This window comes from Ornithorhynchus anatinus, chromosome 10, assembly GCF_004115215.2.
Source record: "Ornithorhynchus anatinus isolate Pmale09 chromosome 10, mOrnAna1.pri.v4, whole genome shotgun sequence".
NCBI classification, from domain to species: Eukaryota; Metazoa; Chordata; class Mammalia; order Monotremata; family Ornithorhynchidae; genus Ornithorhynchus; species Ornithorhynchus anatinus.
The window spans coordinates 32,607,889-32,679,668 of record NC_041737.1 but is presented as its reverse complement, the minus strand read 5'-3'; the positions used below and the strand labels follow the sequence as shown (position 1 = coordinate 32,679,668).

The 71,780-nt window shown below is 47.6% G+C and overlaps 1 protein-coding gene across 1 annotated transcript; it reads left to right on the top strand.

The window, feature by feature from the left end:
- Positions 1-19,412: 19,412 nt before the first annotated feature.
- On the top strand, positions 19,413-62,373 carry NOC3L (NOC3 like DNA replication regulator). Its single transcript, XM_029073766.1, is given in 22 exon segments — positions 19,413-19,490; positions 22,242-22,449; positions 28,722-28,848; positions 32,931-33,088; positions 33,178-33,228; positions 33,408-33,538; positions 37,101-37,262; positions 38,282-38,344; positions 38,346-38,376; positions 41,151-41,326; positions 42,320-42,448; positions 43,462-43,593; positions 46,462-46,542; positions 47,705-47,805; positions 49,859-49,931; positions 53,390-53,453; positions 53,534-53,605; positions 54,925-55,106; positions 55,288-55,416; positions 57,090-57,187; positions 57,777-57,861; positions 61,467-62,373. Coding segments are annotated over 22 exon segments (2,325 nt in total). The 5' UTR covers positions 19,413-19,481; the 3' UTR covers positions 61,530-62,373.
- Positions 62,374-71,780: the final 9,407 nt, after the last annotated feature.

Here is a 71,780-nt window from a genome sequence, read left to right as displayed (position 1 = left end):
ATCTGTAAAATGGGGATTAAGACTGTGAGCCCCACGTGGGACAACCTGATTCCCCTGTGTCTACCCCAGCGCTTAGAACAGTGCTCTGCACATAGTAAGCGCTTAACAAATACCAACATAAGATGTCCCTTCGATCCCCTCCCTCTGATCAGCCCATCCCTGTCCTCCCTTCCCAGCACCCCCTCACTCCCTCATCCAACTCCTCCCCACTCCTCACGCTGCCCCCCTTCCACCTGCCCTCCGTCAGCCAACCGTGGCCTGTGGATCCCCCGCCGCATCATAGGAAGGCTTCCCTTCACCCTCGATGGATTCCTGACCCAATCACTGCTAGAGCCTGGGCCGGGCGAGTCAGAAGGAATTGGTTGCTAATCCTGGCTCCTCTACCTGTCTGCTGTGTGACCTTGGGCAAGTCGCTTCACTTCTCTGGGCCTCGGTTCCCTCATCTCTAAAATTCATTCAGTTGTATTTATTGAGCACTGAGCCCCATGAGGGACAGGAACTCTGTCCAACCCAATTTGTTTGTGCCCACCCTGGCGCTTAGTACAGCATATAGTAAGCGCTTAACAAATACCACAATTAGCATTATTATTATCACCAAAACCTGATTCACTCCAGATGACTGTCTCCCCTGATGCACTATCCAAAGGAGGCCTCATTTTCTCCCACTCCCCAAGATTTACCAGGAAAGGGGGGAGGAGTTGGCTTTCTTCTTGCTCCCTAATGTCACTTCCGGGACATTTCCCACCTCTCCCATTCCTCTCTTTTCCTTTTTCTGAAGCCCAAATCATCTGCTTCTACTACCCACTCCAGTTACTCGTCATGGTCATCTACTGCCCACCAGACCCCTTCTTCAACTCCATGAAACACTGTGACCCCTTTCTCACATGCCTTCTCTCTCCAACCCTACATTCATCCTTAGGGACTTCAATATCTACGTGGATGTTTCTCCACTTCCTCTCACTCCTCAGCGCCAATGACCTCCTCCTCCAACCATTCATTCATTCACTCATTAGTATTTATTGAGCGCTTACTGTGGGCAGAGAAGTGCACTAAACGCTTGGAATGTACAATTCGGCAACAGATAGAGACAATCCCTGCACAATGATGGGCTTACAGTCTAATCGGGGGAGACACAGACAAAAACGCCTTACTCACTCAACAACATGGACACAAACTCAAACTCATCATCTCATCATCTCTACCCTTACCAACTCTGAAATCTCTCTATCTGGCCACAGTCCCCACTGTCTTCTGTCCACCCACCCATTCCCCACAGGTCTGACCCTGGGCAAGTCACTTCACTATGAGAAGCAGCGTGGCTTAGTGGAAGGAGCACAGGCTTGGGAGTCAGAGGATGTGGGTTCTAATCTCAGCTCTGCCACTTGTCCTCTTTGTAACCTTGGGCAAATCACTTAACTTCTCTGTGCCTCAGTTACGACATCTGTAAAAGGGGGATTGAGACTGTGAGCCCCACGTGAGACAACCCGGTTACCCAGTGCTTAGAACGGTGCTTGGCACATAGGAAGAGCTTTATAAATATCATAATTGTTATCATTATCTGTCCTGTTCCCCCAAAGACCTCCAATATTTTGACCCCTTCCAATTTTCAACAGTCATCGTGCCCCATTTGCTTTCCATATCCAAACGGGCTTGTTCTTCATTCATATTTCATGGGTCCACCCCTTCCTCTTCACTCTACAATCTCATCCCCCCAACCCACCTTTTTTATCGTATTTGTTAAGTGCATGTGTCAATAGCATCAAAATAGATAAATAGAATTATAGATATGTGCACATCATTAATAAAATAGAGTAATAAATATGTACAAATATACACAAGTGCTGTGGGGTGGGGGAGGGGGTAAACCAAGAATAGGGGCAATGGGGAGGGGAGGAGGAGCAGCGGAAAAGGGGGGTCAGTCTGGGAAGACCTCCTGGAGGAGATGAGCTCTCAGTAGGGCTTTGTAGCGGGGAAAAGAGTTAGCTTGGTGGATGTGAGGAGGGAGGGTAATCCAGGTCAGTGGTAGAACATGGTCTGGGGTTGATGGCGGGACAGGTGGAAACGAGGCCCAGTGAGAAGGTTAGCAGTGGCAGAGGAGTGGAGTGTGTGGGCTGGGCTGTAGAAGGAGAGAAGGGAGGTGAGGTAGGAGGGGGCAAGGAGATGGAGAGCTTTGAAGGAGGCAGACAGAGGCAGTGATCCAGGGCTGTCGGTTAGTGGTGCGAGAGCGACGGAGGGATAAGGGAGCATGTGAGTTGAGTTGAGTAGAGTGGGTGGAGTTGAGAGCATCAACCTAGTCATCAAGCGTGGGTGGAGTGTAAGCCCGTCAAAGGGCAGGGATTGTCTTTATCTGTTACCGATTTGTACATTCCAAGCGCTTAGTACAGTGCTCTGCACATAGTAAGCACTCATTAAATACTATTGAATAAATGAGTGGATAGGGAGGCAAGGTGGGAGAGAGAGATGGATGGGGTCGAGAGAGTAGAGGTCTCTGTGGGAGAGTGATACAGATTTAGAGGGGGGAGGAGTGTGAAAGAGGAGACAGGGGAGAAGGTTATGGTCAGAGGGGTAGTTAATCAAGTTGGACTCAGTCAATATCCCACATGGGGCTCACAATCTCTATCCCCATTTTACAGATGATGTAACAGGGACAGAGAAGTTAAGTGACTTTCTCAGAAATTGAGTGGTGGAGCTGGGATCAGAATCCAGGTCTTTCTGACTCCCAGGCCCATGGTGTATCCACTAGGCCATGCTGCTTCCCAAACCTTTTGGTACAAGCCCTCTTCACTTCCCAGCTGTCCATTGGCTCAACCTCCAGATTAATTCCAGCATTTTACCTCTTCCATTTATATCAGATTAATAAAATGCCAGTTGGAGTAGAGCACTCCCCCTTCTCAAAGTCTCTTTATGGCAACCCCTCCCAATCCCAAGTTGGGATTTGTCACCAACTGTAGATTTCCAGTTGACAGCAGGGTGTCTCTCTGCGTTGTCTGGAGGTATCCCTGCCACTTTACATGCTATTCACTTAACCGCCATTATCTTAGACAGCTGGTCTACAAGGAAACTGAACTTCCCCCATCAGGGACACCTAGACGTTAAGAATTTCATTTCCCCCAGTAGAGGAATTAATTAATGTTCACCCTCATTCACCTCCATAGTGGCTGTCACTGGAAAGCAGGACAGAGGAATGGGACATGGTGCAGTTATGAGTGAGCCATCCCCTTCACCAGCACCCACGCAACCAGTGCTTGTGGTATCCAACATGGCGACTGCCATTGTCTACCATCATATTCGACTGTGATCGCAAATGGGTATACAGGGGGAACATGACAACGGAGAAGGGACGGGCTCACCCCGACTGGTGCCAGGAGTTGTGAGAGAAGAGCTCCTGCTCACCCTCCAGGCTGGTGAGGACAAGAGAAACTCCACAGGTCCCCCGGCCAGGCAGGGGGTGTCTCTTTCTGACAGAGAAGAAGTGGGATGAGCTAGTGTTAGCTATCTGTCCTACCCAAAATGCTGTGTGGGGGGATGGTGAAAAATGGCTTCTGCTCATAATGCCAAATCTGTAGAAGGCCTTGTCCTGATGAAATCTATGTCGGGATCATTCATCAGAGAGTAGATGTGTGGTGCTCCAACCTGAAAAACAAAAGAACCCACATTAAGAAAAACAGGTGTAATATGTAAACAGCATGGCTCAGTGGAAAAAGCACTTGAAAGTCAGAGGTCATGGGTTCTCATCCCGACTCTGCCACTTGTCAGCTGTGTGACTTGGGGCAAGCCAGTTCACTCCTCTGTGCCTCAGTTACCTCATCTGTAAAATGGGGATTAAGACTATGAGCCCCACATGAGACAGCCTGATTACCTTGTATCCCTCCCCCAGTGCTTAGAACAGTGCTTGGCACATAGTAAAGCACTCAACAAATGCCATTATCATCATGTAAACCTTTACTAATACCAGGGGATGTGAACCACTTTTTCTTTCAGTACTGTATGACTTTTCATCCTGTATCTTCCCACCAAAAATTGTCCCATCTTTCCCATCACTGTAGACAGCACCACTATCCTCCCTACCTCACAATCCTGTCACCTCAGCATTGTCCTAGAATCATCTCTCTCATTCCACACACACACATGTTCAATCTGTCCCCAAATCTGGTCAGTTCCACTTGCATAACATTGCTGAAATCTGCCTTTTCCTCTCCATCTGAACTGATATCCTGCTGATCCAAGCACTTATCCTAACCAGCCTCGATTACAGCATCTGTTTCCGTTCATTCATTCATTCATTCATTCATTCATTCATTCAATAGTATTTATTAAGCACTTACTATGTGCAGAACACTATACTAAGCGCTTGGAATGTACAATTCGGCAACAGAATTGTACATTCTTTGACCTCTTTGATCTCCCCTTTGACCGTCCGGCCTCCTGTCTCTCCCCATACTTCAGTCTGCTACGCAGATCATTTATCAACACAAATGTTCAGTCCACGTCTCCCCACTCCTCAAGAACCTCCAGTGGCTGCCCATCCACCTCCACATCAAAAATCAACTCCTTACCACTGGATTTAAAGCACTCAATCAGCTCGCCCCCTCCTATCTCACCTCACTAATTACCTACTACAGTCCAGCCTGCACACTCGGTTCGTCTGTAGCCAGTTTACTCACTGTGCCCTGATCACATCCATTTTGTCACTGACCCCTTTCTAATGTCCCCCCTCTATCCTGAAACTCCCTCCCCCTTTCTATATATGCCAGACTGCCACTCTCTACCTTCAAAGTATCATTAAGGTCACATCTTCTCCAAAAGGCCTTCCCCGATTAAAGCTCTACTTTCCCCAGTTTGCTATCCCTTCTGTGTCACCTATGTACTTAAATCTGAGACTTTTGGGTATTTTATAGTCACTTCACCCCCAACCCCACAACACTTATGTACATATATTTAAATTACATGTGATTAATTACTTATTCATATTATTGTCTACCTCCCCTCTAGACTCTAAGCTCATTATGGACAAAACGTGTCTTCTAATTCCGTTGTATTGTACTCTCCCGAGCTCTTAGTAAAGTGCTCTGCACATAGTAAGCGCTCAATAAAGACAAATGATTGATAGAGTCTACGCTTATTGTCGACAGGGAATATGTCTACCGACGCCATTATATTCTACTCTCCCAAGCAGTTAGCACGGTGATCTGCAAACAGTAACCAGTCAATAAATACAAGTGCTTGATTTTGCTCTTCGCTTCCCACTCAAAAACCCATTATTCATGGATACCCATTCTTCTGCACATCAAGCAGAAACTCCGAACCATTGACTTTAAATCACTCATTCAACTTCCTTTCCACTATACCTCGTTTCACACGCTGCACTTCTTTCAAGCCAACATATTAAGATTTTTCCTCAACTTGTTTACCACCAGCCGCCAGCTCGTGACCTCCTTCTCAGTAATAATAACTGTGGTATTTGTTACTATGAGCCAGTCACTTTACTAATCACTGCACTGCGGTGGATACAAGCAAACTGGGTAGGGCACAGTTCGTGTCCCATATGGGGCTCAGAGTCTCAATCTACATTTAACATGTGAGGTAACTGAGGCAAAGAGTTACCTCACATGTTGGAGACATCACCACCGTCCTCCCCGTCTCACAAGCCCACAACCTTGGGTAGAAAGGTGGTGGAGCTGGGATTGGAACCCAGGTCTTTATGACTTCCAGACCCTTGCTCTATCCACTCGGCCATGCTGCTTCTCTGAACTCTGCCCCCCTACACACCTATCACAGTACTGTTCTCCCCATCTTCAAGGGCCCTTTGGAACCACCTCTACTCTGGAAGGCCTTCCCTTTTCACCTCCTCACCCTACTTCTTGACCACTGCTACTTAACCTGCGTTGAATGGGATCGATGAGTGGGGGATAATGCCGAGGTTGTGGGCTTGTGAGACGGGGAGGACGGTGGTGATGTCTCCAATAATGGGAAAGTCTGGGGGCAGACAGGGTTTGGGAAGAAATGTTCTGGTTTCGGCCTGATTCTGATGATCAGTTCTCCTATAACATGGGAGTTGCTTTCTTGAAGATCCTCAAGTTAAAACCTGTTGTGGCAAACACTTCTTTAAAATGCTATTTAGAACATACCACTTTCCTCCTCAAGCTATCCAACAGCTGTCCGTTTTTCTCACTTGAAACAGAAATGGCAGTCAATCAATCCATGGCATTTATTGAGTGCTTACTGTGTAGGGGTAGTGTGGCTCAATGGAAAGAGCATAGGCTTGGGAGTCAGAGGTCATGGGTTCAAATCCCGTCTCAGCCGCCTGTCAGCTGTGTGACTTTGGGCAAGTCATTTAACTTCTCTGTGCCTCAGCTACCTCATCTGGAAAATGGAGATTAAGACTGTGAGCCCCACGTGGGACAACCTGATCACTGTGTATACTCCCCAGCGCTTTGCACATAGTAGGTGCTTAGCAAATATCATTATTATTATTATTATTATTAATAAAGTATAGCATAGTTGGTAGATATATTCCCTCCCCATAAGGAGCTTACAGTTTAGAGGGGGAGACAGACATTAAAATAGATTAACCCACTCTGCTATATTGTATTCTTCCAAGTGCTCGATACAGTGCTGTGCACAGAGTAAGTGTGCTCCATAAATGATTGATTGATTGATTGATTGAAATTAAGGATGTGAATTAAGGATTGATTGAATTTAAGGATTGAAATTAAGTCCTGGGGGCTTGAGTGTAAAGGGTACAGATCCAAATGCAGAGGTGACACAGAAGGGAGAGAGAGTAGGGGAAATGAGGATTTAGGGGAGGCCTCTGGGAGGAGATGAAATTTTAATAAAGCTTTGAAAGGGGGGAGAGTGGTGTTTTTTTCAAATATGAAGGGGGACAGAGGTCCAGGCCAGAAGGGGGCCAGGCCAGAGGTAAAGGGTCAGCCGCCGGATAGATGAGATGGAGTTATAGTGAAGAGAGGAGTGAAGTGTGTGGGCTGAGTTGTCATAGGAAATCAAGGGGGTTAAGGTAAGAAGGAGCAAACACTGGTAAGAAGTTTCTGTTTGATGTGGAGGTGGATGGGCAGCCACTGGAAATTCCTGAGGAGTTGGGAAATGTGGAAATGGGAAATTCCACTGCTTCCACTCCTTTTTGCCATGCCATGTGCCTTCTCAACTCTAAAGCCCTTCAAAAAAGTTTTCATCTTCAAAGCAGCAATAGGAATATTTTTTAAAGGTATTTGTTAAGCACTTACTATGTGCCAGGCACTGTACTAAACAATGAGGTAGATAGAAGCTGGGTGGACACGGATCACGTCCACATGGGGCTCTCATTCTTAATGAATCCCCATTCTGCAGGTGAGGGAACTGTGGCACAGTGAAGTTAAGTGGCTTGCCTGAGATTATACAGCAGCCACATGGCAGAGCCGGAATCAGAACCCAGGTCCTCTGCCTCCCAGACTTATGCTCTCTCCACTAGGCTAGTAACTACTGTATGTGCTGTGCGAGGTTCCCGGAAGAAAACAACAAAAGCAGAAGACACAAAGACATGACCCCATCTCTTCAGGGATACATACTTTCGTGGGGGAAGACAGGTAGACACAAATGGTTTACATGTAGCTAGAGCAGTAAGAAAAATACAGCAGCGTGTACTTCACTTTGAAAATGATGCTACTGTCGGTAAGATTGCATTTATGAATGGGAGTGTCTCCTGAATAAACTCTCTTGCACATTTGCACGTGAAAATTCAGGAGTGCACCTTCTCTGATCTCCTGTCTTTTGGGGGTTGGAGGTGGTCAGTCAGTGGTCAGTCTCTGGGGAGAGCTCTTCTAAACATCCAGATGGTCCTGTTGAAGGTTGGCAAAGAAACTGCAGGGAAGGAAAGGGGAAAACTCCATTTCCAAGAAAGCAAAAAGGATGGTGACCTTTCTGCACCATTGTAGAGGGTGTCCTGGGGAGAGTAAAGTTTCCGAGTTTTCTTGATGGAGGAAGAAAAATCTGAAGCTGCTTCTGCTCCCTGACGCTCATCAGTGCGGAACTGCTACAAAGCTGGCTCCTCATGGGGAAGTCTATGGTCCCTATTCAAGATGATGGGAAGCTGCCTAGGGAAGGTTGATGATTTGTTTTGGAATTTTTCTGGTGTAAATCTTGGCTCATGGTTTTCAATCTCTGTTTTGAGTTTACTTTCTTTCATTCCTTTGAATTCTACCTCCAATTAAAATATTATTTGCGAACAAATATGTGTAATCAGAATTTTATAGTTCTTCAGAGTACTCATGCAGATTTCCCCTTTGGATTCTAACCGGATTCTGCATGGCTTTTATTCCTTTGGAATGCTTGGCTTGAAAAAGGGCTGCTAAAGCTTCTCTTTTTAAACATTTTAGCATGGCCTGGGAGTCTGAAGGACCTAGGTTCTAATTCTGGCTCCTTTAAAATCTGCTGTGTGACCTTTAATTTCTCTGGGCCTCGGAGATTAAGACTGCGAGCCCCATGTGGGATGTAGACTGCTTATCTTGTATCTACCCCAGCTTAATACAGTGCCTCACACATTGTAAGTGCTTAACACATACCATTAAAAAACCCTCAAACCCACTTTTATCTAACATTGGGTAAAGATTAATAATAATAATAATCATGGCATTTGTTAAGCAGTTACTATGTGTCAAACACGATTCTAAGCTCTGTGGGAAATACAAGGTAATCAGGTTGTCCCATGTGGGGCTCCCAGTCTTCATCCCCATTTTCCAGATGAGGTAACTGAGGCAAAGTGAAGTTAAGTGACTTGCCCAAAGTCACACAGCTGACAAGTGGAGGAGTGAGGATGGGAACCCACGACCTCTGACTTCCAAGCCCGAGCTCTTTCCACTAAGCCATGCTGCTTCTCTTACTCAAACCACTGGTTAGGAGGAGAAAGGCATGTCTTACCACCAGCAAGCTGTGCCTCTGAGTTGTTTTTGTGGTATTGTTGATGGTCTGCCCTCAGCTACCTCCAATCTCTTGTTAGTGCCCCTGTCTCTAGGGAACACTTTCTGAGATAGCTGGGAGAGAGCGCGAATATATCTCGGAGACATCAAAGGCAGCAGATTTCACTGTGCATTCACCCTTTTGGAAGCCCTCGTTAAGTAGGGACAGGCACTTGAATCTGCACCTGCAATGAAGTCCATTCCATCTAAGCATTTAGGTACTCTCCTTACCCTCCATCCCCACAGCATTTATATATATATATATATATGTCTTTTTACTTGGTTGCTTCCAGTACTTGTCATTTATTTTAGTGTCTGTCTCCCCACCTAGACTATAATCTCTTTAAGGGAAGGGAATCACATCTACTTAACTCTAGTGTGCTCTCCAAATCACTTAATACAATGCTCTGCTCAATAAATGCCAGAGACTGATTGGCTACGTAGCTCACCTTCTTCATTCCTCTCAAATCAACATACCCGCTGAGCTTTGTTCTCATCTCTCCCACCTCCATTCTCTTGCTCACACCCTTTCTCCTGCTTGCAATCCACAAGATACGGACTCTCCCTATCTTCAAAGTCTTTCTGAAATCCTCCTCTCAAAATCCTCCACCTCCACTTGTGCATCTGAACCCATTCCTTCGCACCTTATAAAAACATTCCCTACAGCCATCTTCAACTGTTCACTCTCCAGTGGCTTCTTCCCCACTGTTTGAAAACATGTTCATGTTTCTTTTATCCTTTTATTCTTTTAGAATCCTCCCTTGACCCCAGGGCTCCCTCAAGTAACCGTCCCATCTCCGTCCTACCATTCCTCTCCTAACTCCTTGAGCAAGTTGACTACGCTTGTTGTCTCAGATTCCTCTCCTCTAATTCTCTCCTTGACCCCCTCCAATCTGGCTTCTGTCCCCTTCACTCCTCAGAACCACCCTCTCAGCGTTCATCAATGATCTCCTTCTTGCCATATCCAATGGCCCCTACTCCATCCTAATCGTCCTTGACATCTAAGCTCCCTTTGACAATGTTGACCACCTCCTTCTCCTGGAAATGTTATCCAACCTCGACTTCACAATGACATTGTCCTCTTCTGGTTCTCCTCTTACTGCTCCGGCTGCTCATTCTCAGTTTCCTTCATGGGCTCCACCTCTGCTTCTCACCTTCTAACCGTGGGGGTCCCTGAAGGTTCAGTTCTGGGTCCCTTTCTTTTCTCCATCTACACCCACTCCCTTGGAGAATTAATTAGTTCCCATTGCTTCAACTACCACCTCTATGAAGATGATACCCTAATCTACATCTCCACCCCGATCTCTCTCCCTTTCTGCATTTTAGCATTTCCTCCTATCTTGGCACATCTCTATTCGGATGTCCTCCTGCCACCTGAAGCTTAACAAGACTCCTGACTTTTTCATCACTGTAGACTCATAAGTCTCATAAGACCTTCCTGTCTCATAAGACCATAACCTGGGTGTTATCCTTTCTTTCATCCATACGTTCATTCAGTCGTATTTATTGAATACTTACTGTGTGCAAAGCACTTTACTAAGTGCATGGGAAAGTACAGTATAACGACAACTGGACACATTCCTGCCCGCAGTGAGCTCACAGTCTAAAGGGGGAGGCAGACAGTGATATAAATGAAGGGATAAATAAATTAAAGATGTATACAGATGTGTTCTGGAGATGGGAGGGAGGAGGAATGCAAGTAAGAGTGGCACAGAAGGGAGTGGGAGAAGAGGAGAGAAGGGCTTGACAGCTCTCTCTCATTCAACCCATATATTCAATCCATCACTAAATCCTGTCAGTTCCACCTTCACGACATCGCTAAAATCCTCTTTCCTCGCCATCCAAACTGCTCCCACATTAATACAATCACTCATCCTATCCCACCTTGCTGACCTCCCAGCCTTCTGTCTCTTCCCACTACAGTCCTTACTTCACTCTGCCACCCAGATCATTTTTCTACAGAATCGCTCCAGACAGGTTTCCCCAATCCTCAAAAACCTCCAGTGGTTGTCCATCCACCTCTGTGTCAAACAAAAACCCCTCACCATTGGCTTTAAAGCATTCAACCACCTTGGCCCCTCTTACCCCACCTTGCTACTCTTCTAATACAAATCAGCCCATATACTTCACTTCTCTAATGCTAACCTTCTCACTGTGCCTAGATCTCGTCTATCTCGCCACCAAACCCTCACCCATGTCCTGCCTCTGGCCTGCAACACAGTCTCCCCCCATTCAAAGCCTTTCATTCATTAATTCATTCAGTTGTATTTACTGAGCGCTAACTGTGTGCAGAGCACTGAACTAAGTGCTTGGGAAGTACAATTCGGCAACAGATAGAGACAATCCCTTCCCAAAAATGGGCTCACAGTCTTGAAGTGGGAGACAGACAATAAAACAAAACAAGTAGACAGGCGTCACTGCCATCAAAATAGATAAATAGAACTATAGATAAATTCATTTATTCAATAGTATTTATTGAGCGCTTACTATGTGCAGAGCACTGTACTAAGCGCTTGGAATGTACAATTTGGCAACAGATAGAGACAATCCCTGCCCAGTGATGGGGCAGCCTAAATGGGAGAAACAGACAGCAAAGCAAAACAGAACAAAACAAAAACAAGACAACATCAACAAAATAAATAGAATCAAGGAGATACACACCTTATTAACAAAATAAATAGGGTAATAATATATACAAATACTGAAGGGAGGGGAAGGGGGAGGAGCAGAGGATGGGGGTAGAGCAGAGGGAAATGGAGGGCTCAGTCTGGGAAGGTCTCCTGGAGGAGGTGAGCTCTCAGTAGGGCTTTGAAGAGGGGAAGAGAGCTAGTTTGGCAGCTGTGAGGAGGGAGGGCATTCCAGACCGGAGGTAGGACGTGGGCCAGGGGTCAACGGTGGGACAGGCGCGAACTGGGGCTGTGAGGAGGTGAGTGGCAGAGGAGCGTAGTATATGGGGTGGGCTGTAGAAGGAGAGGAGGGAGGAGAGGTGGGAGTGGGCAAGGTGATGGAGAGGTTCGAAGCCAAGAGTTAGGAGTTTTTGCTTCAGGCGAAGATTGATAGGCAACCACTGGAGATTTTTGAGGAGGGGAGTGACAGGCCCAGAGAGTTTCTGCAGAAAGATAATTCTATCAGCAGAGTGAAGTATAGACTGAAGCGGGGAGAGGCAGGAGGATGGGAGATCAGAAAGGAGGCTGATGGAGTAGTCCAGTTGGGATATTATGAGAGATTGTACCAGCAAGATAGCAGTTTGGATGGAGAGGAAAGGGCGGATCTTGGCAATGTTGTGAAGGTGAGATCGGCAGGTTTTGGTGACAGATTGGATGTGTGGGGTGAATGAGAGAGCAGTCAAGGATGACACCAAGGTTGCGGACCTATGAGACGAAAAGGATGGTAGTGCCGGCCACGGTGATGGGAAAGTCAAGGAGAGGCCAGGGTTTGGGAGGGAAGATAAGGAGCTCAGTCTTGGATAACGATGGCATTTGTTAAGAGCTTACTATGTGCCAAGCACTGTGCTAAGCGCTGGGGGAGATACGAGGTAATCAGGTTGCCCCACATGGGGCTCACGGTCTTAATCCCCATTTTACAGATGAGGTAACTGAGGTAACTGAGGCACAGAGAAGTCAAGTGACTTGCCCAAAGTCACACAGCTGAAAAGTGGTGGAGCGGGATTAGCACCCCCAACCTCTGACTCCCAAGCCCATACTCTTTCCGCTAAGCCATACTGCTTCTCTTAGCCACCCTGCTTCTCTTATTGGGGTGACATCTTCTCCAAGAGGCCTTCCCTGACTAAACCCCTTTTCCTCTTCTCCCGCTCCCTTCTCCGTCAGTCGGACTTGCCCCATTTGTTCATTTCCCCCTCCCAGCCCCACAGCACTTATGTACTTATCTGTAATGTATTTATTTATATTAATGTCTGTCTTCCCCCTCTGCCCCCAGACTCGTCGTTGGAAGGGAATGTGTCTGTTTATTTTTGTATTATACTCTCCCAAATGCTTAATGCAGTGTTCCGCACATAATAAGCACTCAATAAATACTACTGAATAAATAAATGAATTTCAAGGTTGGTGTCTCAGATTAATTTTTCTTCTCCCAACCACTACCTCAGCACGTCTGTGAAAACTACATATTTATCCACTTCTCTTCCTACCTACTTACATACCTGATTATTTAAGCAGCGCGGCTCAGCGGAAAGAGCACAGGCTTAGGAGTCAAAGGTCATGGGTTCTAATCCTGGATCCGCCACCTGTCAGCTGTGTGACTGGGGGCAAGTCACTTGACTTCTCGGTGTCTCAGTTACCTCATCTGTAAAATAAGGATGAAGACTGAGCCTCACGTGGGACAACCTGATGACCCTGTATCTACCCCAACGCTTAGAATAGTGCTTGACACATTCTTAGTAAGTGCTTAACAAATACCAACATTATTATTATTATTATTATTATTAAGCGTTTACTCTTCTGGATGTATATTTTTCTTTTCTCTTCTATCCCTTTTATTTCATTTTATTCTTCTATCCCATTATTTTATGTTTCCTCCCCAAGACCAAAAGCTACTTCAGGGCAGAGACTCTGCCTTCTAAATCTATTTAACACTCCTAAATGATCAGTAGAGTGCTCTGCTCAGAGTACATGTTCACATAGTAGAAATACTAGTAGTGATAGAATTTATTAAGAGCTCACTGGGTGCAGATCATTACACTAAGCCCGAAGAATGCAATGGTGGAAATGAGACCGGGTCCCCGCGTCACAAGGAACTCACAGTGAAAAATATGAGTGGGGCGAGGGGACTGGCGACAGATATAAGGAAAGATGGGACAATTAAAAACACGAAACAACATAAATAACAGGGACAGATACACAAAAGAAAAACAAACAAACAAAATAACAGGGGACTGTGGCTGGAGCTGCAGAGGTTTGGGCTCCTTCCAGTCAACAGTCCAACAGTCACAACCAGAAACACAGTGACCCCAATATTTACAGAACCTGCTAGAGCACTCCCAGTGCCCTATATTTTGAGAAACGGTGTGGGCTAGTAGGAAGAGCATGGGCTTGAGAGTCAGAGGACCTGGTTATTCTAATTCTTGTCTGCTGTGTGACCTTGGGAAAGTCACTTAACTTCTCTGTGCCTCAGCTTCCTCATCTGCAAAACGGGGATTCAATACCTGTTCTCCCATCTACTTGGACTCTGAGCCCCATGTGGGACCTGATTATCTTATATCTACCCCAGTGCTTACTGCAGCACTTGGCACATAGTAGGCACTTAAATATTTAAGTATTTAAGTGGTATTTAAGTGCCATTGTTATTGTTATTATTATTTTGTGGAGTAATTACTATATCATTTGTAACCTCGCCAACTTTGAAATTCCACTCTCCAACCACATCCTCTTCATCAGCCTTCACTCCCATACTCCTCCTCCCCACAAACTGTCCCGTCCCCCCACATCGACGTCCAAACTTCATTTATTTACCCCAGGCCAACCTGCCCCATTCAGTCTCTTTACTCGACCTTCCCTTCTCTTGACACATAACCCCATGCCCACAACCCCACCCTCGTCACTGAACTCAACTCCCTTTCACTGATCTTGATCAATCATATTTATTGAGCGCTTACTATATGCGGAGCACCATACTAAGTCTTTGGGCGAGTACAATATAACAACATAACAGACGCATTATCTGTCCGATATGAGCTTACAGTTTCCCCAGTATGCTTCCACTGCTCACATGCTTATGTCGCTGAGCACTGCTGGCAGAAATCCAGACACCTTCATCCATCTGAAACTCATCTTCACTTGCTATAACTCTGCCCTTTCCTCTGCTCAGCATTTATACTTCTCTACCCTTCTTGATTCCCATGCCTATTGCCTGTGCCAAATATTTCTGACTTTTGACTCCCTCCGTAAACCCCAGCCCCCTCACTAGCCCCATCTCTCATCCTCGATGACCCAACCAACCTTCTCTCTGTACCTCAATCTCACCACCGACTCCTTGTCCCGTGTCCTCCCTTGGGCCGGGAACTCCTTCCTCTTCATATCGAACAGTCCACCATTCTTCCCGTCTTCAGAACCCTCCTAAAATCACGTTCCGTTACACAGTACTCTCCCAAGCATTTGGTATAATGCTCCACACACAGTAAGCACTCAATAAATATGATGGATTCAACCACCTCCCCCGAAAAACTTGCCCTGACTGAGCCCTCATTTCCTCTATCCTCCCTCCCCCTCTTGCCAACTATGCACTTGGCTGTGAACCCCATAAGCACTTCGATAAATGCCACAGCATTTATGAACAAATCCTTATACCCTAGTTTGTTTTAATATCTGTTTCCTACCGTAGACTGCAAGCTCCTTATGGGCAGAGACTGCATCAACCAACCCTGGTGTGCCGTACTTTCCCAAGCACTTAGTAATGTGCTCTGCATATAGGAAGTGCTCAGTAAGTACCATTGATTGATTGATATATATTAAGTGCTTATCATTAGCTGAGCATGGTGCCGGAGTGAATGCAAAATAAAAATTTCATACACAGCTCCTACCCCACCGAGGGTTCGCAATCCAGGTGGTGGAGACGTACACGTAGAGAACAGAAATAAATTTCAGATTGCAAATTATAGGCAATTGGAGTATTTAAAATACATGAATCAATAACTAAAGCCACATTCATTAGCAAGTTTATATGGGGCCGAATTTATAAGTGATTAAAAGTTGGTCATTTCCAGTAAAAGAATGTTGGTGTAGTTTCCCGTTTGCAACAGTGGATGGAACAGTGCTTTGCACATAGTGAGCACTTAACAAATACCTTCATTATTAAGCCTCTGTCCTGAGACTTCAGGGCTAGAGGAATTGATTTTTTCATGATATTTGTTAGGTGCTTACTCTGTGCCAATCAGTCAGGCACTGTACTAAGATTGGTCAGGTAAGACACAAGTTGGACAAAGACTATGTCCCAAGTGGGTTTCAGTCTTAATCGCCATTTTACAGTTGAGGTAACTGAGGCCCAGGAAGGTTAAGTGATTCACCCAAGGTCACACAGCAGACACGAGGCAGAACCGGGATGAGAACCGAGGTCCTCTGACTCCCAGGCCCGTGCTCTTTACGCTAGACCACTCTACTCCTATATTTTAGTAAACAGTGGAAGCCTAATTGTTCCCTTTGAAGTTGTAGCACTCTTCTGTCCTTGCTATGCCATTTGTTCTGCTGTCCTCTAATCAGGGCTTTTCCAAAATTCACTCATTCAATCGTATTTATTGAGTGCTTACTATGCACAGCGCACTCTAGTAAGCACTTGGAATGGACAATTCGGACAACCGTTAGAGACAATCCCTGCCCAACAACGGGGCGCACAGTCTAAACGGGGGAGACGGACAACATAAGAAAACAGAACAAAACACAAGTATTCGATTGTGAGTGGTCTGCAACTCTGCCTGAATGCACATCAAGGCCTTCTAGGCAACAAATATGATTCTGCCTGAAGGCAATCGATCAGTCAATCAAATTTATTGAGTGCTTACTGTGTGCAAAGCACTGTCCTAAGTGCTTGGAATCAATCAATTGTATTTATTGAGCGCTTACTGTGTGAAGAGCACATATTAAGCACTTGGGAGAGTACAGCAGGACAACAAAACAAACACATTCCCTGCCCCCAGTGAGTTGAAAGTCTAGAGGGGGAGACAGACATGAATATAAAGAAATTATCGATATGTACATAAGTGTGGTAGGGCTAGTGGTGGGGATGGTGAATAAAGCAATGGGAAAAGAAGGAACGAGGGCTTAGTCGGGGAAGTCCTTTTGCAAGAGATGTGCCTTCAATAAGGCTTTGAAGAGGGAAGGGGGAAGTGATCGTCTGTCAGATATGAGGAGGGTGGGCTTTTGAGGCCGGAGGCGGGGTGTGGGCGAGAGGTCAGCGGTGAGATAGATGAGATCGAGGTACAGTGAGTAGGGTGGCACTGGAGAAATGAAGGGCATGGGCTGGGCAGTAGTAAGAGAGTAGTGAGGTGAGGTAGGAGGGGACAAGGTGATTGAGTGCTTTGAAATATGAGATTGCAGAGACAAGAGATCGGGGCTGGAGACGTAGATTTGGGAATCATCTGCACATTTAAGGCAGTCGAAGCCACGAGCCACTGTAAACTAAATGAATTCCTCACGACACCAGGAATGAGAGCGCTGCACTGGGGTTTTGAGGAGACAATTCATTCTTTCATTCAATTGTGTTTATTGAGCGCTTACTGTGAGCAGAGCGAATGTACAATTGGGCAGCAGATAGAGACAATCCCTGCCCCACAATGGGCTCACAATCTAAAAGGGGGAGAGAGACAACAAGACAAGTAGTCAGGCAATTCTCCCTGTCCCCGCAGACCGCCCGGCCTGACACCCGTGACACGCGGTGCCCTCAGCCTGGCTCAGTGGAAAGAGCCCGGGCTTGGGCTTCGGAGGTCATGGGTTCTAATCCCGACTCCGCCACCTGTCAGCTGGGTGACTTTGGGCCAGCCACTTAACTTCTCAGTGCCCCAGTTACCTCATCTGCAAAATGGGGATTGAGAGGCTCAGTGGAAGGAGCCCGGGCTTGGGACTCAGAGGTTGTGGGTTCTAATTCCGGCTCCGCCTCTTGTCAGCTGGGTGACTTTGGGCAAGTCCCTTAACTTCTCTGTGCCGCAGTAATGTGAGCCCCACGTGGGACAACCTGATGACCTTGTATCTCCCCCAGCGCTTAGAACAGTGCTTGGCACATAGTAAGCGCTTAAGAAATACCATTATTATTATTATCAGCACCACGGGGGCTCGGATCATTGATGAGCACACCGGACCCCTGTCTGCCCGGCCTGGAGCTCACCCGCCGCTCAGCCCCCAGCCTGTGGGCTTCTCAGCATTTACAACAGTGCTTGGCACATAGTAAGGGCTTAACAAACACCATCATTATTATTATTATTATTATGGTCAGAGAAGCAGTGTGGCTCAGTGGAAATGTTGGTATTTGTTAAGCGTTTACTATGTGCAGAACACTGTTCTAAGCACTGGGGTAGATACAGCGTAATCAGGCTGTCCCACGTGAGGCTCACAGTTAATCCCCATTTTACAGATGAGGCTCTGCCACTTGTCAGCTGTGTGACTGTGGGCAAGTCACTTTACTTCTCTGTGCCTCAGTTACCTCATCTGTAAAATGGGGATTATCTGGGAGCCTCACGTGGGACAACCTGATTACCCTGTATCTATCCCAGCGCTTAGAACAGTGCTCTGCACATAGTAAGTGCTTAATAAATAAATACCAACATTAAGTGACTTGCCCACAGTCACACAGCTGCCAAGTGTGACTGTCGAACCCATGACCTCGGACTCCCAAGCCCAGGTTCCTTCCACTGAGCCATGCTGCTTCTCTAAGGGCCCGGGCTTGGGAGTCAGAGATCGTGGGTTCGAATCCCGGCTCCGCCGCTTGTCAGCTGGGGGACTTTGGGCAGGTCACTTCACTTCTCCAGGCATCAGGTCCCTCATCTGGAAAATGGGGACGAAGACTGTGAGCCCCAGGTGGGAAGACCTGATCACCTTGTATAATAATGTTGGTATTTGTTAAGCGCTTACTATGTGCAGAGCACCGTTCTAAGCGCTGGGGTAGATACAGGGTCATCAGGTTGTCCCACGTGGGGCTCACAGTCTTAATCCCCATTTTACAGATGAGGGAACTGAGGCCCAGAGAAGTGAAGGGACTTGCCCACAGTCAGACAGCTGACGAGTGGCAGAGTCGGGATTCCAAGAGGCCTTCCCAGACTGAGCTCCCCTTTTCCCTCTGCTCCCTCTATGACCCCCTTCACCTCTCCGCAGCTAAACCCTCTTCTCCCCCCTTTCCCTCTGCTCCTCCCCCTCTCCCGTCCCCTCCCCTCGGCACTGTACTCCTCCGCTCAACTGTATATATCTTCATTACCCTATTTATTTTGTTAATGAGATCTACATCACCCTGATTCTATTTATTTGCTATTGTTTTAATGAGGTGTTCTTCCCCTTGATTCTATTTATTGCCATTGTTCTTGTCTGTCCGTCTCCCCCGATTAGACTGTAAGGGCAGGGACTGTATCTGTTGCCGATTTGTCCATTCCAAGCGCTTAGTCCAGTGCTCTGCACCTAGTAAGCGCTCAATAAATACTGTTGAATGAATGATTCGAACCCATAACCTCTGACTCCCAAGCCCGTGCTCTTTCTACTGAGCCACGCTGCTTCTCTGTATCTCCCCCTCAGCGCTTAGAACAGTGCTTGGCACATAGTAAGGCCTTAACAACCGTTATTATTATTATTATCCCGGTGAGGGTGCCTGTCCCCCAGGGAGCGGCTAAGCGGGAGGGGCCTCGGGAGCCGACGCCGGCTGGGCCCGCAGCGCCTCGCCGGAGTCAGCAGGGGGCGCAGGTGGGCGGCGGCGAGCGCGCATGCGCGGCCCCGGCCCCGGGCGCGGGTGGCGGGAGTCGTCGCGGGCGGGGGCACTTCCGGTTGGGCCGGCGCTTCCGGTCTCGCGCCTGCACGCGGACGGTCGCGCGCCCGCCGCCGCCTCACCATGAAGCCGGTGAGTTCATGCTATTGTTTGAGCGCCTCCTGGGTGCAGAGCACTGCTCTAAGCGCTGGGGAGGGCCAATTGGGCGACCCCGGGCCGCTCCGCCGCCGCCTCGCGGGGCCTCGGCCTCCCTCTCACCGGAAAGGGCTCCGTGGAAAAGAGCCCGGGCTCAATAATAATAATAATGATGATGTGGGTATTTGTTAAGCGCTTAGTCTGCGCAGAGCGCTGTTCTGAGCGCTGGGGAGGTACAGAGGCATCAGGCTGTCCCCCGTGAGGCTCCCAGTCTTCATCCCCATTTTACAGATGAGGCAACTGAGGCACAGAGAAGTTAAGTAATAATAGTAATGTTAGTATTTGTTAAGCGCTTACTATGTGCAGAGCACTGTCCCAAGCGCTGGGGTAGACACAGGGGAATCAGGTTGTCCCACATGAGGCTCACAGTCTTAATCCCCATTTTACAGATGAGGTAACTGAGGCACAGAGAAGTTAAGTGAGTTGCCCACAGTCACACAGCTGACAGGTGGCCGGGCTGGGGAGGCAGAGGACGTGGGTTCGAATCCCGACTTTGCCATTTGTCTGCTGTGTGACTCTGGGCAAGTCACTTGACTTCTCTGTGTCTCAGTGACCTCATCTGGAAAATGGGGATGAAGACTGGGAGCCCCACGTGGGACAACCTGATCACCTGTATCCTTCCCAGCGCTTAGAACAGTGCTCTGCGCATAGTAAACGCTTAACAAATGCCATCATTATTATTATTTTCTTCTGCCACGCCCCCCCCCCCCCCGCTCCTTCCCCTCTTCACAGCGCTTGCGTCTATTTGTACACATTTCTTACTCTATTAATGCCGTGTCCATATCTATAATTCTGTTTATTTTGACGCAACTGATGCCCGCTTGTTGTGTTTTGTCGTCTGTCTATCCCCCTTCTAGACCGTGAACCCGTCGTGGGGCAGGGATTGTCTCTATCTGCTGCCCAGTTGGACTTTCCAAAGCGCTTAGCACAGTGCTCTGCACCCAGTAAGCGCTCAGTAAATAGGACTGAATGAAGGAATGGGACCCAGAGAGTTTGGGTAGGGGGGCGATTTTTCAGCGCCCGGGCGTTGATGCTTTACTTGTATTTTGCCTTTGGCGGTATTCGTCATGAATAATGATGTTATCCGCTGTCTACCCCAGCGTTTAGAACAGTGCGTGGCACATAGTAAGTGCTTAACAAATGCCATTATTATTGTTATTACTAAACACTTACTATGTGCCAAGCACTGTTCTAAACACTGGGTAGATGCAAGAGATATAAGAGAAATGACTTTGGACAAGTCACTTCACTTCTCAGTGCCTCAGTTCCCTCATCTGTAAAATGGGGATGGAGACTGGGAGTCCCATGTGGGACAACTTGATCATCTTGTATCTCCCCCAGTGCTTAGAACAGTGCTTGGCACGTAGTAAGGGCTTAACAAATGCCATCATTATTATTGTTGTTACATGCTTACTATGTGCCAAGCACTGTTCTAAGCACCGGATAGATGCAAGAGATACAAGAGAAGTGACTTTGGGCAATTTACTTCACTTCTCTGGGCCTCAGTGACCTCATCTGTAAAATAGGGATGAAGACTGTCAGCCCCACGTGGGACAACCCGATGACCTTGTATCCCTCCCCCCCCCCGCCAGCACTTAGAACAGTGCACATAGTAAGCGCTTCACAAATACCATCATTATTATTGTTACAAGGTCATCAGGCTGTCCCACGTGGGGCTTACAGTCTTAATCCCCATTTTACAGATGAGGTGACTGAGGCCCGGAAAAGTGAAGTGACTTGTCCAAAGTCACACCGCTGACAAGTGGCAGGGCCGGGATTAGAACCCATGACCTCTGACTCCCAAGCCCAGGCTCTTTCCACTGAGCCACGCTGCTTCTCTGCTGTTCAGCGCCTACTATGTGCCAGGCACAGTACTAAGCGCTGGGGTAGAGAGATTCATTCGTTCAGTCGTATTTATTGAGCGTTTACTGGGTGCAGAGCATGGTACTAAGCACTAGGAAAGTACAGTTCGGCCACAGATAGAGACAATCCTGACCTAACAACAGGCTCACAGTCTAGAAGGGGGAGATGGACAACAAAACAAAACAAGCAGACAGGCATCAATACCATTAAAAAGATAAATAGAACCATAGATAAATGCACATCCTTAATAAAGTAGAGTAATGAATGTGGAGAAATATATACAAATGCTGTGGGGAAGGGAGGAGGAGCAGAGGAAAAGGGAGGGCTCAGTCTGGGAAGGCCTCCTGGAGGAGGTGACCTCTCAATAGGGCATTGAAGAGGGGAGGAGAGTTAATGGGGTGGTAAATAAGCTGATCAGGTTGGACGCGCTTCTGGTCCCAAGTGGGCCTCATAATCTTAAAACCCATTTTACATTTGAGGGAACTGAGGCATGGAGAAGTCAGGGGACTTGGCCCAGGTCCCAGCGCAGAAGTGTGGTGGAGTCGGGGTTAGAACCCGGGGCCTTCCGACTCCCAGCCCCGTGCTCTTTCCGCTGTGCCTCGCCGCTTAGGATCTGGGTTCAGAGGCGCTCGGTATCTGGAACCGCCGGGGATCGGGGCCCCATCCGAAGTGTGGGTGGTTCACGTGTCCGATGTAAGAAAGTTATAATGTCTGAGGTTGAAATACGCTTGATGGGCTCCAGGTTTTCCAACCCCGTTTTAAAGCAAGAAAAGTATTTCTTCGAAGGAGCTCCGTCAGTGACAATTATTTCCACTTGATTTCCAGAGAAAAAATACCAAGCGGGCTCCAAGCTTTCGGAAGCTGCTGAAGACCAGTAAGGTTAAACTTGACAACAAGTTGAAAAACAAACAATATAAACAGCAGAGCACCGCCAAGAGGTACCGCAAAGAGCAGAGGAAACTGAGACAAGCCGTCAAAGATGCCATCTCCAAGAATCCCGTACCCGAAGAAAGCTTAAAGAAAAAGCAGTCAGGTAATGAGATTTTAATAATCTGATAATCTCCCCCCTGCCTTCAAAGGCCTGTTGAAGGCACATCTCCTCACTGCTTTGCTGATTCCTCCTTTCTTCTTCTCCCACTCCTTTCGGGGTCGCCCTGACTGCTCAATAAATGCGACTGAATGAGAGGGTCAGGCCTAGGTGTTTCTGCCATCCAGTTCAGGTTACCTGCCTTCTCAAGCAATGGCATACTCAATAACAGAGGGAGGGAGGGAGGAACAAGAATGACAGCTTTAAAAAATCATTTTAGCTATGTTTGTTAAGCACTTAGAGTACATCATCCTGTACTAAACTGGGGAAGATTGAAGGTGATCAGGTAGGACACAGTCCCATGGCCTCACAGTCATTCATTCAATAGTATTTATTGAGCGCTTATGTGCAGAGCACTGTACTAAGTGCTTGGAATGAACAAGTCGGCAACAGATAGAGACAGTCCCCTGCCGTTTGACAGGCTTACAGTCTAACTGGGGGAGACAGACAAGAACAATGGCAGTAAATAGAGTCAAGGGGAAGAACATCATAAAAACAATGGCAACTGAATAGGATCGAGGCGATGTACATTTCATTAACAAAATAAATAGGGTAATGAAAATATATACAGTTGAGCAGACGAGTACGGTGCTGAGGGGATGGGAAGGGAGAGGGGTAGGAGCAGAGGGAAATGGGGGGAAAAGAGGGTTAAGCTGCGGAGAGGTGAAGGGGGGCGGTAGAGGGAGTAGAGAGAGAAGGGGAGCTCAGTCTGGGAAGGCCTCTTGGAGGAGGTGAGTTTTAAGTAGGGTTTTGAAGAGGGGAAGAGAATTAGTTTGGCGGAGGTGAGGAGGGAGGGCATTCTAGGACCACGGGAGGACGTGGCCCAGGGGTCGACGGCGAAATAGGGGAGACCGGGGGGACAGTGAGGAGGTGGGCGGCAGAGGAGCGGAGCGTGCGGGTTTGGCGGTAGAAAGAGAGAAGGGAGGAGAAGTAGGAAGGGGCAAGGTGAAGTAGAGCCTTGAAGCCTAGAGTGAGGAGTTTTTGTTTGGAGCGGAGGTCGATAGGCAACCACTGGAGTTGTTTAAGAAGGGGAGTGACATGCCCAGATCGTTTCTGCAGGAAGATGAGCCGGGCAGCGGAGTGAAGAACAGACTGGAGTGGGGCGAGAGAGGAGGAAGGGAGATCAGAGAGAAGGCTGACACAGTAGTCTAGCCGGGATATAACGAGAGCCCGTAGCGGTAAGGTAGCCGTTTGGGTGGAGAGGAAAGGGCGGATCTTGGCGATATTGTAAAGGTGAAACCGGCAGGTCTTGGTAACGGATAGGATGTGTGGGGTGAACGAGAGAGACGAGTCAAGGATGACACCGAGATTGCGGGCCCGAGAGACGGGAAGGAGGGTCGTGCCATCCACGGTGATAGGGAAGTCTGAGAGAGGACCGGGCTTGGGAGGGAAGATGAGGAGCTCAGTCTTGCTCATGTTGAGTGTTAGGTGGCAGGCCGACATCCAGGTGGAGACATCCTGGAGGCGGGAGGAGATGCGAGCCTGAAGGGAGGGGGAGAGGACAGGGGCAGAGATGTAGATCTGCGTGTCATCTGCGTAGAGATGGTAGTCAAAGCCATGAGAGCGGATGAGTTCACCAAGCGAGTGAGTGTAAATGGAGAACAGAAGAGGGCCAAGAACTGACCCTTGAGGAACTCCAACAGTTAAAGGATAGGAGGGGGAGGAGGCGCCTGCGAAGGAGACCGAGAATGACCAGCCAGAGAGATAAGAGGAGAACCAGGAAAGGACGGAGTCCGTGAAGCCAAGCCAGTCTTAAGTCGGAGGGAAGGCAGGTATTGAGTCCTCATTTAACAGACGAGGCAACTGAAGATTGTAGAAGTTAAGTGATTTTTTTTGAGGTCGCGCAGGAGGCAAGAAGCAGAGTCAACTTTCTTTGGATCTGGTTAGGGGGCTTGCGGTTTCCCGTTCTAAAAGCAGTTAAGGGCAGATACACCAGGGAAGTGTTGAGATCGTTCCAGTAGAAAACAAATTGGCAATAATGAGAACACCAAGATATCCTTCCTGGGAGAATGTCCTCAGGCTCCTCGCCGGACCGTCCTGGGGCCAAAATGTGGCCGTCATCACATCATAAGAGTTAAGAGGGTTTCCTTCCTCGTGCCTTGCCTTAGAGAGGATGGAGGTACTATTCCCATGGACCCGGGAGTCGAGCACGTTGCTGCCGCTTAAATCGGCTATCGTTGGCATGGCGTTCTTGTCATCTGCTTTATAGTACTCTGAATCAGAAGGAAATTCAAGTCAGATTTCCAGGGTACCAAATGGAACTGACTTACCCAATGGGTAGAATTGAAACTGAGACAGCAAGGGGTGTGCCCATTCTGGATCTCAACAAGCAGCGATCATTCGGTGATATTTACCGAGCACTTACCGTGTGCAGAGCACTGTTCTAAGCACTTGGGAGAACGCAGTACAACAGAATTAGCAGGCATGCTCCCTGCCCACGATGAGTTTACGGTCTAGAGGGGGAGACAGACATTAATATGAAAAATAAAGTGATTTCTAATAAATAAAGGTGCCAGCTTAGATGCTGCGGGTCGAGGTTGTGGATATCAGATGTCCAGAGGTCATCTGGACCTCTCACTGGGCCCACCTCCTCGCCGTCCCTCGGTCTCGCCTATCCCGCCGTCGACCCCTGGGTCACGTCCTCCCGCGGTCCTGGAACGCCCTCCTCCTCACCTCCGCCAAAACTGATTCTCTTTCCCTCTTCAAAACCTTACTTAAAAATCACCTCCTCCAAGAGGCCTTCCCAGACTGAGCTCCTCTTCCCCTCTACTCCCTCTGCCATCCCCCCTTTACCTCTCCGCAGCTAAAGCCTCATTTTCCCCTTTTCCCTCTGCTCCTCCACCTCTCCCTTCCATCCCACAGCACTGTACCGTCCGCTCAACTGTATATATTTTCGTTACCCTATTTATTTTGTTAATGAATTGTACATCGCCTTGATTCTATTTAGTTGCCATTGTTTTTACGAGATGTTCTTCCCCTTGACGCTGTTTACTGCCATTGTTCTTGTCTGTCCGTCTCCCCCGATTAGACTGTAAGCCCGTCAAACGGCAGGGACTGTCTCTATCTGTTGCCGACTTGTTCATCCAAGCGCTTAGTACAGTGCTCTGCACATAGTAAGCGCTCAATAAATACTATTGAATGAATGAATGAAAGAGGTCGCAGATCAAAGCGCGTAAACCACACGGGAGAGCGAGCCAGGGAAAAGAGGGTTTAATCAGAGAAGGCCTCTTGGAGGAGATTTGACCTTAATAGTGCTCTGAAGGTGGAGAGAGTGGTGGTCTGGCGTATTTGGAGGGGGAGGGAGTTCCAGGCAAGCAGGAGGATGTGGGCAAGGGGTCGTTGGCAAGATAGATGAGATTGGGGCCCAGTGAGTAAGCCGGCACCAGAGAAGCAGAATGTGCTGGCTGAGCTGCAGATAAGGTAACTGAGGCACAGGAAAGTGAAGCGACTTGCCCAGGGTCACACGGCAGGTAAGTGGCAGAGCCGGGATTAGATCCCAGGTCCTTCTGATTCCCAGGCTCTATCCCCTAGGCCATGCTGCTTCCCAGCTGATTGTTTTAATGCCAAGGGAAGGGAGTTGCTGTTTTTGATGCAGAGGTGGATGGGCAGGCAGTGGAGGTTGGGAGACGTGGACTGAACGTTTCTGTTGACCAGCGACCGTGCAGCCCGAGTGAATTATGGATTGGAGCGAGAAGAGGCAGGAGCAGGGAGGTCCTCGAGGAGGTGGGTGCGGGTTTCAAGGTAGGGTAGGGTAAGTGCCTGGATCAGCATGGTGACAGTTTGGATGAAGAGAAAAGGGCAATTTTTCCAGTCATGAAGGTTGAACCGACAGGGTTTGGTGACGTCGAATATGCGGGTGGAACAGTCAGTCAATGAAGTGATGCTTTGTGCAACGTACGATACTAAGCACTTGGGAAAGTACAGTCCAAAAGAGTTGGGAGTTATGATCCTTACACACTGGGGGCTTACGATCATTGATTCTTCCAGGTCTTTATGGGGAAAGAGAGAGAAATTTCTCAATGCTTTTAAAAAAAAAAAGCAGTGGGGTCAATAGTCCTGCGGTTCTGTATTGTGTGGTGTAGTGATGATATAAATCGATCAGTGTTTATTATGTGCTTACTGTGTGCAGAGCACTCTACTCTGTGTGGGAGGGTAGAGTCCAACAGAGTTTGTAGACACGTTCCCTGCCCACAGTGAGCTCACAGTATAGATGGAGAGGGGGCATTAAGGATGCATCAGTAAATTAAGGGATATGTACGTAAGTGCTGTGGGGGTGAATAGGTAACACAGAGGGGACAGAGGAAATGAGATTTAGGTGGCTTTGACAATGGGAAAAGTGGTTGTTGGATGTGAAGAGGGAGAGTTTTCAAGGCAAGAGGCCGGAGCTGGGCAATTGAAGTACAGCGAGTAGGTCGTCAGTAGAGGAGCAGAGGGTACAGGCTTGGTTGTAGGAGTTGGGTTGAAGCAGCGTGGCTTAGTGGAAAGAGCCCGGGCTTGAGAGTCAAAGGATGTGGGTTCTAATCCCAGCTCCACCATTTGTCTGCTCTGTGACCTTGGGCAATTTGTCACCTCTCCGTGCCTCAGTTCTCTCATCTGTAAAATGGGGATTAAGACTGTGAGCCCCATGTGGGACAACCTGATGACCTTGTATCTACCCCAGCGCTTAGAACGGTGCTTGGCACATAGTAAGTGCTTAACAAATCCACCGTCATTATTAGTAGTAGTAGGAAGTCAGAAAGGTAAGATAGGAATAGGGCAAGGTGCTTTATAGCCAATTGTAGGAGTTTCTGTTCGACACAAAGGTGGAAGGTCTTGAGGATTGGGGAAACACAGAGTGAGAGGATTTGTTGAAAACAATTGGAAAAGCAGAGTGAAGTATGGACTAAAGTGGGGCGAGACGGGAGGTAGAGAGGTCAACAAGGAGGCCGAGTGCAGTAATTAAGGCGGAATAGGATAGATGCTTGGATTAAGATGGAAGGAGTTTGGATGGAGAGGAGAGGGCGGATTTTTCCGATATTGTGAAGGTTGAACCAAAAGGATTGGGTGACAGGTTGAAGACGTGGGGTGGATGAGAGAGCCAACCCCAAGGTTGTGGCATTGGGTTTTGGACATGTGAAATTTGAGGTGCTGATGGGACATCCAATAGAGGTCCCCAAGGCAAAATGGAAATATGAGACTGCAGAGGAGAAAGATCAGGGCTGGAGCTGTTGAGATGGGAATCATCTGCATAGAGGTGGAGGTCGAAGCTGTGAGGGCAAATGAATTTTTCAAGGGAGGGTGTAGATGGAGAATAGAAGGGGGACCCCGGACCGAGCCTTGAGGAACTCCCACAGTTAGAAGGTGGGACCCCGTGAGAGAGATTGAGAATGAGCAGCCAGAGAGGTCAGAGGAGAATTTGGAGAGGACGGTGTCACTGAAGCCAAGGTTGGATGTTTCCGAGAGAAGGGGGTTGTCGCCTTAGTAAACAGAGCGGGGCCCTTTCACGACTCAGTAGTGCAGGGTTTGAAGAAATTGCCAGGTGAGGAAGCGAGACTCCTTGACATTCATCAATCAGTGGTATTTTTTGAGTTCTTACTAAGTGCAGAACACTACATAGTTGGTAGAAACCTTCACTGCCCACAAGGTTACGTGAAGAAACAGGGTTTTTCTGCTGCCTGCTACTGAAGGTTTATTTCTCCGTGGATAAAGGTGCTGCCTCTGGCCTTCCCATTCATGGGGGAATCAGGGAGTTGAAACTGAGTCGGGAGAGGAGAATGGGGCAGATCCACAGAAGTGTCCTGGGAGCCAAAGAGCTGCAAGCTTCTCTTTTGGCCTCTCCCCGGGCCCCCGCGCTTTCTGCTGGCTGTAGTCTTGCAAAAAATTTAAACATCTGGCCCAGACCAAGGACACCCTCAGCGGGATCAGTCAAGCTCTGAGCTAGACTAGAAGAGAGAGGCCTGTTGTCTCACTGCCGGCTGAGGAACACCACCCGTTAGCAAGCATACCATATTTCCACAGATTGGGGTCTGGGGTGAAGCCTGGGTTCACTTGTTCTGCACTACACTGTACCTCGTGAACCTTGGCCTGCCTGGACCCACGGGATTGAGCCGTATGGATGACGCCTGGCCTGTGCAGAGCTCTACTGGTAACTCTTAGTAACTGGGGCTTTGAGAAGGAGTGAAGAGTCTGTGTTGAGCGGGCCCCATTTCGGGAATAATTATTCTCCATATCTGCCCCAGCACGGACAATCGAGAATGAAGAAGATAATGAAGCTCTTCCGTTGGATATGTTGGATGAAGATGACATGCAGCTGTTGGACGATTTGGCTCAGAGAACGTCCTTTCTGACGAGAGATCTTTCTTCACCGTGAGTCTACCCTTAGCTTATTGCAAGCCAAAATGTATTTTTGAGTTTTAATTCTCAGTGCCGTGCCGTAGTAAAAAACAGGGAAGCTCGGAGGGGTTTCGTGGTAATCAGAATAATTTACCGGGGGCTGGCCGAATGCAGAGCTTGGAACTAAGCCCTTGAGAGTATGTAGAGGTAGAAGACGCCGTACCCGCAAGGGGTTGACAGTCTAACTAGGAAGACATGCAGATATTTTTAGATAGAAGAGAATGGGACAGTATGCGGATGAGTCAGGGTTTAAAGGTAGCGTCTCTTAGTCGATAATATAAGGAAGTGCCAATCAGTGGTACTTACTGAGTTTATAGACGTGACTCCGGCCTATAAGGAACTTAGAGATGAAAGGGGGAGGAAGACATTAAAAAAATTACAGATTGGGGAAATGGCAGAATTAGAAGGATACTTATGTGGGTACTGAGGGGCTGCGGCTGGGCTATCAGAGGACTTAGAAGGTACAGACCTAAGTGCATAGATGATGCAAAAGGGAGGGTGAATGGGTTGATGAAAAGAAAAGTTATTCAGGGAAGGCTTCTTGGAGGAGATATGATATTTGTAAGACTTTGAAGGTGGGGAACGTGGTGGTCTGCCATAAAGGATGCAGGGAAGGGGGGAATGTTCCCGGCCAGAGGGAGGATGTGAGCCAGGATTGGTGGTGAGTGTGACCGGACGGAACCGGTCATGGGTTCAAATCCCTGCTCGGCCATTTGTCAGCTGTGTGACTTTGGGCAAGTCACTTTACTTCTCGGTGCCTCAGTTCCCTCATCTGTAAAATGGGGATGAAGACTGTGAGCCCCTCGTGGGACAACCTGATTCCCCAGTGTCTACCCCAGCGCTTAAAACAGTGCTTGGCACATAGTAAGCGCTTAACAAATACCAACATTATTATTATTAACTATCGTGAGCTCACAGATTGGAGGAAATGGGTACGTAAACTCAAGGGTTATGGGTTTATTAAGCAGGTAGCACAAAGAACCGGCTATAACTCAGGAGCAAAGCTATTCCTAGGCTAATAAGCAATAGATATTCTGGTCAACGTGGTACCCCACTTCTAGCCGCTGGTAAAACTGGGAAGGAGACACGTCCACTTCCCCTTCTTCCCTCCTGGGCCCATTCCGGCCAGACCAGAGCTTGTACCAAGATGGCAGGGGCAGTCGGGCTCCCTTTCAGGTAACCCCAAACGGGCTACCGCTCAAACCACAAGTGCCTGGGTGAACCTGGGCACCCGCCATCTCAAGGGCAAAACGCTATCCTTGGCTTCTGGGGGTGACACCACCTCAAATACACTTCCTTTCAAGTAACCCCAAACGGGGTCCCTCTCAAAACACCCCAAACGGGCTTCCTCCAAAGTTCCTAGAACACCCACTCCTCCTAGCTCCAGCAGCGAGCTTCCGTTGGCCTTATTTGGGGTTTAAAAGGATTGTGCGACAAGACCCATTGCGGTTTTCTTATTCCGGGTCTAATTGTTCGGCCTTATTGATCACCCAGCACCTCCGGGGTCGGTAGCCCTGGGAGGTAAGGGAAAGGTTAATGCTTCTCGGCACTCCCTGCCCGTTAGCCTGGCCAGGGTGTGACCGCTTACTGAGGCACGAGAATAAGGTAAAGTGAGTGAGTTGGCCGTAGAGGAGCAGAGGATGTGGACTAGGTTGTAGTAGGAAATCAACAAAGTATGGTAGGAGGGCGTAAGCTGATTGCTTAAAAACTGATGGCAAGGAATTTCTGAATGATCCAGATGTGGGTGGGCAAGCCCTGGAAGTTCAGAGAAGCAACACGGCATAGTGGATAGAGCACGGGCATGGGAGTCAAGGTCATGAGTCCTGATTCTGGCTCCGCCACTTGTGTACTATGTGACCTTGGGCAAGTCACTTGGCTTCTCTGTGCCTTAGTTCCCTCATCTGGAAAGTGGGGATTCAGACCACGAGCCTTATGTAGGACATGTCACTCCCCTCCTCAGAAATCTCCAGTGGTTGCTTATCAAGCTTCGCATGAAGCAAAAACTCCTCACTCTTGGCTTCAAAGCTCTTCATTACCTGGCCCTCTCCTACCTCACCTCCCTTCTCTCCTTCTACAGCTCAGCCCGCACACTCCGCTTCTCTGCCGCGTACCTCCTCACTGGGCCTCGTTCATACCTGGCCCACGTCCTCCCTCTGGCCTGGAATGCCCTCCCTCCTCACATCTGCCAAACTAACTCTCTTTCCCTCTTCAAAGCCTTACTGAGAGCTCACCTCCTCCAGGAGATCTTCCCAGACTGAGCCCTCCCTTTCCCTCTGCTCCTCCCCAATCCCCCTACTCTCTCCCTCTGCTCTACCACTTACCTGTCCCACAGCACTTGTGCATATTTATACATATTTATTACTCTATTTTATTAATGATATGCATTTTATCTGTGGTTCTATTTATTTTGATGCTATTGATGCCTGTCTACCTGTTTTGTTGTCTCTCTCCCCTTCTAGACTGTGAGCCCATTGTTGGGCAGGGATTGTCTCTATCCGTTGCCGAATTGTACTTTCCAAGAGCTTGGTACAGTGCTCTGCACACAGCGCCTCATAATACGATTGAATGAATGAATGACAAGGGCCTCTGTCCAACCCGATTTGCTTGTATCCACCCCAGCGCTTAGTTTCTGGCACATTGTAAGTGCCTAAATGCTGTTATTATTATTATTATTATTATTATTATTATTATTAAGGAATAGGAGATGTGGACTGGATTTCCTGTAGAAAAATGATCTGGGCAGCAGAGCGAAGTATGGATGGAGTGGTCAGGAGGCAGGAGGGTGAGCGAGGAGGGTTTTGCAGTTGTCAAGATGTAGTAGCATTTTGGACGCTGGGAAGGTAGAACCACCAGGATTTGGCGACAGACTGAATATGTGGGTTGACTGAGAGAGGTGAATTGCGGAAAAGGAAAGAGGTCAGTCCTAGAGAGGTGGATTTGGTCTGCAAAGAGGTGCTAGTTTAATGGTGGCGATTAAAGCGTCTGCATAGAGATGGTAATCGAGGGATTCTCCAAGGAAGTAGGTGTAGATAAAGACTAGAAGGGGACCCCGAGCTGAGCCCTGACAGACCCCCACAGTAAGGAGCTGGGAGGCAGAGGGAGGATCCATCGAAAGATATGGAAGCAGTGGCCAGAGAGAAAGGAGTGTCAGTGAAGCCACGGTTAGATTTTGGTTTTGTTTTGTTTTATTGTTAGTCTCCCCCCCCGCTAGACTGTGAGCCCGTCGTCTCTGTTGGTTGTTCAATAAAGCGCTCAAAACGATGGAATGAATAATGTTTCCAGAAGGGTGGGGTAGGCCACAGCGTCAAAGGCAGCCTAGAAGTCTGGGAAGATTAAGATGGAGTGGTGGATTTGGGAAGAGGAGGTCATGGGTGACTTTTAGAGAAGGGAGTTTCAGTGGAGTGGAGGGGGCGGAAGCTGGATTTTAGGAGGGGTCGAGGAGAGAATTGGCGGAGAGGAGTTTGAGGCAATGGGAGAAACAACTCACCTGAGAGGTTTGGGAAACGGTCGTAGAAAGAGATGGGGTGATAACTGGGGAGTGCAGTGGATGGGGGTACATGGGCAAGCTTTAAAGCAGTGGGAAATATATATCATAGCCCCATAGCACTTAAATACATGTCTGTAATTTCGTTTTATGCCTGTCTCTAGACTGTAATCTCCTGGGGAAGGTGTCTACCAACTCCGTTGTATTGTACTCCCTGCCTAGACTTTATCCTCCTGGGGAAGATGTCTACCGACTCTGTTGTACTCTCCCAAGCGCTTAGTACAGGGTTCTGCACACACAAGTGCTCAGTAAGTTCCATTTACTGAGAAATTAAGGAAAACGGAAGAGAAATGCTAGCCAGGAAGATTGGGTGAATTTGCCCTGCTAACTTGTTTTATGCATGAATGCCAGCTCTCCTAAGAAAGGAAAAACATGCATTAGGGTCACATATCAGGTTTCGTTGCACAGCTTATGCTGTCCGTAGACATCCACTCCTCTTTATATTAACGCTTTAGCTTCCTTTTGACATTTCATTTTGATGAAAGTGAACGGTTTGTGTTAAACTGTACAGCGAGCCTGTTCGTTCCAAGAAGCGGAAGAATGAGAATGTCATCGACAAATATGAGAAAATGCCAAGACGCCTGGCAGCTGAGCCAGAAAAAGATCTGATCCACTTGCTTCCTATTAAAGACAAGAATAGAATTATTCCACAGACCAGGGAGAGACCAGGTAAATCAGCAGCTGAACAATTATATAAATGCTTTTAATCTCCTACCGATGCGACAGAGTTCTTAACACATCTGTTTTGGTTTTTTTAGCAGTTATCGTTGAAGAAGATGTTGAGCAGCAAGAAGTCCAGATTGAAGAAGGTGATGAGGCAGTTTCTCACATTTAACACAGATAATTTGGAAGGAAATGACAGAGACTCAAATGGGGCACTTGATTCCCTTTCTGATAAGAAGGGCTCTCGTTTTAAACCGACACGTCGATGCATATAAAAGTTCTGGGTGTCTTTAGAAGAGAAGTAACTTAGTTGATTTGATTTTAGCGGTTACTGCCGATCTCAGACCTATGCTGACCACAGAAGAATTGTTGACTGAGAGACGTGAGAAGCTGCGAGAGAAGAAAGTTCACATTGCAGCCCTGGCATCTGCCATCCTATCGGATCCAGAAAACAACGTAGGTAGCACTGGGATTTTCCAGACAAGATAATAAACTAGAGATGCCCTTTGGTGATGCAAATTAAAAGAAAGATCAATCTACTTGGCCCAAATCAAGGACCCTGGTTTCTAAATATGCAAAAGCTGACAGAAAAAGCAATCAAGGGGATTAATTCCATACAGAATGATCTCAATTTGACTCTGAAAAAGGAGCCATTTTTTAAAAGGAAAGCGAGACGTAGTAAAAACTTGACTAATTTGGGTGAATCCAGCTTTTCAAGTAGAAAGTCTGATTAATTCTATACAGAGTGATCTCAATTTGACTCTGAAAAAGAAACGATCCATTTTTTAAACTTTTAGCGAGACATAGTAAAAACTTTACAAATTTGGGTGAATCCCGCTTTTTCAAGTAGTAAGTCTGAATTGTAGAATTCTTTAAAACGCTGTTTTCTTACAGTGCCGTGGTTGGGTGTTTTCCCTGTCTATCTGAACTCAGATGCGGTTTCGTGTGTTCTGTTCGTGTCCCATCTTTCTTTTCCGCTCTTCAGCTCTGTCTAGCGACAGCGAAAAATGCTGAGTTATTTGATGGTGTTCTGTGACCTAAGTAGAGGATAAACACCCCTAGCCTCTGCATTTTCCCTCACTCATTCCCTCATTCAACGCCAACACCGTCACAGTTCTGTCACGCAGATCCTTTCTGTTCGACCTTCACCGACACTAGCTAAAAATCCGCCTTTCCATCCAACACTGCAACTAGGTTGATCCAACCAATTATTCATTCATTCAATAGTATTTATTGAGCGCTTACTATGTGCAGAGCACCGTACTAAGCGCTTGGAATGAACAAGTCGGCAACAGATAGAGACAGTCCCTCGCCGTTTTGACGGCTTACAGTCCTAAATCGGGGAGAGGACAGACAAAGAACAATGCAATAAATAGAGTCAAGGAAGAAACATCTTCGTAAAAACAATGGCAACTAATAGATCAAAGGCCAATGTTTACAATTCAATTAACAAAAATAATTAGATAAATGGACAATATATACAGTTGACGCGGACGAGTACAGTTGCTGAGGGGATGGGAAGGGGGGAGGGGGGGAGGCAGAGGGAAAGGGGGGAAAAGAGGTTTAGCCTGCGGAGAGGTGAAGAGGGGGTGGTAGAGGGAGTAGAGGGAGAAGAGCTCAGTCTGGGAAGGCCTCTTGGAGGAGGTGAGTTTTAAGTAGGGTTTTGAAGAGGGGAAGAGAATCAGTTTGGCGAGAATGAGGAGGGAGGGCATTCCAGGACTTGCGGGAGGACGTGGCACAGGGGGTCGACGGCGGGATAGGGCGAGACCGAGGGGACGGTGAGGAGGTGGGCAGCAGAGGAGCGGAGCGTGCGGGGTGGGTGGTAGAAGAGAAGGGAGGAGAGGTAGGAAGGGGCAAGGTTGATTAGACCCTTGAAGCCTAGAGTGAGGAGTTTTTGTTTGGAGCGGAGGTTGATAGGCAACCACTGGAGGTGTTTAAGAAGGGGAGTGACGTGCCCAGATCGTTTCTGCAGGAAGATGAGCCGGGCAGCGGAGTGAAGAATAGACTGGAGCGGGGCGAGAGAGGAGGAAGGGAGGTCAGAGAGAATCCTTTCCCACCTTGACTACTTGGTCAGCCTCCTTGCTTTATACCCTGCTACCTGTCTCTCCCTCTCGCAGCTCACATTTCACTCCATTGCCCAGCTCCGTTTTCTGCATCCAGCCTGTTTTTCCCCAAGAACCTCAGCGATTGCCCATCCACCTCCACATCAAGCAGAAACACCCTGCCATCAGCTTTAAAGCGCTGTCACCTCGCCCCCTCTTATCTTCCCTTGTTGATCCCTTCTACGATCCAGCACGCTAACTTTGCTCCTCTAAGGCCAACCTTTTCAGTGTACTCTGATCTCGTCTACCTTGCCGCCAACCCGTAGCCCACATTGTCCCTCTGGCTCCCTTCATATTTGACAGACACTCTCCCTTGCCTTCAGAACGGTATTAAAATCGCATCTCCAAGAGACCTTCCTGGACTAAACCCTCATTTCCTCTTTCTCTCCCTTCCACATCACCTATGAGCTTGGAATTGTACCATCCCCCCCCAACCCTACATAACTTATCTACGTATCTGTAATTTAATGAGTCTCCCCCTTTAGTCTCTAATCTCCCTGTGGTCAGTGAACGTGTCCATCAGATCTATTATCCTTTCCCAAGCATTTAGTGCAGTGAATTAGTAGTACGTTTCCCCCTCTGGGCTGGGAGCTCGTTGTGGGCAGGATTGTGTCCGTTTGGTGTTATAGTGTACTCTCCCAAGCGCTCAGTACAGTGTTTTGCACACAGGAAATGCTCACTAAGTACGACTGAATGAAAGTTATGTTGTTCTCTGCCAGGAGCTTAGTAGAATGGCCTGCACTCAGGAAGTACGACTGGATGATGTAGTGCTCTTTACAGAGTAAGGGCTCAATAAGTGGCTTGGCCTAGAGGAAAGAACCAGACCTGGAAGCCTGAGGGCCTGGGTTCTAATCCCGGCTCTTCCACTTGCCTTCTGAGTGACCATGACAAGTCAATGAACTCTCCGTGCCTCAGTTTTCTCGACCGCAAAACGGGGATTCAGTACCCGTTCTCTCACCTGCTTGGGCAATGACCCCCCATGTGGAGCAGGGACCCTATTTGGCCTGATTAACTTGTATCAACCCCCGTGCTTAGATATAGTAAGGGCTTAAAAAATACCATAAAAAGGTGGGTGATTGATTTTCTCATAAACTCCCTAATGCTTCTGAGTGTCTCTTGCTTGCAACTTAATTTAGCCTCCCAATTAACTACAATAGAGATGGAAACAATCCCTTCTGTAGATCAAAATGTGACCTTTTTTTTAAGCAGCAGTAAAGCCAAGAACCAAAGAGGAGAAGGATGTCCAGGGAAATCGGAATTAATAGTTTTTTTAAAAATAGTTTATTTCATGTGAAGTTACGAGCCTTAAAGTGCATTCTGGATCTGAGTTTCGTATGTCATCTAAGAAATAAAACCGGTAACTCAAATCCACAAAGTCTGTGTGACCTACTGTAGTGTTGAAAAGCCCGTTTTTATTTTCAATTAATTTGCCGCCTGCTGCATTTTACGGGACGGGCTTTTTTACTCTCCAAAATATGTGGCTAAGCAAGATCATAGAAGGGATTTCTAAGAGTCTCAAACTTTCTCACCAGATAGTCCTGCTTTTTGAGTGAAGAATGGTAAAATGGTCAGATAGATGGTAAAAATTTCCTTAAGTCAATTCTCTGACTCTACTTAGCCACTCATTTTATAAAGTCCAGAAGTGGGTGAAATAGGAAGTTAATCCTTCCTATTTTTGATCCTGGTTGGTTGGCACTCTGGGAAAGTACAGAATAAGGTTTATCAGATGGTTTATCACATTTCCATTAATTAGCCTCTGTTTCGTTCCATTGAGTTGCAGTTTGCATTTTCAATTTTTAGTATTTGCAGATTCGGGAATTCTGCTTGTAATTTCAGATTTGAGGGTCTGTCCGCGTTACCTTTGTTCCGAATTTCCGGCCGTGTCCTCTCTTCCACCTAATATATCTCTTTAACAGATTAAAAAATTGAAGGAGTTGCGGGCCTTGTTGACTGAACAGGATCCAAGCATAGCCGTGATTGTGCGGAAGTTGGTGATGCTCTCTCTGATGGAGATATTTAAAGACATTACTCCTTCGTACAAAATTCGAGCTCTCACTGAAGCAGAACGATCAGCCAAGGTAATGTTGCAGATCAGTTTATGTGTTTTAATACCGGACTAGAAGCTTTGAGGGCCTGTATCTCTTTGGGCTCTTTTAGCTCCTGAAGGAAATTCTTTTATTCCCAGGGAATTTCTTAGGCCCTGAAATAATAATATTAATAATGGTGGTATTTGTTAAGCGCAAAGCACCCTTCTAAGCGGTGGAGGGATACAAGGTGATCAGGTTGTCCCATGTGGGGCTCACAGTGTTCATCCCCATTTTCCAGATGAGATAACTGAGGCCCAGAGAAGTGAAGTGACTTGCCCAAAGTCACACAGCTGGCAAGTGGCAGAGCCAGGATTAGAACCCACGACCTCTGACTCCCAAGCCCGGGCTCTTTCCACTGAGCCATGCTGCATCTCATAGAATGTGTTGCTTGTGTCAGAAAAAATCTGGGGCTTGTGGTTGGTTTTGTTTTTCCCCCTCAATGAAATTGAAAAGAAAATAAATATTTTTGTGTCCCTTTTCAAATTCCCAAAGGAAAATGATGTGTGTTACTTTAACATCCTGAACCTGTGTAATAGGAGGTGGAGTTGTGGTAGATTTCCCATGCTCTGGGTTAAATCAGATTTCTAGGACGACATTCAATAAAAATGTGTTTTGGTATGATAGGAAACTGCCAGGTACCGAACAATGTCTACCAGACCCTTTAAGTGAATCAAAAGTGTGGTGATAATGAATAAACTGGCAAATGGAAAATATATGGAAACGTTTGAGGTTTTTTGGTTTTGTATTGGGTCCTCCAGAACACAGTTTTAGTAAGATTGTGAAATCTAAACCCATTTATTGAAAAATAAATTTATGTATTTAATATTCTGATAGATCCATTTTATTCTGAGCGTCATAGAGAGTGCAACTAAAGTAAATTACTTTCTCCTTTAAAAAAAAATAAGAACAATGTTGGAATGAGTTTTCTTTTGGGGGAGAAAAGATTGCTTACATTTACCTTTTAGTTGTATTCGCATCTCAAAAATTGAATCCCAATTTTATTCTTTCAGGTCCGGAAAGAAACGCAGAGACTAAGGGAATTTGAAGAAGGCCTAGTTAGCCAGTACAAGTTCTGATTTAGAAAATTTGGAGCAAATAATTAAAGGTATGATAAATAAAGGTATTTTAAATAGTATCCTTTCCAACTACGGTCGAAACGAGACTTGAAATATTGACTGGCCATCAGGAAATCTCAGAGCGGCAGCATTGGTCACCTTTGGGAGCCAAAGACAGTTTTGCGTGTCAGCCTGCATCCCCATTTTTCAAACCCAGTTCTCAAGTAGGAAAGTATTTTTATCCTGGTGCATATTCCAAGCGGGTGACTGACATTTCTGGGCCATCTCTTATATACCGACGGCAGTCCTCTCGTACAGAGTCGCGGGGCCTAGTGGAAAGAGCGAAGGCCTGGAAGCCGGAGGACCTGGGTTTTGATCCCGGCTCTGTTGCCTTCCTCCCGGGTGACCTCGGGTAAGTCACTTCCTTCTCTGGGCCTCAGTTTCACTAACTGAAAAATGGGGCTTTAGTACCTATTCTCCCTCCTACTTAGCCTATGGTCCCCATGTGGGACAGGGACTGGATCCAACCTGATTGACTCGTATCTACCCCAGTGCTTAGGTATGTGCCAGACACTCTATTAAGCGCTGGGGTGCATACAAGCAAATCGGGTTGGACACGGTCCCTGGCCCACGTGGGGATCGCTGTCTCCAGCCCCATTTTGCAGATGAGGGAACTGAGACCCAGAGAAGTGAAGTGAGTTGCCCGGGGTCACACAGAAGGCAAGCGGTGGAGCCGGAATTAGCACCCGTGACCTTCTGACTCCCAGGCCTGGGCTCTACCCACTGGGCCATGCTGCTTCTCTGAAGGAAGCATCGCTCAGCCATCTCTAAGTAGTCAGTTCGTGCCCCAGGGCTTCAGTAAGCCACTGTTATTGGATGAGGTGGTACTCTTCCCTCTGCCTTCATTCTTAGAATTGTCCGTGCTCTAAATGTATCCAGAAGGATCTCCAGGTAGCCGTTCTTCAAAAACGTTAGTCCATATTTTCCCATTCCTCAACAGCCTCCAGCGGCTGTTCACCCAGCTCCACATCAGAAAGAAACCCCTTACCATCGGCCTCAAAGCATTCGATCACTTTTTTCCTCTTTTTCCACTTCCTCCTGCGTCGTCACTGCGCTTGAATTGGCACCCGTTATTCACCCCTCCCTCAGCCCCACCGTGCTTCCGAATAGCCAGTCTATTTATATTAATGTCTCTCTCCCCCTCTAGACTGAGTGTATTTGGGGGTCAATAAACACTCTTCTGAGCACCGGGCTAGGTACAAGTGAAGTAAGTTAGATGCAATCCCTGTCCCACATGAGGCTAGCGTTTAAGTAGGAGGAGAACGGGAAAACTGAGGCACAGAGGAGCTACCACAGCAAGCATTTAGTAGAGCCGGGATTAGAACCCAGGTCCCTGCTTTCCCACCGGGCCGTGCTGCTTCTCATGGGCAGGGAACGTGCTTATCAACTCCCAACCATTAAGAAGAGTGCTCTACACATAGTGTAGACTAATTGCAGTGTGCAATGATTACTCCCAGGGATTTCTCAATAGGAGGGTGAGTCCCTCTCTATTTCTGGAAGCACCCTACTCCTCTTCCTCATAAAGCACCCTGTTTCTTCTTTTGTGTACATACCCTAAGGGGCTTTTCTGGGGCCCTTTTTTAGAATGGGGCTGTTGGCATGTGCTCCTTTCCGAAATGGGCATGCCAGGATTTGTGGATTTCAGGGAACAATGGGAAAGTTCACCAGTGAGTGTGTGTGGTGCTGTTGAAGCCGTGGTACCGAGGAGAGGGCTCCCCGGGATCTGGAAATGGAAGTAGGGTTAGACCAGGTTTCAGGGGGAAACCCTTCCCCCGTCCCGAGCCTGGACAAGCTGGGCCAGATTGATCAAATTTGTGAAAATGAGACCGGGTGGTTAAGAGAGAAAGAAGATATGAAGGTGATGAAGGGGAGGGTGGTGGAGGGGAAGGGTGCCCTCTTGCAAACATGGGCAGGAATTTTGCGGGTAAAGTATTCTGTTATGCCTCTGGTTTGAAAGCACTGGGTTTTTAGGGAGTGCTGGGTTACTGCAGGTACTGTGGTTTTTATTAGACAGAAAACCTAGATTCTGGCTACTTTGAAGCTTGGGAGACTCTGGCTTCCAAACTCTTAACTCTGAAATAGCTACAGGAATAATTAGAAAAATTAAATGTAATAATAATGTTGGTATTTGTTAAGCGCTTACTATGTGCCGAGCACTGTTCTAAGCGCTGGGGTAGACACAGGAGAATCAGGTTGTCCCACGTGGGGCTCACAGTCTTAATCCCCATTTTACAGATGAGGTAACTGAGGCACCGAGAAGTTAAGTGACTTGCCCAAAGTCACACAGCTGACAAGTGGTAGAGCCGGGGTTCGAACCCATGACCTCTGACTCCAAAGCCCGTGCTCTTTCCAGTGAGCCACGCTGCTTCTCTAATGTAAGCCGTATGCCATTTATAATATAAATGAGAAGCAGTGTAACCTAGTGGATAGAGCGTGGGCCTGGGAGTCAGAAAGATTCAGGTTCTAATCCTGGCTTCACCTGGATCTGCTGTGTAACCCTGGGCAAGCCACACTTCACTTTTGTACCTCAGTTGCCTCATCTGTAAAATGGGGCTTAAGACTGTGAGCCCAGTGTGGGTCCTGGACTGTGTCCAACCTCATTAGCTTGTCTCTACCTCAGTGCTTAGTACAGTGCCTGGCGCCCAGTAAGTGCTTAACAAATCCTCTCCTCCCCCCTCAAAGAAAATCGAACCCAAGGAAGGCTGTATTGTTTGGGGTTTGGCCCAAAGAGTTGATGCAATAACCTGAGTTGTTCTTCATTTAGACTGGAAACAGAGGAAGTTGAAGAAAAGTAACGTGATCTCCTTCAAGGCATACAAGGGTTTGGCCGAAGTTGCAATCCAGAGTTTGTGTGAGCTCCTGGTGACCCTTGCTCATTTTAACTTCCACAATAATATCATCGTGTTAATCGTTCCTCTTATGAATGATACTTCAAAATCGGTGAGTATCTCCTTAATTCTGATGATTATTCGTATTCTGGAAAGAACAGGTTCCCCCTGTGAAAACTAGTTCAAATCTATTAAGCTTTCGGGGATGTTAGTATTTCTTTTCCTGCGTACTCCTCTAGACGGACCATTATTCCCCCCTCGGTATTTTGAGTTCTTCTGCCTCTTCTGTTTTTTTCATTTTTAGTACTCTACCTTCCGCCTATTCCTCACCACCTCTTCCCACATCTAGATTTCCTTTTTCTAATCCGTCCCTCTCCAGATCTTTTGTGCCCTTTCTCCGTTACCAATAGCCTCATTTCCTATCCTTCTTCCTCGCTCTCCTCTTTTCCCCCTTTTGCCCATCCTTTTCCGGTTACGGCTTCTCTTTCATTTGGCAGTTTCTCTCTCTCTCCTGCTCTCTCATCCCCTCCCTCCACTCTGAAGATGGAAGGGAGGGGGGAAGCACTGAACACCTGGGCGCCATTTCTCATCTTGGACTTGAGAAGATTGAGTCTTCTCCTGGCTCCCTTCTCTTTTTTTCCTCACCCTGTGCCTTTCTCCACAACCCCAGCCTGCTTAGAAATGGCCTGGAGAGATTGCGATTCTTAGGGTCTTAGATGGTGGGTAATACCAAAATCTTGTCCCAAATCAACTAAAATGATTTTTTTGTTGTTTTTATCTTCTACTGTATAATTGTAGGTTCTGTCTTTGGTTATATAAGCAGCAAAACCTTTGATATCCAAAATGAATGGGATCCTTTTGATGTTGTTTAATTTTAGGAGAAAGTGTCTGGGGGGGTGCACCTTTGGGTTTTACTCCAGGGTTAGAAATGTGCTACAGGAAAGGAAAAGTACATTTACATCACTTGAAAAGAATTGGTTAAATAAAAGAATTCATCATCAGGCTGAAGTTTACAACTTTTGTATTTTTAAATAATTTTCTGGAGCAGAGTTCATCATTGTAATTAAGACTAAGATAGAAATTATAATGTGCATGACTTTTGCAGATTTCTGAAATGTGTTGTGAGGCGGTAAAGAAGCTTTTTAAACAAGACAAAGTGGGTCATGCCTCTCTTGGTGTCGTTAAGGTCATCTCCGGTTTTGTGAAGAGCAGAAATTATGATGTTCGGCCAGAGGTGAGATGGGCTTTCTCCCACTCCTCTTCACTTTTATTCAGATGGGTGCACGGATGCCTAGGGTGGTATCCAAAGAGCAAGAGTAATCGATGGTTCCAGGGAATGAGTGGGAACTGATTCTATTCATTATTTGTACTGATGATGAGACATGGTCCTCCCTTTTGCGGTTTGGCCAGCGTTAACACTTTGAAAGACACTAGTAGGATGTAAATTGAGGAAACGGCCTTCCCTAAGCAGGTTGAAATTCAGTGTTGACACATGTGAGGTAGAAAAACCAGTTACCCAGATGAATAATTGGGCAGGCTATCTTCAAAAAAGACTATGGTGCTTGTTAACTCTGAAATATATGCTTTTCCCTTACTGCTTATTGTATGGCGCTCCATGTCCCAGTGGGAATGTGCCGGCCAGAGATGAGAGAGTATGAGTGGTCCTGCATAAGCCATTAGCACAAGGATCAACCGGTTCTTCCACCCAAGGTCTCAATCCTGATGTCTCTGTTGTTCCTGAAAGGCCAGGCCCCACTGAGCCCTGGGGTAAATAAAAGATAATTAATCAGACACACACTTTGATGGAATCTCCATGCACCCTCTCAGCAGCAGACTCTATTGTGCCTTTATCTTGTTGGTGCCCTAGTGAATGAGACAGCCATGCCCGCTGCACTAATTATTTATTGGTGGGAAACCAAGCATCACCTGGGCATGGAACAACAGCTCTCGGTGTCCTCTCAGCAGCAGATTCTGCTGGGTCCTCAAATATATGAAGCATCGGAGTCCACTGGATTTAGAATGAAAGTGCCGTCTCTCGAGCAGTTGTATTTCTTGAGTGCTCACTGGGTGCCGAACCCTGTCCTAAGACCCCGTACAATACAAATGGAGTCGGTAGGATTGTTCCCTACCCTCTTCGTTAGATTCAGGAAGGACTTTCAAATAAGTTGACTTCTAGACTTTGGAATGGGGCGATAGCTAGGCCACTCTCAGGTTCTGCACTAAGTGTTTTTTTAAATCTTTTGACAGATGCTAAGAGTATTTCTGTGCCTAAGAATAAAGGAAGTAGAAGTAAAATCAGACACAGAAGCTATTACTACAAAGCAAAAGTTCATGCACTATAAGGAGAAGAGAAAAAATCTGTCAAGAATGCAAAGAAAGGTTGGATTTCTTCCCTCTTTTCCTCTGATTGCTTATTTTCTAGAGTCATTAAATTGATCTTTCCCTACATTCATTCAGTTGTACTCTATAAGCACTGAATAACACATATTTATCTCTTCAGGTATTTCTTTTTTAGATTTAGTATCGCCTAGTTGCCGCGCTGATTCTTGCTCACCAGATTGGAGGGATCACTGGAGACAGGAAGGAGTCGTTGAAGCTAGGTTTTCCGAAACTTCCTAATTAATCAGTATAATCTATGAATACTGACACCTCTTCCTCCTGAGCTCGTCCCCTGTCTCTAAATTGCAAACTTGCTGTGTCCAGTGATTGTGTTACGTTAATATTGTTACGTTGTACTCTCCCGGTCGCTTAGTACAGCGCTCTGCACACAGTAAGCACTCAGTAAATATGATTAACTACAACCCAGTAGAGTTGGTTGACATAGTCCCTGCCCACAAGAAGCAGCCCCAAGAAATTTTTCTCCGCCCCGTGCATGGAAAGAAATGGCATTTGAAAAAAAAGTGCTAGAGGGTCATTAAGACTCTTGTGTTAACGTACTAGCTAAGAGTCCTGGTTTTGCAGAAAGACGGCACACGAGATTTTTAGGGAAAGTGCATTTTTAAAATGGCTAAAATCTTCCCATTCCTCTTCATCCAGACTTCCACCACCTTAATTCAAGCACTGATCCTATCCCTCCTTGCTGACCGTCTCTCCCCACTGCAGCCCATACTCGGCTGCCCAGTTGATTTTTCCACAAAACCATTCAGTCCACATTTCCCTACTCAAGAGCCTTCGGTGGTTCTACCCCTCCATCTCTGGATCAGGCAGAGACTTCTTTCCGTCAACTTTAAAGCACTTGCTCGCCCCCATGCCATTCTTCTCTGATTTCCTGGTACAACCCACCCCTCACACTTCGCTCCTCTCATGCCAGTGTATTCACTGTACCTCGATCTCGTCTGTCTCGCTGCCGACCCCTCACCTGTGTCTTGCATCTGGCCTGGGACGCCCTCCCCTTTCATATCTGAAAATGACTCTCCCCACCTTAAAGCCTCATTAAAATAAATAGAAATAAATAAAAATTAAAACCTGTCTCCTCCAAGAGGCCTTCCCCAGCCAAGCCCTCCTTTCCTCTTCTCCCACTCCCTTATGTGTTAGAGTTGCGCCCCTTATTCATTCTTCTCTTGGCCTCACAGCACTTAATAGCCGTAATTTGTGTTAATGTCTGGGTCTCCCTCTAGCCCATAAGCTCCTTTCGGGCAGGGAACTTGTCTCCCAACTCTGTCAGATCATCACTGCCTTCAAGCCATCGTTTTGACAGTGATGAATCGGGTGGAGTTACGAGCGCTAAGGAACAAAAGCAGGAAACTTACTTTAGATATGGGAAGATTTTGGAATAATAATATCAATTAGCTTTTCTGTTTTGGAAATGCGAGAAGAAATATTTCCTGACCTGAGATTTAAACTGAATGTTAACGACCTCAGGAAAATAGATTTATTTTTTAAATGCCCTTAAGTAACAATGCATGCTTAGACAAGTGATGTAATCCTGAAAAAGAAAGAAGACTACAGGGAACTGCTGGCCCGAATGCCCGCCACACGGAGAAGGGGATAGAGAAGTGGTAAGAATGCATTTGTGTCCAGAGAGGCCAACTCAAAAGCCAAGCATTTAAGCTGATGGAGGCGTACTCATCATCTTCAGTTTTTTGTTTTGAGGTTCAGGGAGGTTTTTTGGCTGCTGTCACCTTCCTCCTCGGTTTGGGGAGCCTCTTATTTTGTAGTCAGGGTCCACCAAGTAAAGAAATGATAAAGTTGATTTTTTGGGGCCTCATTCTCCTGTGTGTGTCAGCCCAGTAACCCCTGTAGCCTTGGACAAAGTAGTAATTGTATTTATTAAGTGTTTACTGTGCAGAGCTTATGTAAGTGGCTATTGGGCACGGTCCCTGTCCTTTGGGCACCTCACGATCTCAGAGTAAATGTTGGGAGAAGGGACGGGAGACAGGCACACCAGGAACGATGAAACATTAAAACACGACACAGACAAGCACAAAATAAAACCAAAAGTCAGTTGGGTGCTTGTGGCTAGAAGAGCAGAATTTCAGGCTCCTCAGGGTCCAGGAGTTCAGCGTACTTCTTCAACCACCGGTCTTCCTGGCGTTTTGTGACGGTTTTGTGTGTGCAGGAGCAATTTTTAAACCCACCCCTGACAGGCACAGGACGTGCCAGGAATAGAAACCCTCAGTGGTGGGTGGGAAGGTGGTACTTAAATGTGGACACTTTTCTCGGTAGCGATGGAGATGTCTGGGAACAGGCAGGAACGGCTTTTGTCCCGAGACTTGGTGGAGAGCCTTGAGAGCCTCCACGTCCCTTTCGCCTTTCCTGGCTTCTGTGCTCCCACGTTACTCTTCTTGAGAGGCATGCCGTCAATTTGAGATCTCCTCCCCTCACCCTATGGGTTTCCATGCGTTTGAAGTTTCTTGCCACCCTTCCTCACCTTCCACCTGGTTCTACTGTAGGGAGCTGGAATGGGGACACCTCAGCTGAAGAGATTAGAACGGAGCTCGAGGCTTTCATGATTGGGAGGGAGCGCTGCACGAGGCGAGATCAGACTCATAGCACCACATGCAGATTCTCGAACCCTCTTCCACTTTGGTTCAGGCTCATTTCCCATCCAGAACTGAACACCGTGCAGCGAGATGCAGTCCGAACTGGACTTAATCGTTCTGATTCTTCCATCGGGATTATCGGCAAAAGTATTTCTTGAGCCCCTTTTGTGGGGAGCGACACACCGAATGATGCAGGCCTCTAACCCCGTAGGTTTAGAAGTTGCTTGCGTTGTGTCCCTTGAAAATTTTTCTCCTTCCATTTCAGTGGAAGAAAGCAGAAGAGAAACTGGAGAGAGAACTGCTGGAAGCAGAAGCGTCGGAGAGTGCAGAGAAGAAACTCAAAGTGGTAAGCAGAGCTACCCTCTGGGTTTTTGCTGGTATTGAGTGTTTGGTTGTGTAGATTGTGAGTGGTAGAGTTAAGTGAGAAGGACACATTTCATGAGTAAACCAATTAAATTATGTGACATTGTTGCAGAAGGTCTTTTCTTGTTTTCACTGAGACTTTTTGATGTTAGAAAATTCAGCTGGCTTTTTAATCTGCTCATTTCTCTGTAGTTGTCAGTTTGGGATTCTGTTTCTCCATCCTGCCAGATTGAAGATCAATTTGGGTGATGAGCGCTCTCTTTGCTAGCCTTTTTTTCTTGTCGTCGTCGTTTTTGTTTTTAAACGATGATGCTGGTATTTGTAAAGTGCTTACAATGTGCAAAGCACTGTTCTAAGCGCTGGGGTGGATACGAGGTGATCAGATTGTCCCACGTGGGGCTCACAGTCTCAATCCCCGTTTTACAGATCAGGTCACTGAGGCACCGAGAAGTTAAGTGACTTCCCCAAAAGCGGAAGTGGAAGTCAGATCGGGGTTTGGACAAAACCCAGCATTCGCCCAGCATTCAAGTGGCTATCGGCTCTGCTAGGTTTTTCAGCCCAAGCTCAGCCTCCCTCTTTCAGCTAAGGCTTGAAGAGCTGGGCTTTGAAGCGGCTTAAAGTCCGTCTGGGCTCATTTAAACTCGCCGTGTATTTGGCCTCCTTGCAGTCTCCTCCCAGGCCCAACACCGTGCTCGCTTTAATTTAGAAAAGAGCCCCACCGGTGTTCGATACGTAGCAAATGTGTTCATCCTTCCTAGACGGGAAAGAGAAATGTTGCAAGCTTCTTATTTTGTTGAATTCCAGCTTTGGCTACCACCAAGAACTAACCTCAGTGTTCTTTGGCAGTGGCAGTGTTTTTTAAAAAAAAAAATAATCTAGAAATGAAATTGCTAATTGAGGAGATGAGTATCATTACCCTATTTATTTTGTTAATGAGGTGTACATCCCCTTGATTCTATTTATTGCTATTGTTTTTGTCTGTCTGTCTCCCCCGTCGATGGGCAGGGATTGTCTCTCTCAGTTGCCGTATTGTACGTTCCAAGCGCTTAGTACAGTGCTCTGCACATAGTGAGCGCTCAATAAATACTATTGAATGAATGAATCCTAGGTTTTACTGAGGCTGTTTTGTGTACCGCTTTCCACAGCACACAGAAACCCTGAATATGGTGTTTTTAACTTTCTTCCGAATCCTGAAGAAGGCCCAGAAGTCAGCTCTCCTCCCAGCAGTGCTAGAAGGTCTTGCCAAGTAAGGGCTCTGGAGTTTCTGTCTTTTTTTAAGAAAAAAAATCCCAAAACGTAGACATTTGGGAGTGTGTTCGGTTGTTGACATCATCGTCGTGACCAGGTATCGGTGACTGGGCGGGGTGGCCGAAAAATGTGTCCCACTCCTTGGACAGAGCCTTATGCCCAGTAAACTAACAGCACCTGCCTGTTGCAGAGGGACCGGGATTCCCCACTTTACCCAATCAGCGGGTGTCCATGGGTCCATCCGTCGCAATTCTCCGCTACACCCCAGCCCCATTAATTCGCGGACTTGGAAAGAGTATTTCTGCAGCCCTGGCTGTGTGCAAAGCACTGTACTAAGCACTAGGAAAAGGCACACAGATGAAAAATAGACCTGAAGGTGTTCACAATCTAAGAACACATGGGATGGTTGGTCACAGACCCCCAAGGGGCATCGAAACAGAAAATAAAATGCAGCAACAAAGTGAAGGGTGCATAGAGTGTACTGTAAGCTCACTGTGGGCAGCTCGTTGCGTGTGTTATTCTATTATATTGTACTCTCCTGAGTGCTCAGTACAGTTATCGGCACACGGAAGGTGCCCAATAAATAACGATTGCCTGATTGAGTTATAAGTTCACAGGGCGGTTCACAAGAAAACACCAGTGTCAACATTGTGAAATGACAATCTACTATTGCTTTATTTCTGCCCTGCTGAGGTAAGGAGAGCAGGATAGGCTCCAACGTCAGAGGGTGCAGGAAGAGGAAAGGCTTCAAGTTGCTGCTTGTTCTCATCCTGCTACGGCGGGGAGAGCAGGTTAGGGCCGACCTCTATTTGTCCTGGACTCCTCACTCCATTTCATCGCTCATGTTCACTAAATCCTACCAGTTTTCCTCAGTTCAGTCACTCATTCAGTTGTATTGAGCACTTACTGTGTGCACAGGACTGGACTAAGCGCTTGGAAAGAACAATTCAAGGTGGGAAAGAAGAATGATCTTGCGTTTACCTCAGTCCTTAGAACAGTGCTTCGCACATAGTAAGTGCTTAACGAATGCCACAATTAGTCATATCGGGTGGGTCGATATCGTGGCGCGGAAGGGGGGATCGAAGAGGTCTGGGGCATATCCCCAAGAATTCTGGTCAGGTTTTAAGAGGGTGAATGTCAGGCCGTGCCAGAAGCTGGGAAAGGGTGAGGGAGAACATAATGGAAAGGGATTTAATTGGTCAGGTTTCACTTGAGCCACATTTTGATAACGACGGTCACAAACGATCTTGCGAGAAGCAGCGTGGCCTAGTGGATAGAGCATGGGCCTGGGACTCAGAAGGACCTGGGTTCTAGTCCTGGGGCTTCCGTTTGTCTGCCCTGTGACCTCAGGCAAGTCACTTAAGCTCTCTGTGCTTCAGTTACCTCGTCTGTAAAATAGGGATTCAGTCTGTGATTACCTCGTGTTCCCCAGCACTTAGAACAGGCATGGCTCATAATAAGCACTTAACAGATACTGTAGAGAAAGGGGAAAAAAATGATCACAGTGTAGTTTCACTGAAATAGATATTTACTAAAAGTACTTTCCAGTGTGGCACACAGTAAGCAATTACCAGATACCACCAAAAAAGATTAAAAAAAATGATCACGATGTCGTTTCAGTGAAGTGGGTATTTACTAAAAGTGCTCTCTAATATGAATGTTACTTCAGGACAGAAAACGTTATTTCGTATAATATCAGGCGCCTAGTTAGGTGGCCCAGGGGAGGGAGCGCGGGCCTGGGAGTCGAAAGACCCAAGTTTGAATCCCAGCGCTACCACTCATCTGTTGTGTGACCTTGGTCGAGTCACTTAAACGTCTATGCCTCGGTTACCTTATCTGCTCCGGGCCCACTGTGTCCCATCTGATTAGCTTGTATTTACCCCCAGCACCTAGTATAGTAAAGAACTATATAAGTAAAGTATAGAAGAACACAGTAGGGTTTTCATATGGATTTCTGTCATGGAGTTGTCATGTTTAACTTTTAGCCATTTACTTGATTGCACCAATCACTCTCCAGATTTTGGCAACTGAAAAGGCTTGTCTCCTTCCAGGTTTGCTCACCTTATAAATGTGGAATTTTTTGATGACTTGCTTATGGTTCTACACACCCTGATTGAATCTGGTGTAAGTAAATCTATTAATTGACTGCTTATTGGATTCGTTTTTGAAATGATGCTCTACTGCAATGATAACTGTGATACTTATTAAGTGCCTTACTCCCATACTAGCCCAGGGTTAAATACCGAGGTGGGTGGCATATCAGACATAGTCCTTTGGGGGGTTTTAATGGTATTTGAAAGCAAGTAGGGAAGTTGGAAAGTGAATGAATGAAGATGATGGTCAGAAAGGTAGGAGAGTTGAAGAGGTAGCAGAAAGAAGAGGGACCGGAGTGGAGCAGGGGAGACTTAACAGAGATTACACCTGATCTCACAAGGGGCTAATAGTCTTAATTTCTGTCCACTGCACGACCTCTACCCTCAACAACTCTGAAATTCCTCTAACCCCAACTTCCTCACCGGGCTTTTTTCCCACTTCTCACTCGCCATAAATTTGCCCCCTTCCCCCACAGAGCCCTGATCTTTTGACCCCCCTCCAGTTTTCTAAAGTCATCATGCCCCGTTTGGTCTCTATACCCAAAGTACTTTTCCTTAGTGCCCAAATTGACCCCGTCAACATCACCCTCTCCACTTACCCGCAACCCTGGCTCACCTCCTCAGAATCCTTCCTCCACTCCTGTGCTTGAAATGCCGCAGACCTCGGGCATCCGAATTTCTTCCTCACTCGCTTTAATTAGGCCTTCTCGGCCAGACACCTTTATTTTTCCATCTTTATTGACTCCCATGCCAGAAGTCCCGGACATTTAACGCCCTCCTCAATCCTCTCGCCCCCTGCGCTCCCCATCTCTTGCCCCTAATGACCAGGGCCCCATTCTTTATTGAGAAAATTGAAACCATCAGGCGTAATCTCCATTAAATCTCCCCTCCTCCACTCCAGTCCCTCTTCTTCCTGCTGCCTCTTCAACTCTCCTGTCTTTTTCCAGCAGGATCTCAAAAGGAGATCTCTCCCCTCCTTCCAAAATCTCCCCCCTCCACCCGCACCACTGACCCTATCCCGTCATACCTATCGAGACACTTCCCACGTCCCTTCCTTCCCTCCTTGACCATCGTCTTCACTCATTCACTTCCCAACTTCCCTACTGCTTTCAAATACCATTAAAAAACCCCAAAATTGCTCAGTATCCTAAAAAAAAAACCAACCCTGCTATGACCCCACGGCTTCCTCCAGTTGTTGCCCCTTCTCCCTCCTATTATTCCACTCCAAACTCCTTGAGGGGTTATCTACACATGCTATCTCCTTCATCTCCTCCATTTTTCTCCTTGACCCCCTCCAGTCTAGTCCCTACTCCCTCTTTGAGGTCACCAGTGACCTTCTTCTTGCCTTTACTCCATTCTAATCCTCTCTGGCACTGCGGACCACCCTTTTCTCCTGGAAACATTATCCCACCTTGGTTTCACTGATGGTGTCCTCTTCCCTTTCCCTCCTGTCTCTCTGATCTCGGTCTTTCACAGGCTCCTCCTCTGTCTCCCATCGTGTAACTGTGGGAGGCCCTCGAGGATCAGTTCTGAGCCCCCTACGTATTATTCATCTACACCTACACCTTTGGAAAACTCATCCGCCCCTACAGCTTCACATACCCTCTCAACGCGGATGAGTCCCAAATTTACTTCTCAAGCTGTGAACCCTCTCCCTTTGCAGTCTCTCATTTCCTCCTGCCTTCAGGATATCTCTACTTGGATGTCCGCCAACCACCTCGAACTAAACCTATCCAAAACAGAGCTCCTTTCTGTCCTTGTCCAAACTCTGGCCTCCCCTGTCTTTCCATCACTATAGATAACACCATTATCCTCCCTGTGTCACAGGCCCAGAATCTTGGCATCTTTCTCAACTCATCTCTGTCGTTCAACCCACATATTCAGTCTTTGACTCAATCCTGTTGCTCTTCCACTAGACTGAAAGGTCCTTATGGTCAGGGAATGCATTTACCAATTCCGTGTATTCTCCCGCGTGGTTAGTGCAGTGTGCTGAACAATGGTATACTCAATACGATTGAGTGATTGATTCTGTCTACCCTCACAACATTGCTAAAACCCCGCCTTTCCTCTCCAACCAAACCGTTACCATCCTTCTCCAAGCGCATACATCCCATTATTACTACCGACTTCCCCGCAACCTGCCTCTCCCCCATCCGGTAACTCTCCTGCCCAGGTAATTTTTCTCAAAAAAATCATTCAGTCCTCACCTTCCCACTTCTCAAGAACCTCTGGCGGTTTCTCATCCACCTGTGCATCAGACAGAAACTTCACCTTCCTGTTTTATCTCGCTGATTTCCTCCATCAGTCCAGTCACCCCACTTCGCTCCTTTAGTACCATTTTATTCTCTGTCAACGCACGTATTCGATCCACCACAAAATCCTGCTGGTATCACTTTCACAGCATCGTTAAAATCCACCCTTTGCTCTCCATCCAGACTGCAGTCATTTATCCTCTCCCGCCTCGCTGATCTCCCTGCCTCCTGTCTCTCCCTATTCCTGTCTGTAGTTCACTCTGCTGCCCAGATCATTTTCCTGCAAAAAACGTTCAAACCGCATTTCACCAGTTCTCCAGAACCTCCAGTGGTTGCCCAATTCATTTATGTACATTAATATACAAGCAGTTGAGAAGCAGCGTGGCTCAATGGAAAGAGCACGGGCTTGGGAGTCAGAGGATGTGGGTTCTAATCCCGGCTCCGCCACTTGTCCGCTGAGTGACCTTGGGCAAGCCGCTTAACTTCTCTGGGCCTCAGCTACCTCAACCGTAAAACAGGGATGAAGACTGTGAGCCCCACATGGGACAACCTGATTACCTTGGATCTACCCCAGTGCTTAGAACAGTGCTCAGGCACATAGTAAGCGCTTAACAAATACCATAATCATTAATGTCTGTCTCCCCCTCTAGACTGTAAGCTGATTATGGGCAGGGACCATGTCTGTTATACTGTTATATCATTCTTTCCAAGCACTGTGTTCCGCACACAGTAAGTGCTCAATAAATATGATTTAATGAATGAATCTCGTGTTTCTCCATGCCGACTCCTCGCCTGTGTCTTCCTTCTGATCTGGAACTCCTTTTCTGTGTGACAGACCACCACTCTCCCCACCTTTAAAAGTCTTATTAAAATCTCTACCAAGAGCCCTTCCCCTTCTCATCCCTCCTCTCCCTTACCCCCTCTCTCTTCTGTGTCACCTGTCCACTTGGCCTTACTCCGTCAGCACTGGATATTCACCCCACATTCTGCCCCACAGCGCTTAAGCACTCGTCCATAATTTATTCCTTCGTATCATTGTCTGGCTCCCCCTCTAGACTGTAAGCTCCTTCTGTGTAGGGAACGTGTCTACCAACTCCGTTGCACCGTACTCTCCCAACCGCTTTGTACAGTGCTCTGAACGGAGTAAACAAATACAGTTGATTGATTGATTCATTAAGGGGAAAGAGTTCAGCTGCCTATTTAGTCTCTATTTAACTTAAGGGTTTGTCTTTTGTAGGATCTGAGCTACAGAGAAAGCCTTCATTGCGTTCTCACCGCTTTTCATATTCTGTCTGGCCAAGGTAAGGGGCAACGAATTTTGGTGGAACAACCCTCAGTGGATACTATTGCATACTTAATGTTTGCCCTTGTGTTTGCACAGGCGATGTGTTAAATATTGATCCTCTGAAGTTCTATACTCACCTGTACAAAACACTGTTTAAGCTACACGCAGGTATGTTTTCTTGTTCATAATGGGTTGCCTGATAGCTTGCAGGGTCGTTGCGTACCTCAGAAGAGATCATCACTAAAAGCAGATTAACTTATTTGGAAGAAAACCAATCCGTAAATTATTATTACTTTGGAATCTGTTAAGCACTTAGTGCGTGTCAGACAGTGTTCTAAGCGCTGGGGTAAATGCGAGTTAATCAGTCCCGGCCCCACTCGGCACTCACAGCTTAAGTAGGAGGGAGAACAGGTCCCGAATGCCCATTTTGCAGGTGAGGAAACCGTCCTGTACGAGGTAATCTGTTTGGACAGAATCCGGGTCCCACGTGAGGCTCGGTTGTGTTCCCCAGTTTACACATGAGGAAACGGAAGGACGCAGAAGTTGAGCCACTTGCCCAAGGTCACCCAGTGGACTGGTGGAAGAGCAAGGAATAGAACCCAGGTTCTCTGGCTTTCAGGCTCTTGTATTTTCCACTAGGCCGTGCTTGCCCACCGTTGACTTCCCTACTGAGAAACATAGTAGCCTAGTGGGAAAAGCACAGGCCTGGGAGTTAGAGGGCCTGAGTTCTAATCCCAGCTTGGCCATTGGTCTCCTGTGTAACCTTGAGGAAGTCACTTAACTCTCTCTGCCTCAGGTACCTCATCTGTAAAATGGGGGTTAAGATGGAGCCTCAGGTGGGACGTGGACTTTGTCCAGTCATCCCCAGTGTGTTCGGTTTGCAACTTGGGGATACAGACGGCTAAATGTATGGAATTAAAATCGTCGTGGCCTCCGGAGCGTGTCGCAGCACTTAGTCCGTTCGGAGTCTGCAGGAACCTTGATTAAAAATGAATTGAGATGTTATCCCCGGCATCGCTGGACATTTGCGAATGAGTTTGACGGGGTAGTTTTGTTGGCTAGTTGCCAAAACTAATAGCCAGTTCCCATGACCCGGAGGAAGAGCCCCAGATGTTCAGTCTGATCGGGAGCACGTTGACCCCACGGCGTCATTAAGATCTTTTAAAACCATAAGCCGTAGGTCAGGAAGGTGTCCTCCAACTCCACTGTGTTGTACTCTCCCAAGCGCTTATTACAGTTCTCTGCACCCAATAGATACCACTGGTTGATTATCTTGTGACTCCCCAGTGCTTAGTACGGTGCCTGGCACATAATAAGCACTTACCAAATACCATTAAAAGAAAAGAACTCCTTGGGGTCGCAGTTCAGCAGAAATGCCGCTTTTGAGATTCTATAATGGACCCTTTCTTTCCAAATTCATGGGCTGGTTTGCGTCTCTTTCTCCCTCAAGAAATCTGTACTCTTTTGGTGATCGTTCCCTATTCCAGGTGCTTCTAATGACGACGTGGGACTTGCCCTCCAGTGCTTGGATGTCATGTTGACCAGACGCCGGAAGCAGGTTTCGCAGCAGCGGGCCCTGGCATTCCTAAAGCGCCTTTCCACCCTCGCTCTCCACGTCCTCCCCAATTCCGGCCTCGGCATTCTGGCAACCGGCAGAGTGGTGCTGCATGTGAGTACTCAGCTCTTCGAGGTCGTCGGGGAGTGGGGGCGGTGGCCAATAGCTTTTCTTAGCTTCTCTTAAATGGGGCATCTGGCAGGTTGTGAGTCGTTGTGTTGGGCGTTGACGACCTGACCTAAATCGGATGTTTCCAGATGATGTGGAGCTGCTTCTTTGCTTGCTACTGTTATAGGTTTTTCCGAAGACCGATCTCTTGTTCGACAACGAAGGGCAAGGGAGCGGTGTTTATCTTCCAGAGCTGGATGAGCCCGAGTACTGCAATGCTCAGAATACTGCCCTGTGGGAATTGCATGCGTTGCGGGTAAGACTGGGTAGCCCCCATACTGCGGCCAGCTTTTCAGGCCAAAGATATTCAAAAACTGAATGTATCCCTATGCCCTTGTCTCTCTGGCTGCTCCTGGGAGTTCTCCAGTGAATCGCTTAACCGGTATTTGGCGGTTCTTAATTTGTTAACCCCCTGCCAGTGGATCCATGTAAAAATCCCCTTAATATATAACGTGAATTCCTCAACAGTCGACCGGCCACAAGTAATTTAAAGGTGGAATCAATAAGTCAGTGGTATTTATCGAGCACTTACACTGTGCAGGGAGAGTACAGTAAACAGAGTTGGTAGGCACATTCCCTGCCTGTAAGAACGTGCGGTTCAGAGGCTATAAATAACTACAACTATAAATAAATTACGGCTACATACGTAAGTATTTTGGGGCTGCAGGTGGGGCGATTATCAAGTGCTTAAAGGGTAATAATGATGGTATTTGTTAGGCGCTTCCTACGTGCAAAGCACCGTTCTAAGTGCTTTGGGGGATACAAGGTGATCTGGTTGTCCCACGTGGGGCAAACAGTCTTAATCCCCATTTTACGGATGAGGGAACTGAGGCACAGAGAAGTTAAGTGACTTGCCCAGTGTCACCCAGCTGACTGGTGATGGGCCTGGGATTAGAACCCATGACCTTTGACTCCCAAGCCCGTGCTCTTTCCACTGAGCCATGCTCTAGACTGTAAGCTCATTGTGGGCAGAGAATTGTTTGTTTATTGTTACGTTGTACTCTCCCAAGTGTTTAGTACAGTGCTCTGCAGCCAGTAAGTGCCCAGTAAATAGGATTGATTGGCTGACTACAGGTTCAAATAAATAGTTGTCACTAAAGAAGCAGCGTGGCTCAGTGGAAAGAACCCAGGCCTGGGAGTCAGAGGTCATGGGTTCTAATTCCGGCTCCGCCGCTTCCCAGCTGTGTGACTTTGGGCAAGTCACTTCACTTCTCTGTGCCTCAGTTACCTCATCTGTAAAATGGGGATGAAAACTGTGAACCCCACGTGGTCCAACCTGATCACCTTGTATCGCGCTTAACGAATACCACCACCATCATCATAATTATTATTATTATTATTATTAAAGGGAGAGGGAGTCAGAGAAATGAGGGCTTCATCTGGGAAGGCGTCTTGGGGGAGATGTGATTTTAATAAGTTTTGAAGGTGGGGGTTGTGGGGGTCTCGCGTGAAGGGATAGGGAGTTCCCTGTCAGAGGGTGGGGTCGGTGGTGAGAGAGACGAGACCGCGGTACAGTGAGTAAGCTTTTACTTATTAGTTACCCTCAGAGAAGTCACTGAGAAGCGATGTGGCCCGATAGAGCACGGGCCTGGAAGTCAGAAGCCCTTCGGTTCTAATCCATGCTCCGCCACTTGTCTGCTGCGTACCTTGAGCAATTCGCTAAACCTCTGTGCCTCCCTTACCTCGTGTGTGAAAGGGGAATTGAGACCGTGAGCTCGATGTGGAACAGGGACTGCGTCCAGACCAGTTGGCTCACATCCACCCCGGTGCTTAATACGGTGCCCGGCACATAGTAAGCGGTTAACAAATACAACGATGATAATGATAATTCACGGCTACCATCTAGAAAAGGTCTGGGAGTGATATTCCTGAGTTCAGGGGCCATAGTGCACTGTGCAGATCCATTTTCGATTGTGATTTCTCTTTCAGAGACACTACCACCCAGTGGTGCGGAAATTTGCGGCCCACTTGATTGCTGGGGCTCCATCTGAAGGCTCCGAAGCGCTCGACACAGACTTGAGTCGGAGGTGCTGTTCAACTCTCTTTCTTCCTTTCCCTCTTAATCAAGATCAGACTCCAAGATGCTCATGAGCATCAATAAATCGGTGGTATTTACCGAGCGCTTACTGTCTGCAGAGCGCTCTGCTAAGCGCTTGAGAGCCTACAGTACAGCCTAATTGGTAGACACTTTGTCCACAGCCGTTTTACACTCTTGAGAAGGTCCCAGCCCCAAAGTTACTCCTGGCCAAGTGGCAGTGAGCCAGGCTGAAAGCTCTCCTCGAGTTTGGTGAGAAGTGAATCTGCCTCTGGAGTTATGTCAGGGAGACACTGGCCTTAGTTGGGCTCACTCTCGGTCTCTCCCGCTTCCTTTTGACCCCTCTGTCCCTCCGATGCTTGGATTCCCTCCCTGTACCCTGTTGCTTGGGTTGGGGTTTGGCCCTTGTGGGTTCACAATGGTAAGGATCCAGATTTATTTTTTTTCTGGCGGGGGGCACTTCACTTGTCACAGTTTGCACTCTTTCCCAAATCGTGGGTGTGTGTTGGGAGCTCCAGATGTCTTGCCGTGGTCCTTCTTCTTTCGAGAATACTGAACCGGTGTTATTTCTGTGATTATAGGACAGCTACTGAACTTTTTGAGACTTACGATACGAAGGACATGACATTTAACCCTTCAGTTCCCTCATTTCCCCAAAAAATGAAGGTATGTCTCTGAACTGCTCTCCCTGGTTTTTAAGATTCAACACTGAGGGGCTTTACGGGCTTCTCAGCCCTGGGCGTTACAATTTTGTTCTGATATTTTGTTGTTTCTTCGGTTGTTTTAGCTCAGGTAAATCAAATCTATGGGCTGCAGGTTGCCAGTGCAGGGAGGCCCCTCCCATACCTTCCCCTTTCCTGCCCTGTTGGCTGAACATGGATTCAAGGAAATAGCCATTTGGGCACACCCTCCTTTCCTTTTCCTCTGTCCCTCTCGCCTGCCCCACTGTCCATTTTTCTCCCTCTCCCCTGTATCTGTATTCTGTGTTGAGACCAAAATTCTTTTGGGGGAATAGTTTATAGGTAAAATATTATTTGTATATAATGTTGAATTATTCCCATTGTTTTTGTGGTTAAGGACGTGAAAGAAATCTTTTCATTCCTACACTCCGAGGGATGGGTAGAGAATCCCGCTGGCAAGAGTTTTAGGTGGGGTCTACTGGGGGCATCTTTTGTGCCGCCCGATATGAGGAGCTGAAGGAGTAGGGAGTTTGTGTGCCAATATCCAGATTCCCTTCAGAACCAAATTCCTATTCCTTATGATACAGTAATTAGTGAGAGAATTCTAAAATCATAGAGCTGAGACTCTCTAGGGAGCTTACATGTGGAGGGGACCCTGCTTAGCAGCGTTTCAGTCCCAACCCAGCAGTTAATAATAATAATAATAATGTTGGTATTTGTTAAGCGTTTACTATGTGCAGAGCACTGTTCTAAGCGCTGGGGTAGATACAGGGTAATCAGATTGTCCCACGTGAGGCTCACAGTTAATCCCCATTTTACAGATGAGCAGTTCTGAAATGACTGGCAGATGGATGTGGGTGATCTGCAAACCAGGTTGGGCTGAGGTGGAGGGAAATGCTGGCAGGGAAGAAGAAAAAGGAGGAAATGGATTTGGCACCTGCCTCCCCCCCCAACCAATATCCACCAATCTGTCCTCCCACAGAGACCGCCAAACTTTGGACCGCCTCCAGTTTCCTAAAAGTCATCGTTCCCCATTTGGTCGCTGTCCCCGAACCACCTTCTCCCGACACAAAAATCTATGCCCTCAACACCGACCTCTCCACCAAATTCAGTGCCCTCGCTCTCCTGTACCTACGCTGATCTAATGTCCTGAACCCACAACCCTGGATCGCTTTAGTACCCTTCCTCTGCTCCTGTACACAAACTGCAGAGTGCAGCTGGAGGAAATTCATCCTCTCTTTTAATTCTGCCTTTTCCCGCACAGCGGTATTATTTCTCTATCGTTATTCGTTCCCATGCCCATTGGCTGTAACAGCTATTTCAGACATTTAACTCCCTCCTCAAACCCCCTGGCACTTCCCCACGCCCACCCCACCCTGCCCCAATCTCCTCAACACTGTGGCCCACCCCCTTCTCCTGAAAGCATTATCAAACGGTGGCTTCACCGACACTCCTTTCCCAGGTCTCCTCTACGTCTCTGCTCCATTTCAGTCTCCCTCGCAGGCTCCTCCTCTCCCTACACCCTCTCCATTGGCTTCAGTGGCTTCAACTACCATCTCTTCATGGATGATTTCAAAATCTCTTTCCCAATGCTCACCTTTCTCTTCAGTCTTGCATTTACTCCTGCCTTCAGCTCACGTCTATCGGGATGTCCCAGCAATACCTCCAGCTCAGCTCAGCATGTCCAAAACATAACTCCTCCCAAAGCCTGTTCTCCCCCTGACTTACCTGTTCTTTCATTCAGTCAGTCGGTCGTATTTACCGACTGTGAAGCAGCATGGCTCAGTGAAAAGAGCACGGGCTTTGGAGTCAGAGGTCATGGGTTCGAATTCCGGCTCGGCCACTTGTCAGCTGTGTGACTTTGGGCAAGTCACTTAACTTCTCGGTGTCTCAGTTACCTCATCTTAAAATGAGGGTTAAGACTGTGAGCCCCACGTGGGACAACCTGATTCCCCTGTGTCTACCCCAGTGTTTAGAACAGTGCTCGGCACATAGTAAGCGCTTAACAAATACCAACATTATTATTATTATTATTATTTACTGAGCGCTTGGAAAGTACGATTCAACAACAGAGAGAGACAGTCCCTGCCCATAATGGGCTCACGGTCCAGACAACGCCACCACCCTCCCTTTCTTACCAGACCGTAACCTTAGCGTTATCATTGACTCCCCTCTCGTTCAACCCACACCTTGTCTATCATGAAATTCATGAAATCCTTTCGTTTGTATCTTCACATCTCTAGAATCCACCCCCTCCTCTCCATCCAAACTATTAGCACACCCTCTAAGCACTTATCGAGCCTGGCCAACTGCATTAGCCTTCTCGTTGACCTCCCTGCTTCCTGTCTTCCCCATTCCAGTCCACATTTCACTCTGCTGCCCAGATCCGTTTTTGTAAAGAAGGTTCATTCCATCTTCCTCCGCATCAAACACACTCTTTACCAGTGGCTTTAAATCACTCACTCACCTCTCCCTCTCCTTCCTACCTTCACTGATTTGCTACGACCCAGCCGGCACACTCTCCTCATCTTAGCTCAGCTACTGCCAGTCCCTTGCCTGTATCCTTCCTCTGGTCTGGAACTCCCTGCCCCTTTACATCTGACAGTCCATCCTTCTCTCCACTCTCCTCAAAATCACATCACTTCCAAAAGACATTCCCAGACGAGCCATTTTTTCTCCCATCCACCCTCCCCTCTGAGTCGACTACGCCCTTGACTGCTTACCTCTTTAAGTACTCAGCCGCACTATAATTACAATCTCTTCTAGTGTTTGTCCCACCCAGAAGATTGTAAGCTTCCCGTGGGCTGGGATGGCATCACCCAACTCTTGTTGTATTGCACTTTCCCAAGTGCTCTGCATACTGTAGGCGCTCAGTAAATACCACTGATTGATAAATCTTAAGCATAGTCTTCTCCTTAAAGTAGGAGCCTCATTAGTTGACACTTGCCTATATTCATGTGGTCGCTCATTGGGCTGCTGGGGGACCACAGATCCAAAGAGACGGGAAAGCCGACCTGAAAACCCCACGTCACACATACCTACTTCCCTCCAGGGCCTGCAAAAATGAAGAATCCTTGTTGTAACTCTGGCTTACAGGCCACATTCTCGACCCCCTTCCCTTCCTCAAGATCCCTACGTCATCCCCACCTAGGCCACTGCTCAGGGACTGTGTCTTAAGACTCTAGTTCCCTCCAGCGTTTTCAGCCCCAAGAGAGCCGACCATTCAGTAACCAAAGCTCTACATCATCACTTCCTCAACAGCTGGCCCCTTAGCCTCAGTAAAGCAGCCCCTTCCATTCAGACCCGAATGGAAAAGCTCGAGCGTGTTTTTTGTCCATAATGTCCCTCCGGCTTAGCTTTTTGAGTCATTTATCTGCTATGTATTTTCCAAACTTTATCAGAGGGGAAAGAACCGGCTGCAGGTTTGGGCTTCTGAAGCAGCAGTTCCCATTTAGGTCTGAGTTCCCCCTCTTCTGATGACTTATATCCCAGGCGATTAGCACCGATTTTGGGGCCACCCTTTCTTTGTGACACTTGGGTGACTCTCATTTCTCTCTGTTCCATGGCCCTCCTTGTCCTACCAAACTGCAGCGGCAAGGCGTTGTTCTTTTGGAACAAGACCTGCTGAAACAGTATGGAGCATCAGAATGCTAAGAGGCGAGGCACAACGTGACAACTGAGCAGATCCACCAGGAACCCCACCGTGACCTCCAGGGCCTACAGCGTCCCCTTCTCCTGGATCTCCCCGTTGCCTCTCATTCTGGCCGCGTCACCGAGGAACCTCCATTCCCTAGCTGCTGTGCACCACCCTCCCAGGATGGAGAAAAGCAGCCACAGCTTGCAGTCTCGTCCACCGATCCTCAGGAAGACCAGGAGGCTGCAGTTGTGTCCGTGGGATCTGAGCTGCAGGGAACCTGAAATCCACTCCTCCTGCCACTGCACCTTCTGGATGTTTGTTTTAGTCTTTATGTTGTCTTAGTGTTTTGTTCTATTTCTCCTTAGGTATCCGTCGCCATTCTCCTCTCCCCAACTTTATATTTTTAGATCTTGAGCCCCCTGGGGGCCTGGGACTGTGTGTGATTCCCACATGAATATGCTTTCCCAGTTCTCAGGACAGTGCGCCGCACACAGTAGGCACTTAATAAATCCTGTTACTGCAGTGCTTTGCACACAGTAAGTGCTTAAAGAAATGTTATTGCTACTCTGACCTCTCTGCTCTGAAAGCTGGACTCCCCCCAAGCCCCAGTTTTGGACTCTTGAATCAGACCACCAGTGTCTGCGGAGGACCGGGCGTGGTGACTTGGTAGCCCTGGGTTCAATTGCCCAACCCCTGCCCAGAGCCACCGGAATTAGCGTGGTCTGGTGGATGGAATATGGGCCTGGCAGTCGGGCGGACTTGAATTCGAATCTAGACTCCACTGCCTGTCTGCTCTGTGACTATGGGCGAGTCACTTAACTTCGGTGCCTCGGCTCCCTCATCTGTAAAATGGGGATTAAGACTGTGAGCCCTTTGGGGGACGGGGACTGTGTCCAAGCCCAATTATCTTGTGTCTGCCCCGGTGCTTAGAACAGCGCCCGCCACATAATAGGCACGTAAGAAATACCGTAATTATTATCAAATCATTCACCCAGTGGTGGTGCCAGACAGCAGCTAAACTTTTGCATATTTCTAAAAGCCAGCAGTAGCTTTTCCTCTCTGCTCTTTCTAGGCTGACGTGTGTGACGTAGGATGTTTTTCAGGACAAGAAATTGTGGAAGCCTTTATGAAAGCCAGATTAGCTCACAGGTGTCATCTCTGTTGACGATTTTGTCATTTAAAAGTTAATGGAGTAGGGTAAATTCTCCTTTTCCAGGTGGGGTGAAGTTCAATCTTAAAGCATGCACAGGGAATTTGGGGACATGGAATGGAATGTCAGCTGCGAACTACCATCTAATCTCCAGATCTTGGCCACGTCCGAGGTCGTGGGTTTCGATCCCGGCTCCGCCGCTTGTCAGCTGTGTGACTCTGGGCAAGTCACTTCACTTCTCTGGGCCTCAGTTACTTCATCTGTCAAATGGGGACTAAGACTGTGAGCCCCACGTGGGACAACCTGATCGCCTCGGATCCCCCGCAGCGCTTAGAACAGTGCTTCGCACATAGCGCTTAAATGCCATCATTATTATTATCTTTTTGGTGATAGTATTTTTGTGGAAATCATATAGATTTCTCTTCACTGATTTAAACTTAACAAGAATTGGAAGTTTCGCGTCTCTTTCCTCCCAAGAGTTTCACAGGAAGTAAAATTTCCTCTGGATTTTTTTTTTGGAGGGGTAGATACAAGCCCATATCAGCATCACGTATTCTGATTCCAATCTTTTTACCAGATAAATTTATTTCTTTAGAGCAGTGTTTCTTCTTCTGTGGACTTAGTGGCATATAAGGTTTCTTGGCCTGGTGTGTTTTTCCCACCCTCCTTTCCCCCATCTCTTCAGAACAGGCGCTAAGGGCCAATAAACACGGGCTGGTGAAGTCTCAAAATATTTCCACCAGTATATATGTTTATTATGTCTTTGTATGTATATATAATAGAGATGAACATCTCCCCTCTCCACCCAAGGAAGTCAGTTTAACTGCTAATACAACAGAAAAAGCCAAATCCTTTCTTCCTCTTTCATGGAGGAGGTATATGATGGTGTTTGGTTGTTTTTTTAATAGCCCGTGCCGTCATAGAAAGGGCAACTTTTTAGTGGTGGTGATGATGGTTAATAGCAGTAGTAGATCTCGGGAAATGCAGAATAAAGAAGCGACAGGTTCCCTGCCCACAAGGATCTTACACTGATGCTGTAGGCAAACATGAAAATATTTATATTATAGTGATCAGAATAAATCATTGAATAAACACAATTTACTTGACCTCTCTTTCATTCAACCCACGTATTCAGCCTATCGCTAAATCCCGTTTGTTCAACGTCCACAACATCGCTAAAATCCATCCTTTACTCTCCGTCCGTTCTTAGGCTGTCCAGTCCACCCCATAGCGACTCCACAGACACATCTCTCCCACGACGGCCCACCTCCACCTGCAGTCGTCCCGGTAGTGTATCCATAGAGTTTTCTTGGTAAAAATATTGAAGTGGTTTAGCGTCGCCTTCTTCCGCGCAGTGAACTTGAGTCTCTGCCCTTGACTCTCTCCCGTGCCGCTGTTGCCCAGCACAGGTGAGTTTTGACTTGTAGCAGATGGCCTTCCACTCGTTAGCCACCGCCCAAGCTCGGAGTGGGATGGGTAGACCTCTGCTCGACTCTCCCTCCCTCTACCTCCGAGACTGGTAGATCACCGGAAACTCTCCGGGTGCGGTCCTGAGAGCCACCAGGTGCCGGCCGGCCGTTCTGCTATCACGTTAATCCAAGCAGTTCTCCTCTCCTGTCCAGACTAATGTGTCAGTGACCTTGCCGATCTCCCTGCCTCTTGTCTCTTCCCCACTGCAGTCCATACTTCACTCTGCTACTTGGATCAGTTTTCTACGAAAACATTCAGTCCATGTTTCGCCACGCCCCAAGACCCTCCAGTGGTTTCCCATTCACTTCCACCTCGAACAAGAACTCCTTGCCATCGGCTTTAAGGCACTCAATCGCCTTAACCCGCTCCTACCTCACCTCGCCATACTCCTCCTACAACCCAGCTTGCACACTTTGCACCTCTAATGCCAACCTACTCACTACCTCGATTTCATCCAGCTCACCGCCGACCTCTCGCTCACATCCTACCTCTGGCCTGGAACGTCCTCCTTTGTATCAGACAATTACTTTCTCCCACCCTGACTGAGTCCTCTTTTCCTTATTTTCCACTCCCTTCAGGGTAGCCCTCCTTTTCATCCTCCCACCCAGCCCTACAGCATTTATGTACATATCCATAATTTATATTAACATCTGTCTCCCCCTCTAGACTGCAAGCTTGTTGCGAGCAGGGAATGTGTCTGCACACAGTGAGCGCTCAAAAAGTATGAGTGAAAGTCCTCTTGGAGGAGATGTACCTTCAGTGAAGCTTTGAAGGTGGGGAAAGTTATTGTCTATCAGATATAAAGAGGGAGGGAGTTCCAGGCCAGAGTCAGCGCTTGGGTGACAGGTAGCGAGACAGACGAGATTCAGGTAAAGTGGTGTTAAAGTTGGCATTAGAGGAACAAAGTGTGTGGGCTGCGTGGTTGTATGGGAGCAGTGAGCTAAGAGTGGACAAGGTGATTGAGTGCTTGAAAGTTGATGGTAAAGAGTTTCTGTTTAATGTAGAGCTGGATGGGAAACCACTGGAAATTCTTAAGGCGTTGGAAAACTTGGACCGAATGTTTTTGCGGAAAAATGATCTGGGCAGCAGGATGAAGTATGGACAGGAGGCAGGAAGGGCAGCCTGATAGAGTAAGCAAGCTCAGATAGGAAAAGTGCTTTAACACTTCTCTATTGACCAGGATCCAAATCTGTGATGGTGAGAAAATTGGTAATGCTCTCTCTAATGGAAATATTTAAAGCCTCCATCCTACAAAAGTGAACCTGTAACAGAGGCAGAAAAGTCATTCGAAGTAGCATTTCAGATCAATTCACAATGTAATACCAAACTAAAAGTTCCCAGGGCTTACATCTATTCATTCGATCGTATTTACTGAGTGCCTGCTGTGTGCAGAACACCGTATTAAGGGCTTGGAAAGTGCAATTCAGCAACAGAGAGAGACAATCCCTACCCACACTGGGTTTACAGACTAGAAGGGGGGAGACGGACATCAAAACAAGAAAACTGGTATCAATATAAGTAGAATTATAGATATCTACACATAAAAAGTAAACAGGAAATAATATAAATAGAAGTATAGGTACGTACATACATAAGTGCTGTGGGGCAGGGAGGGGGTAGAGGAAAGGGGGCGAATCGGTGCGATGGGGAGGCGAAGGGGAGCTGAGGAAATGGGGGCTTAGTTTGGGAAAACCTCTTGTTCCATGCCTATTTTGGGTATTCTGGCTCTTTTAGCTCCCAAAGGAACCTCTTTTATTCTCCGGGAGTTTCTTAGGCCCTGAAATAATTTATCCTATTGCTGCCAGCTTTGGAGACCAGAAATCCAGTGTGTATGTGTGTTTAGAAAAAATCCAGAGCTTGAATTCCTGGGGGTTTTTTTCCCTTTCCTCCTAATGAAATTGAAAAGAATTATATTTCTGTGCTCCTTTTGAATCGTTACTTTAATATCCTGGAACCATATAATATGGCTTAATGGAGTATGTGGTATAAGATCTTGATTTTTTTTTCCCCAAGTATTGGGTTAAATCAAATTTTTAGGATGACATTCAATAAAAATGAGTTTTGATGGGATGGGAAATTTCCGTGTACCAAATCATATCTACTGAAACTTTTAAATAAATCAAAACCATGGTGGTAACTTCTCTATGCGTCAGTTACCTCATCTGTAAAATGGGGGTTAAATCCTTCTCTCTCCTACTGAGACTGTGTCCAACCTAAATATCTTGCATCTACTCCAGTATTTAGTTTAGTGCTTTGCACTCTACTGACTATCCTATTATTCTCCCCAAAGCACTTAGGACAGAGCTCAGCAGTGAGCACGTCCCAGTGAGGCGTAGCATACAAAACAGCTTGCTCCGAGCCGGGCGTCAGTTAAGGCCACGATCCAGGCACCGGTGGCTTAGACGGTTGGGGTTTCAACACATTCTGTCATTTCCATAAGCCCACACTGATGGCTGACGCACCTCCCCTTGGCTATCCCGAAGATGCTCCCACGGGAATCAACCCTCATTAGTCTCCACGCTGTCAGCGGGGTTCCATGGCTTCTCGTTGGCGGGAGATTGGCATCTCTCAGTCTCCGATGGTCTCTGTTCATTAGTAATAATAATAATGGTGACGTCTGTTAAGCGCTTACTACGTGCGAAGCACTCTTCTAAGCGCTGGGAGGGGAATGCAAGGTGATCGGGTTGTCCCACGTGGGGGTCCCGGTCTTCATCCTCATTTTCCAGATGAGATAAGTGACTTGCCCAAAGTCACACAGCTGACAAGCGGCGGAGCCAGGATCAGTACCCATGACCTCTGGCTCCCAAGCCCGGGCTCCTTCCACCGAGCCACGCTGCTTCTCCATTGTCGCTAGTACCTCGTCCAACGATCCGTGGCCTGAGCTGCCATCTTGGAGCCATGTGGCATGGGAGATGGGGGACAGGGGCACCATGGTCCCAGCTGTGACGGGGCAGAGGTTGGAGGTGTCCTGCGGCGACAGCAGGGTCCATTCTAGGGCCGGGGCCGGGGGATGCCCGGCTCCACCTTGGTGTGAGGGGTGTGTGTTGGAAGGGAGAGGTGGTCCTGGGCTGCTGGGCCTGGTCAAACTGGGGATGGGAGTCGCTCTGGGGAGGCACGTAGACACTCATCAGCATCACTCTGAAGCAGCAGTGGCTCAGGCCCTCGGAGGGTCCCGTGGGCAAGAAGGTTCGGGGGAGGGACAGCGTCGGCAGGTTGAAGTCCCCTCTCTGCACTGAGGGGCTCACCTGGGACCATGGGGATGACAACGCGGCTTCAGTCACCCTCCCTACGCTGGGAAGCTGAAGCACGGAGGGGAAGGAGCCGGAGGGGTGGGGAGTGGCTGGGGGGGATCCACCACAGCAGCCCGGGGACACCCTGCAGCAGCAGAAGGCCTATGTGCAAGTCTTAGTGTTAGAGACAGCCCAGTAAGGACTCAATAAATGCGACTGAGTGATTTGTTGATTGATGAAATATGAACACGAACACTTTGGGCACGCAGTTCAGGGCTCGGCCGATTCTACGAGTGGAATTGTGTACGCCCCCCCCCAGAAGAGCTTCCGGGTTCGGCTACCACCTCTATGTTACCCAAATCTACATCTCCAACCATGATCTCTCTCCCTCTCTTGCAGTTTCGCATTTCCTCTTGCCTTCAAGATGTGGCTGTCCCCCCGTCACCTCGGCCTAACGTGTCCAAAGCGGAACTCCTTATCTTCCCATCGAAATTCTCCTCCCCCTGACTTTCCCATCGCGGTAGATGACACCACCCTTCCCATCCCACGAGCCCATAAACTTGCCATCACCTTTGACTCCCCTCTCTCATTCAACCCACCTATTCAATCCATCACTAAATCCTATCAGTCCCGTCTTCACAACATCGCTCAAATTCGCCCTTTCCTTTCCACCCGAACCACTCCCACCTTAATAAAATCACTCATCCTATCCCGCTTGGATTACCGCATCAGCCTCCTTGCTGAACTCCAAGCCTCCTATCTTTCCCCACTCCAGTCCATTCTTCACTCTGCTGCCCAGGTCATTTTTCTACGAAAGCGCTCAGGCCATGTTTCCCCACTCCTCAAGAAACTCCAGCGGTTGTCCATCCACCTCTGCATCATATAAAAACTCCTCGCTGTTGGTTTTACAGCAGTCCATCGGCTTGCCCCCTCCTACCTCACCTCGCTACTCTCCCACTACAACGCAGCGTACACACTTAGCTCCTCTAATGCCAACCGTCTTGTCTATCTCGACTCCTCGCCCACGTTCTGCCTCCGGTCTGGAACGCCCTCCCTCCTCAAATCTGACCAACGATTAATACCCCCCCCCGAAGCCTTATTGAAGGCACATCTCCTCCAGGAGGCCTTCCCTAAATCCTCCTTTCCTCGTCTCTCACTACCTTCTGAGTCACCCTGACTTGCTCCCTTCATTCATCCCCCCGCCCAGCACTTACGTACATATCTGTAATTCATTTGCTTATATTAATGTCTGTCTCCCTCCCTCTAAACTGTAAGTTTGTTGTGGTCAGGGAATGTGTCTGTATATTGTTATATTGCACTCTCCTAAGCGCTTAGTACAGTGCTCTGCGCAAGTAAGTGCTCGATTGAATGAATGGAAACATTGACTGAACTTTTGACAGGTTGCTCGAAACCCAAAGTGACCTTTGTCCCCGCCCCCCTTCTTCTAGTCCCGTTACCTCCAGGCACATTCCATAGCTCGTGTTTTGGGCCCTTTAGTGAGTACCATTAATTTGTTTATTTGGGAAACACACTGTGGTGAGCGAGAGTGATTCCATCTTGTATTATTAGAACCCGGGAGCAACAAAGGCCGAAGGACGATTTAGAGGAGAAACTGAATTATCTTTCTGAGGAGTTGTGAGGACCTGAATTATTGGAGAGGAACCAAATGGTTTTGCAGAGCGCTTAGGGAGGGTCTAAATTGCTCTGTTGGGTAGGAAAAGGCCTGCTGGGTGATGCCCATGGGGGAATTAATAATAATAATGATATTAATTAGCCAGGGGGGAGGGGTCGTCTTCCCCTCTGAGCAGCCGTCCAGCCCAGAGCAGTGGATGAAAGGGGGAAAGAACTGGCCTTCTTGGCCCAGCGTGGAGTCATCTAAACCACATACCACAGCCAGGCACCTAAGATGGAGCAGCGTGGCCGAGTGGATAGAGCACAGGCCTGGGAGTCAGAAGGCCATGGGTTCCAATCCCGGCTCCGCCACTTGTCTGCTGTGCGACCTTGGGCAAATCACTTAACTTCTCCCTGCCTCAGTTCCCTCATGTAAAATGGAGATTAAGACTGTGTAGGGCAGGGACTGTGTCCGACTCGAATATCTTGTATACACCCCGGTGCTTATACAGTGCCTGGCACATAGTAAGCGCCTAACAAATACCGTAATAATAACGCTAAGACTTGAACCAGGTCGACGACGAGCTGCGGGCCGTCGGACTCCTTGAAACTCCGCCAAGGTGGGATCATCTTCACCAAGCCTTGGGGAAAACCAGTTGCATTGATAACTCTAAGTGTTGTACTTTGTGTGCTTGTGGGTGGGTGTGTCCATGCATGTGCGCCTGACCCCTGTTTTAGTGAAATAAAACTCTCCGCTGTAACAGCGATGTTCGGTTTTACTTTTCGGAACAGGTCATTCGATCGCCCAAATTAATAAGGGAGTCAAATCCCTCGTTAAGGATACGGGTCGGGCACCTGATACCGCGGGGGAGCGATCCCCGGGCGGAGCTCACGACGCACACCATCACTGACAGTGGTCTCTCTGCTGCCAGGAACGATCTGAGAAGCAGACAACATAGTGTAAAGAGCCCAGGCCTTGGAGTCGGAGGACCTGGGTGCTAATCCTGGCTCCATCACTTGCCTGCTCTGTGACCTTGGTCAAGTCCCTTAACATCTCTGTGCCTGTTTCCCCATCTGTAAAATGAGAATGAAATAAGTGTTCGCTCCCCGTTAGACAGTGAGCCCCATGTGGACCTGATTGACCCGCATCTACCACATAGTAAGTACTTAAATGCGGTTGTTATCGTTATCATTACTATTATCATTTATTATTATTCTTTCATTCATTCATTCAATTGTTTATTGAGCGCTTACGGTGTGCAGAGCACTGTGAAGTGAAGTGACTTGCCCAAAGTCACACAGCTGAAAAGCGGCAGAGCCGGGATCGGAACCCACGACCTCTGACTCCCAAGCCCGGGCTCTTCCCACTGAGCCACGCTGCTTCTCTAATAGAATTAGTATGGTAGTCATGACCCTGGCCTTCAAGGAGTATACAATATGGGAGAGGAAATTAGGCTAAAAATCTATTAGGTTGGAGGAAGCGGTACACTATCAAGATATACACCTAAGAGCAGCAGGAGGATGTGAGCACCCAAGTGCTTTCATCATGCAGAAGGCTGAAATGGTATTTGGGAAGGAAATCGGAAGAGGAGATCAGAGGCGAATCAGGGAGAGAGATGATTTCGGGACTATCAATCCCTGTGATCCCTTCTATTCATTCATTCGATTCATTCCATCGTATTTACTGCGCGCTTAATGTGTGCAGAGCACTGTTCTAAGCGCTCGGAAAGTGTGGTATGAGTTCGGAAGGACCAGCAGTGGTCAGCCAGATTTGAAGGAGGGGGACACGAGCAAGAGGTTGGCAGCAACAAAAATGTGGTGTGGTAAATTGGTAAGTATGGTTTTTTGACTGGCATTTGTTAGGGACTTACTGCGTGTCAAACACTGTTCTAAGTGCTGGGATAGGTCCAAGTTTATTAGGTAGGACAGAGTCTCAAGACCTGGGTGGGGGTCACTTCAGTTCTCTGTACCTCAATCCCTGTGATCCCTTCTATTCATTCATTCAATTCATTCCATCATATTTACTGAGCGCTTACTGCGTGCAGAGCACTGTACTAAGCCCTTGGAAAGTACAATTGGGCAACAGAGACGATCCCTACTCTACGACGGGCTCACAGTCTAGAACTGGGAAGAGAGACAACAAAACAAAAAAATCAATAGCATTAATATGAAAATATGGAATTCTAGATACATACACATCATTAATAAAAGAAATAGAATAAAATATGTACATATATAGACAAGTGCTGTGGAGTGGTGGGGGGTGGGTAAGAGCATAGGGAGGGAGTTGGGGCGATGGGGAGGGGAGGAGGAGCAGAGGAAAAGGGGGGCTGAGCCTGGGAAGGCCTCCTGGAGGAGGCGGGCTCTCAGTAGGGCTTCGAAGGGGGGAAGTGAGCTAGTTTGGCGGATGTGAGGAGGGAGGGTATTCCAGGTAAGAGGTAGGATGTGGGCCAGGGGTCGACAGCGGGAAGGGAGAGAACAAGGCACAGTGAGGAGGTGAGCAACAGAGGAGCGGAGTGCGCAGACTGGGCTGTAGAAGGAGATAAGGGAGGTGAGGTAAGAGGGGGTCAGGGGATGGACAGCTTTGAAGCCAAGAGTGAGGAGCTTGGGGTTCGGCTTAATTTAAGGTTTAGGCTATTGGTTAGGATTAGCACCTGGGCTCGGGCTAGGGGTGAGGATAGGGTTAGCGTTAGGTCTAGGTTTGGGCCTAGGGATAGGGTTCGGGTTAGGGTTAGGATTTGGGTTAGGGATAGTTTTAAGGTTAGTGTTATGATTAGTAGTAGACCTAAGACTAGGCCCAAGGGTAA